Genomic DNA, 72,089 nt, shown 5'->3' on the forward strand with positions numbered 1-72,089 from the left:
CCTCCCATAATAGATGTAAGAGCTATAACAACTTGTATTGTTTTAATTTGAAGGCAAACACTCCCCCTACATTGTTGTTTGCGTATATTTCTGTGAACTTCACGCACTCCTTCGCTTTGTCACAGCAGCGGCGTCAAGTTAGCGGGAAAATAGCGATGAAAACACGGGATATCATTGAATTCAAAATAAAAGTCTGATCCAATCAAGAACTTCCTTTATCACGGTAAAACATAAAAATGTAGTGCATTTGTGCAGAGTGTCACCTTAAGTTTGTTATTTTACACCATTTAAAAGCATCAATAACACTTTAAGGTTGTGCAATATTGCCCTCAATGATTACCACATGGTATTAATGGTTACTTATCCACTCGGCCTACTAGTGTTCTATGAGCTAATGTTTATTTTTCGTCATTTACAGATAGTTTTCTCCTCGTGGATTAAAACTGCAACAAACAATATTTATGTTTTCCTCCCACCACGTCTGTCTTTGATTCAAACGTACGTTTTTGTTATTTGTTTTTGAATTTTATTTTGACAGGAAAACCGGATTATTAACCCCGTGTTTTCTCTGCGCTGACCGTGGCCTGTCATCTGACTCTTTTCCTGTTGGAAGAGAAAAAGTTTTGAAACCCCACCCTCTCCACTGACTGTAAGCATAGACGTAGAAGTGGTTCGAGGTCCTGACGAGTCAACGCTGACCGAGGAAGAGGATTCTGAGCAGTAGCCCTGATGGAGTTTTTGCGCTGTTTGGATACCGACTTTAACAATCAGAGCACCAAGCCGGACAAGGCCAGGCGCTCGGCTCCTATTAGGAACTAACGGGATTTGTTTGCACTGCGTGTTTCTCTCTGGAGAGGAAAGTCAGACAGGTTTGGATAGCTCTTCCTGTTACCAAGTTGGCCGTTACTAAGTTTATACGCTGTGATAAAAGCCCAGCACGTCGCATGCTTCTGTTTAGTCCGTAAGTATGGATACTCTCACGCAGAGGTATGCGGGATTTCCTGCGGGGGCGCCGCAAAGTTGCGGTCAGGCGCGGTTATTAGAGATTTGGGCTTAATAATGCGAACTGGTCAGCCCTGAAACTTGTCGTAAAACACTGGTTGGCTGGACTGAATGCTCCTTTCCTGCTATTCTTCTCCCCTTCTCAGCGCTTCCTGCTTGTGGTGGCCACTGCACTTAATGGCTAAAAATACATAAAAACTCAAAATGGACAGCTAAAAATGTGGTGGGGACCTCAATTTGGAGTTGCTGCGTTGTGAAACTCTTGGAAGTGTTTTCCAACAAGCTTTTGGATACATTTTTTGTCCTCACAGCTTTTTTAAAAATTAGAACACAACAGGTGGCAAGTGTGAATTAGGGAAGAGAAGAGAAGAGCCAGTTCACCCACAATGAGATGATTCAAGAGCCTCTTAACTACAAGCGGGTGAAATGATCTTTTGCTCAAACCATGTTTTTGGGGAACCACATCACTTGAACAGAGAGAAATTCCGTGGAGATGGTGATGCTTTTCTGAGCAACGAAGCAATTGAACAAACGGCAGCAAATCTCTTGGCTTGTTGCGCATTTTCAAATGGAGAGCTTTGGATTTATTGTCAAAACGAATGAACAACACTTGCCATTCAGTTATCTTTGAATCCTCCCCTGAAGCCCACCTGTTGGTCAAGCATTTGAACACATTTCACTGGTCCCTGATGAACCAACAAGAAAGACAGGAAAGGGAGCGAGGCGCAATAAAGTACTCCTTTGTACTTTATTTTCAAACCCTTGGGGTACAAAATCTGATCCAGTCAAAACAGCAGCTTGAGGCTCCATGGAGCCGCTGAAGAACATATTTAGTCGCGGCCCACTGTCCAACTGGAAAAATTTGGAACAATCACAAAAAGGGAACTTCACCAACCCTGTGTGGACGGCCTTATTCGACTATGAGGCGTCCTGTAAAGACGAGCTCACCCTGCGTAAAGGTGACCTGGTGGAAGTCCTGTCTCTGGATTCTGAAATATCAGGGGACGAGGGCTGGTGGGCGGGGAAGGTCAACAACAAGGTGGGCATCTTCCCATCCAACTATGGCTCCTTCAAACCAAATGGATATGGGAAGCTTCCGGGCAGTGGCGTGGTGGCCGAGCTCGGCCCGACCGTGGTGGGCGAGTTCGAACCCAAGCCGGTGGATTTCCGGGAGCTGAGTCTGGAGGAGGTCATTGGGGTCGGGGGCTTTGGAAAGGTGTATCGTGGTACATGGAGAGGTGGGCTGGTGGCTGTGAAGGCTGCCCGGCAAGACCCAGATGAGGACATCAGCGTGACAGCACAGAACGTCAGGCAAGAGGCGCGTTTGTTTGCCATGCTCACTCACCCGAACATCATTGCCCTGAAAGGGGTCTGCCTGCAGGAACCCAACCTGTGTCTCATCATGGAGTACGCCTCTGGTGGGCCGCTTAGCCGGGCTCTGGCGGGGCGTCGCATTCCGCCGCACGTCTTGGTCAACTGGGCCGTGCAGATAGCCAGAGGGATGTTGTACCTACACAGTGAGGCCATCGTCCCCGTTATCCATCGGGATCTCAAGTCCAACAACAGTAAGTCCTTCAGGCCTGCAGTGCAAGTCATCCATCCATCAATCCAGTGTAGCCCCAGTCTGTCAGTGTTGGATTGATGAAAATAATGGGTTCAGACATATTTACTGGGCCCTCTGTGTGCCAAAATGCCACATGGCAGTAATGGAACATGGTGTACTCCTGTTAAACCGCTAAAGGCCTCTCTTAGTGTTTACAAGGCTATAGCTAGAACAAAGGCGACCTTTTAAAATCTCTCAACAAACTGTAATATCTAGGGATGTCCCGATCCAATCAGTAGGATCAGGCCGATATGGGCATTTTTCAACTGATCAGGGATCGGTGATTTTGAACGAGGCATTTTTTATTTTATTTTTTTAACGTCCGAGCACAATTTGTGGCAGAATGCAGACGCCCGCGTAGCGTTACTCTGGCAAATAAAATAGAAAAGTAAAATGTCTGCATTGTGAAAATAACCTAAATTAGAAAGCAAAAGCAGTCCAACAGCGACATGTAACATCTACAAAACAACCTTTTGCGAGTGGGTAACAAAAAAGAGCTGCATTTAATAATACTCAGTTGGTGTGATAAAATATTACAGAGAAGGTGTATTGAATGAATCACTCTGGATATCCAGCTCATCTCCGTGGTAGAGGATCAGGGTTTTACTTCGTTATCTGGAGTTCTTGAATCCCCGGTATGCCGTACGATCTAAGCATTACATTACATTATTCCACTTTCGAGTTACAACGTGCCCGTATGAACACTAGTTTTGTGGGTCTCATACAGCAGAGCATGTAAAACAGGCAATCGAGGAAATGCTAAAGGCATGTGAAATAGACAAGCAACGCATCCATGTCATTTTACGTGAGAATGTAAGGAATATGCAAAAAGCAATGGATGATATGGAGGTACTACGCCTGGGCTGCATGGCGCACACACTTCAGAAGGCTGTACACGAGGGTCTGCTGTCACAGTGCAGCATCATAGATTCACCTGCTAACGCAAGGAAGGTGGTAGACCAATGATGCAATAGCATATGCAGAATAAGAAAGAGCCATATGAAAGTATGTGCTTTTTTGTTTCAATGAAATAAAAAAATTAAGAATTAAGGAACTGCTTGGATGCAAGTACTTTTTTTCTTAATGCAGCTGTATTATCCAGGAAAGTATTAGTTGAGGCTAAGTATCGGATCGGGACTTGGTATCAGCATTTACTAAATATTGAAAGACTCCGATCCGGATCGGGGTAGAAAAACCAGATGGGGACTAACCTAGTAGTATCTGTGCTCAGGTTGAATTATTAAGTAAAAAAATCCCATTTGTCTGGAAAATGTAATTATCTCTCTACTTGTGTTTCTCTCCTACAATTGGTGCAGTCCAAGTCATTGTCTTTGTTAAATATATCAGCCTTATCTAGAGTTATAGTTCAAGATCATGACTAAGCATAGGAAATAAGATGAGCTGTAGAACTACACATCTTTTTGGAAGGTAGCCCAGTCATTTGACTCTCTCAAAGGTAGGCTAAGGCTGCATAGGCTGATTGGACTGCACATGTGTGTATGATGGGACAAAATGTCATGCTTTGCCAGCAAAGGTCAGGAATTGAAGAGGAAGCTTTCTGTCTCAGCATGTCACAACTCACATTTTGGACTTTGAGGCCGTCGGGGGGCAGCGGGAAAGTTTTGTGTCAGTGTTTCAGGCCCTCGCGGCAGACACGTAGGCATCGGACCTTGTCATTAAAGCTACACTGCAGTGAGATGTTCTGCTGATAAGGCTTTCTGTCCCCACTTTTGAAGCAGAACAAGTGCCTTTCTCAGCTCTTAACAATGCTTTTAGCTAACCTAAACAGAGAGCCACCTGAATTTTACAGCAGCCTCTGCTCTGTTATTATCATTCTTGTGATGCAGCACATAATCCCTGTCAGCTCTGTGGTTGTATCTGTTGCGGTCCAAAAGTTTTTCAACCTCCCTCAGCTCTCCCTGTCTGTTACTGCAGATTTTGATCACCAAATGCACCAAAATAGAAAGGGATCATGGCTGCTCCTTGTTTAACTGACACCGCAAAGCATTCAGTACTGTAGCTTCTGAGAATATGACCATGGTTCAGTCCCTTCATTCAGGGTTTGTTCATAGCAAAGGATCCCTTTTCAGTACATCCGAAGGATACATTTCTCCCAGACTCATTTCAGCAGTCCCATTTTTATCACGTTTCGAAGAGCAGTTTTGCTCATTGATACTCAACCATTTGACTCCCCGTTCCCTTCAGCATTTGCTCAAACTCTGTTCCACCCTTCTCCAAAGGAAAACTGTCTCCTGTAGTGCAAAAGAAAATTATGTTAATATAGTGTTTGTGTATGAGGCAGGCAAAAGCCAGCACAATCCCTCTCTCTGTGTGCGGGAAGATCATATCACTGTCATGCCTCCTCCTGCCTCTTGCTTTTTTAAAAAGTCTTCTCTGCATCATTGTCCCTGGCCTGCCCCTACATGTCTCCATACAGCCATAACCCTGTTGTACCACTGAGCAATATCCTGTTGTGGTGGTAGAAGGCGAGAGGGGGGTCACAGATGAGAACAGTGGTGAAGGGACGTAAGCAAAGTGCTGACAGGTTTAACGCACAGGTGCAAGAGCATCTCAGCATAAGGTCATTGTAATGAAAAATTCAACCAAATACATAATTTTAGAAATCAAATTATGATGGTACAAAATGTGCCAAAGGAGCAATGGTAAACCTCAGATTATGGTGCAAGTTCCTCAGAATTAATGGTGCAAGTTCTTCTTTCTAGAGCTGCCATTTTGTATCGGCGCCTTGCAATCGTGAAGGGAGACATCTGACAAAGAGGAGGTGGAGGGTCCCATTTCCAACTGTAACCTCAAGTTGACCATAGAGCAGTTGGGCAAAGATGTGTTCATTACCAGAAATGTAGAAAACATTGAAGTTATTGTAAGACGGAGGTCGGACAAAAAGGGAATTCACTCAGAAAAAACAAACAAAAAAAGCAACTCCTTTATGATGATATGATGCCATCTTTCCTCACCTCACCAAAACGTTAGGTGGATAAACTGAACACCAGCACATTATCAAATTAAAAAATACATTAAAAAGATGATTACTTTTGAGCATTAGGGCCAACTGTTACAGTGATGGATTAAGGTGTGAAGTCATCAAAAAACAAGAGCCAAAAGTAGCAATTGTAGCTAATGACCGGTGGAGCACTTTGGCCTGTTAGGAAGATGCTGATTAAACAGGATCACTGAAGAAAGTGCATGGTCGGGCACTTGGGTCAAAGCCAGAGGCCATAACTGGAATTCCACCAAAAGTAAATACAGGTCAGGGAGGAGAGGAGCCTCTTTCTCTTGCTATTGTGTGTGTATATATCAGGAGAGTCTGGGGAATTTTCACACCTTGTACACTCAGTCATTTTCTGTTTTTAGCAGACTGGTGTTTCAGTATCTCGCAGTTATCTATGGTGGTTTCAGAGTTTTACCACTGTGCAAGCCATACAGAACTGCAGCAAACACCATATCCTTTTAAAGCTCAAGTGAAAATGGGTTGTGTGAGTTTTCTGTTAGAGTAGACAGATCTGCGGTGTAAAATGTGTGGCCCCTGCAATGTTCTGAATAAAAAAGTTATCTTTAAAGGAAACATTTCTATTTTCTAGCTGTGAGCATTTAGTTGTCAGACTGCAGTTGTTTTTATGTTTTTAATCAAATTAGTTCATTTCCACCTTCACTGCCTAACACAGATTTAGTATCGGTGGTTAAAATCCTCAGACTTTGAACCATGACCCACATTAGCATTCAAGCTAACGCTTATGGCTTCCCTATAAAAAAAAGGGCACATGTCGTGCAATATACCTTGGCATGTTTTTCCATTGTCTACATATGATTGACCCATTTTGCACTAGCCATGGCACACACTCCACAGGGGCACGAAGCTGTTGCCCAAAAAACAAGCAGCATTTCAGAAGTATGTCAGGAATTTACCAATCTAAAAAACACACCAGCAATACATCTGTCTAAAAAAAAAATTATTGCGATTAAAATGCGTTAATTTTTTTAACGCGTTATTTTTTGTGTAATTAATTAATCGTAATTAACGTGTTAAAGTCCCGGCCCTTATATATATACATATATATGTATGTATATGTATATATATATCTGTATATGTATATGTATATATATATATGTATATGTGTGTGTGTGTGTGTGTGTGTGTGTGTGTATATGTGTGTGTATATATATATATCTATATATATATATATATATCTATATATATATTTATGTATGTATGTAAATATATATATGTAAATGTATATATATGTAAATATATATATGTAAATATATATGTATATATGAATATATACATATATATGTATATATGTATGTAATATCGTGTATATATGTATATTGTGTGTATATTATGTGTTATCTATATATATATTTAAAATATGTCGTTGTATTGTGTATATATGTATATGTGTATATATGATGAATATCTTTTGACCTCTTATGTAGTGTTATGTATCTTATTTTATATGTGTTGTGTTTCTTTCTGTGTCTCTGTATTTATAATCTTTGTCTCTATCTCTCTATATATACTTATATATCTCTATATCTATCTCTCTCTATTTATATATATTGTGTGTATTATGTCTGTATATATCTATATATATTATATATGCTTATGTGTAATCCTCTTATCTTTATATATGTAATACCATATATATATGGTATATTTTTGCCTGACATACACATAGACATAATCGCGGTCCCTCCGCCCTCTGCCCTCCGGCTAGTCGCGAGGTGGTAAAACGTTGACACTGAACCCCCCTGTCTCCCCGGAGGAGAGTGCTACCCACGGGCGCACTGTGCAGCGGCCAGGGTGAGACAGGCTGCACTGGGAGTTTACAGTCCCCGAAAGAGTGGTGTGCAGACATCGGCTACCCGCCTCCGCAGCTCCAACGGTGTTTGCGCAGCGCATCACACTCCGACACCTGAGCGAGGTCGCGGGCGAGGCACTTCCAGCTGCTGGAGGCGAGGACCGAGAGGCGTACGGCGAGGTACAGCGGGTGGTCGGGGGCCGCTGCTTGCCGGAATAAATTCAGAAGATTTTATGAAAAGTTACTGAATTGGGGAAAAAATATATTGCATTGCATTGATGAATCGACATTTTTACCCACCCCTACCAACTATTGATTAAATGTATTGCTCATATAGCGGATAGATCCTGCATTGTGTTCCCCAGCTAGTTGTTAACTTGTTCCCCGGCTGTTTATTGTCTAACAGGTAGTGTACAATGGGATATTTATCAGTGCTGCTTCAAGTTTTCTGTAATTAACATATCAACAATATTCTTGCTGCGGCTACCGTAAAAATCCTGCTGTCAGTAACTGCCTTTCAAAGGTTAATTCAGTCCTGCTTTCATCCTTCCACTGTCGTTTATCTGTACCGAGCCATAGACCCAAAAACAGCTATGGGCATCACCACATGCCATAAACTGTGCAGAGGCCTTAGTTAGAACTGGTGGGGAAAGTGCCAAGCTAAGCATTTGCTGGGCTGAAACTCACAGGCCTTTTTTCAGGAAGAAGCCACAGTTAGATCTTGGATCAACATGTCTTTTTATTTTTCCATGAGTGGACAAGCATCTGATACATCCCTCTACCAGCATGTTTTCATTCAGGGCCCCCAGTGCCCCTCACTGCAGTGCACTCAAAACATCCCCTGTGTGTGTGTCTTAGTGTCCTGGCGGCTGGGTGTGTGATGTTTGCATGTGTCTGGTGAACTGCACTTCTGTTACCACTGCACGCACACACACACACGCACACACTCACACTGCCACCACCACTACTATTCCCCTTTTCAGCAGGGGAAACCATGAGAGCAATTAAGACATTTTAGCTATTTTGTAATTGTACATTGTACATAATTAGTGAAGGGAATGGGAGGATTTAAAAGCTGATAAGGTCTGAACATCCACCTGTATTTTGTTAAGGCTGCTGCATTATCATTTAACATGTGTAGTTTAGGCGATAAGTGAGCCAATAATTCAGTTTAGCTGGCCGTTAGAGAGAAGGGACACCATAAAATTCCTATCTACAGATGGAAATTCAGCAGTGAAGAATGTCAGTGAGGCTTAATGTTTCCTGTCAGTTGGCCAGTCAAATCTTTAATCGGCTGCCACATGTACTTCAGCATTTCGCCAGTGTATGTGTACAGAGATCGTGCTGTCTCATTCAAAACAGCATGAAGACGGTGCTGCTTTTTGTGAAAGAGATAGTTTTATTCTTGTTGAACCACAGGGTCAACCTGAATCCCATACAATCCATGAAGTGGATTTTAATGATAAAGTTTTAATTATAAAAATGTTTTGCTGAGACAAAAATCAATGTTGCATTTAAGTAATCAATAACATTCTCAACCACATAAAAAATCAATTTTGTGACTCCTTATTTGCAGCTGATAAAAAAAAGTAGTGGTTTGAATTATAATCAGTTAATAAAAGCATTTATAATTGCTTTTTGAAGCCACAGACATGGCCTTACCCAGCATTGAGGTCACAGAGGTCCGGACCTCTGTATTTTACACTGAAATAACAAATTCTATCATCTGACCAGCAGCGACAGAATAACAGTGGTTTATTAGCCTACATACATAGATTCAGTTCAACTGACGATGGGAGGCACGGTAAAAGCAAACCAACCATGAACCTGACTAAAGGCAAGAATGTGAGAGGAAAACAATAACAGATTAATACCACTTTCAAAACGGACAGAGACACCAGGGTATTTGTAAGTCATCCCTCCCAACCATAGATTTATAAACTATGAAAATCAAAATGGATGTACGTGACGAGTCAGCCTACCTACTGGAACAGTTTACATAGACTTTTGTGACGGACCAAATGTCAGAACCATGGCTGGTGTAACGTTGGACTCAAACAAAGTAAAAGAATATGACAGCCTGTATGTTGATAGCCCTGGTTTGAGCAAATATTTTCGTAAATGTATATTTGAATCAGTCAGTTCAGCTGGCTTCAGGTCGGTGTGTTAGACAAAGGAGAGGCAGAGACGTCCTTATTAACTCATTAACTCTTAACTAACTTTGGAAGAAGAGCAGTGTCTATACAGCATCAGTTAAAACAGGTATGGTAATAAAGTTACAAAAACAAACGCACATTTACTCACTGTTACAGTTGGTGTAAAAATGCATTATGGAAACGTTGGTGCTTTTTCATTTTTGGATTGCGTCATCTTTATAAACTCTGCTCAGTAGCTAGCCTTGGTATCTTCATAACTTAATTCTAGCAGACTGTGGTAGCATGTAAATAGCCTATCAGTTGACCATGTGTTCACATTATTAACTGACAGATGAAAAATGAAAAGACTACGTCAGGCAAACTGAACTTTTCTACTGGAAAGGAGAAAAGTGATGGAGGTGAGAGAAAGAGAAAGAGAGGTGTAATTGTAAAGTTCCATTGCCAAATTATCATGATGGCCGTTATACTTCACCACTATATGGTTCAGTCTTATGTATATAGACTACTTTGCTAATCTACATGAGTTGAGTAATAAGATGAATATAACAGGCTGTGTAGGTTGTCTTTAGGCCTAATAGGCTGTGTGTACTATAATAAGCTATTCTGTATGAAATACATTTATTTAAATTTATCAATTAGTTTTCACAAAATTCACCAGAAGTCATCATTTAAGGGGTACATTTTTATATTTTTCTTCAGGGGGGGCATGACAAAAATTTCTAGTATTGTCTACTACATAGCAAATTTTTAATTTTGGACCTCAGTATTTCTAGAATCCTGCATACGGCCCTGGCCACAGACTGTTGAAAACTATGTGACCAGTGTTTAAGATATCACCAATAGGTGTACTGCTCTCAGCTATCTTGACTGTAGCTGGAGCCGGTTAATCCAACTTTGGGTAAAGGACAGAGCCTGAGTGTAGCAAAGGGTGGGAGCACTAGTGAGAGACCTGTTGACCGAGGCCTTAATAGCCTCTTAATGATTATTAAGAGCGACTGCCAAGACAAACTGTAGAAGAAAGGAGGTTGAGGTCTTAAGAAAATATAAAAGTATTGAAGCCAGCATTTTCCTACATTGTTGCTAATTCAAACTACAGGCCATCTCACTAGATTTCAGCCGAAAAGTAAATGCAAAAATGAGCAGCACATGTGCAATGTGTGTCAGACTCAAAATATACATCCCATTCAGCACCTATAGAACATGCTAACTACTGTAATTATTCATTAAGGAACGTCATTTCATCCCCTGTTTATGAAAGAAAATCTGTCATTTGTCTGGCACCTCCATGTGTCATCATGCATCTATTTATATCTGGATTTTATCTTACCTGTAGCCCTCTTTATCCATCTGGATTATGTTCTTGTGAGTAACTGAGTTTAAGAGATATTGGCCATAGAGATGTCTGCCTTCTCTCAAATGTAATGGAATTAGATTGCAAAAAAACATCTGAAAAAATCAACAGCCATGTCCTGTACCAGAAATCATGACTCTGTTTCAACAAACCTTATTGTGAGCACTTTCATAAAGAAACTATTTTCCTTGTACCAAACTACAACCTCAAACCGTATCACTGCATGGAAGTGTTGCGTGCATCTGCTTATGGAACACAGGTTAGATAACTAAGATAGCCAGTGTTAACTTCGAAAACTCTGTCAATGTTTACATTCCGTGTTGCCTCAGGCACGAGCCTCTCATTCAAGAGTACATGCACATTTTCTTCTTCTTCCTTGATGGTTGGTGGCTGCAGTTCGGTAGAAAGAAAAACATTCCTACATTAAACTGCTCACAACGTTTGGGGATTATCTTGTGTAATTAGGTCATGATTTCTGGAAAAACTCTGCAAGCCGAGTGCCATCTAGTCCCGTTATGCTGGAGAGAAGGCAGCCGATATCTCTAAAACTCACACCAGAACAATTTAGAAGGATAAACATCACTGCAGGTAAGAAAGATAGAATGAACAAACGTGATTTTTTTATTTTTTTTATCTTTTGAAGCCAACTGTCACTTTAAACTGCTGCAAAATGATGGCAATTTGAGCATAAAGGTTCATTCTTGATCATGGGAATGTAAGTTTGACAAAATAATGTGAACACCGTGTCCACTTGATGGCTTTTTTCAGAGCTTTCAAGCACATCACACAGCCTTCATTTATAAATGGTGTTCAGCTGTCATGGTGATGATTTGGTTGTTGTCACGTGCCCTATACATAGGGCGGGTCACATGACGCTAAGTGGACATGCAGGGACATTGAAACCTGTTGATATTGTGCTACCTCACCACACTCCACTCAGCTGAGCTACACATGATGTAAAGCAGGCGTGAGGGACGGGATGTTTTTTACAGCATACATGTTTATACAGTTTGTGTGAGAAGGGTGCTGGAATTTCTTCACTATTTTTCATTACTTCTTGCCTCAAGATGTTGAAATGGCTGAATATTTATAGGTTGACATGTGAAATCAAGGCCAAAGATGTTCCAGCTGGCTTGCTTGATTGACTTAAAGGGATAATTCGGGTTTTTTGAAGTGGGGTCATATAAAGTACATATCTATAGTCGGTCTCTTCCCTACCGTAATTGCCAATCAGCGCAGCCTCAGTTTGGAGAAGTAGAGAGCCGCTCCAGCCCAGACGTTCAGCTTTGTACTGCAGTGAATGGAGTCTAGATGCAAAGCGAATTTTAACCGAGAATTTAAAGAGATCTTCAGGAGAGGGAGTGAAACGGCTGTATGATGTAAACCAAAAATGAGGAACTTGGGCAACTTTACTGATACTATAGTGAGATCTTCAGAATTAGAAATGGAATACATTAGAATGTACAACACACATAAAAGGGAATTTAGTCCTAGACGCTAATGAATTAACCATCAAGTATCTGCTTTCAGATTTTATTTTATTACTCAACTTGCTCACAACTTTTTATCCATGGCACCATGAAGAGTAAATTTATGCACAGGCTAAGTACTTTTATTCAGCAGGAGGTGTAACATCAAATGCCAAGTGTAGCAGAAAGTGCGTCGTCATGAAGTATCCCATCCATAAACATGGCTGTATCTCCAGCGACTGCATGCTGACTGGCATATCCAAGGGATGCCTGGGGTGACCGTTCGGTGAGTGCATGGGGGTCACCTTGGGTAGAGCTCAGCTGCATTGCTGCCGGCTCTGACTGAGTGTCAGCGGGTGATAAGGCAGAGGGGAGTTTGCTAGCCTGACTTAGCATACAGCTTAGCCAGCTGCCTGGCTACATTGTCTCCCAGTTGACTTTATTCTTTATTTTGGAAAAGACAGGCGGGCAGGATTTGGAGATCCTAGGCTCACCTTTGGTTGAGAAGCCGGTTAGAGATTTGCATGCAAGTTTGGACAAAATTCAGCTGCAGGTGTTTCTAGGCTAGTACTGATGAGAGTAATTTTAGATCAAAAGGAAAGGAAAGGTTTTGATACTGGCGCATATTGGACAACATGCTGATGCCGCTGACCGATATATTGGTCCAGCTCTAATTTTCACCTTTTTTCTTTCCCCAATATGAGGTTCAAAATAGATTTACGCAATGTTGAGCTGTTAAAGATGGTCTCCATGAGAAGATCATAACCAACCACATGTCTGTGCATCATGTGCAGGGCCGGAACCAGGAGGTGATTATCTTAGCTTAGCATAAAGAATGGAAGTAGGGGGAAACAGCTAATGTGGTTCTTGTAAGAAAAAAACTCATAAAACAGGCCTTGCCCAATATTGAAGAATTAATTTTCATTGTTTTTCTTCTGAACACTTTTCTGGAAACTTGAACTGCTTTCAATGCTTACACTTGAGCCAACACTTAAACTGCACTCATGCACTCATGCTTTAGGTTATGCTTAAACTGAGGCCATTTAAAGCCAGTACATTTTCTTTCACTTATTCGAATTCCTACTCCCACTTCAACTCCTTTCAGGCAGTCAACTTTTTCAAATGTTTTAAGAGCAGCTTCAGCTTATCCAGCCATTCTGTTTTTACTACTTTTTATTCACTATCTTTATTTTGACCGCCACTTTAACTCCTTTCAACTTTTTTTTTATTGTACGTTCTCAAATGTTTTGAATGCAAATCTCCAGATTACTCCTCTTTCCAGGCCAGAGAAGTCAAATTGCAATTAGCCTACATTTCACAGAGATATTTATATTAGAAATAATGATGAAAATTATACAAGCACACTTGAGTGTAGTCCAATTCAAATATCGCACTATTGAATTCAGGTTGAGATTTTCAGACATCAGCCAGTGTAATGATCAGTATTTAATAAAAAAAATGTCTTATGCCGGCATCTGAGTTTTAAAAAGAACTTGATTTTGGCTTTAAATTGTTTGCCTGCAGCATGTATGGCACAAACAGTATACATTATATACTGTAGGTGCAAAATAAGAATTGCCCACACAATGACTGCACACCCACGCGTAGTCATGAAGCAGCAGAATACATTTGTGTGTATGTGAAGTCAGAGCTGGATGAGTGAGGGGGCAGAACAATAACTGCAGGGAAAGAGGAGAAGAAAAAACACAGAAACTGGAGGGTCAGAGAGCACAGGAAGTAGAGAGGTTTCTAGAACTCGGACAAAGTTAAATCTGTAGTTTTCCCCCCTTGTCCAGTCTGAAACTTCATTCTCAGCTATCCACACGGATCACAAGACAGATCTTATGCAAATGTGCAAAAACCTACTCATGTGTTTGTAGAAGAGGAAATGGTTATGGGGATGAGGGCAGTTTGATAGCACACAAAACTTGCTTCTATTTTCACTGATAGTTGGTTTGTTTATACACTATATTCCACTATGATTTGTTTTTGGGTTTCATAGGGTTCTTCGTCTCCCCACTACATGACTGTATAATTAAGCTGTTTTCGGCCTTTCTTATCATGATGTTGATGGTACAATGGTAAAAGGCCCAAAAGTCAAGGGATGGATGATGGTGTGATCCATTTGCCCAACCCTATCCTGTAGTGCCATTGATAGGTGCAAACACAAGCCTAAGATGAGCAGGCAGGGCTCCCTTGTGCCTTATTATGTCTTCTCTGCAATGCCATTTAAAAAAAGTTATGGTAAAGGTAAAATGCCTTAGAACAACACAACTAGCTCAGCAATCGATGATCAACCTGTTATTGGTCTATCCACCAAGTCTCCATGGTTCTTCAGAAGAAGTAAGAACAAAAAGCTCCTGGACCTGCTGTATGTGGTTTATAGTCATTGATTTATTGGCCTGTCCGTATACAGCAGAATCCATGCAGCAGGTACCACTGTCATATTTACATCCCCGAACCTCAGCGCTCCCTCCCACCTCTACCTTTACTTACTTTGTTCTCAGACCTTCCGGGATCAACCCAGCAATGACCCCCTGTCTGAGTCTGTAAGGAAATGGTACTAATGAAGGTTAAATTTCAACACATGGGCACCGGAGACTTGTTAATAAGTAACTGTTTTCAAGACCTTTTACCTGGCACCAGATACTTTGCACAGGGAATCATTTATAACCCCCCTCTGACAGCGTTAATGTGGGTGCCCATAAACAGAATATTCCCTTGTGTGTTTGTGTTTGTGTGTGTTGGAGGGCTTGTTTCAAACTGTCACTCTCATAATTAGCTTGTAGATGCCACAGTATGCTTAATAGCAGCAGATTTGTCTCAGTCATGTAGCCAAGCTCGATTTCCTTTTTCGTTACTATACTATAGAATACCATGATCAATGGTTTTTTGTTCTTTGCTGTATGTTGATCAACAACATTTTGTCTCTTTAAGAGCATGTAGGGCCAACTCACTGCTGGGAATCTAGCTGAATCTGATAAACAAAGCAAGAAAGCAACTTGAAATCGGTTACATGTTTGTGAATTGGTTTCGTCTTCTGGTTGTTGGTGCATAGGCAGGGATAATGTGACCAACCAGCTAACTAGTGGAAAAAGAGATAAATATTTGATAATTTTGAGTCATTTACAAAGAAAAAATTGCCCCAAATCTTGCTGATCCACATGTTTTAATTTGAAGGTTTTATAATTGTCTTGGATTTTTATATCACTGTTAATGGAATCTTTGAGTTTTGGACTCCCAAACAGTTCAAGTAGGCCTTTCAAAAGCAGCCAAACTGTCAAAGCAACACATTTGTTATCAACTGTGATAACATTAGACAGCGCTTACAAACTGGAAATGTGAGACCGGACAAACCTGATCAACTTATAACAGACTGCAGTGAGCGTCTTACGTTAAATGAGTCATTGTCACAAGTGTTCCAACACGCTCTGAAACAAAAAATAATAATGAATCAAACATTATACAAACAGATACTAATGACAGCACTGTTGTGCGGCAGAGGATGAATGTGTAATCATACTGAATCACAGCTATATCGTGACATTCATGAAATAAGAAAGAAACCCCACCACATAGTAATCAGTAAGCTGCTGCCTGGTTGGTGAACTCACTGACGTTGCCTAATTTCTACTCTCAGTGAACAACATATTGCGTGCTCGAAACTTCAGCCGAGCGAGCGCTAGTTTCATCTCCTGCACTATGATTATGCCCTATCACTCTCTCTCACTCGCTCACTCGCTGGCTGCCTGGTCAGAGGTTGCCAGACTGTCTGTCAGCCTATGGCCTTGTCCCTCAGGGGACAAAGCTCCCGTTCTTCCTGGGGAAAGCCCCCACCCTGCCGGAATTCTCCCTTCGCCTACGGGTGTAGGACAGGGAGGGGGGAGCGGGAGGAAGGTAGAGTGAGCATAGAGGAGGCCTAGGTTCAACCGATGCGGGTATTTAAAAGCCAATGCGGGTATTATCGGCTTTGGACTGATATTAAGTGCCTTTGAATATGTACATTTCTATGGATAGGGTTCGGATTTTGGCTCATGTTTTTCCAGATTAGAATTTTTTTTTTCTAACCCTTATTATGTGGTTAAAATAATTAACACAAAGTATCTGAATTTTAGTCACATTATCCAATATATGCCAGAAACAGTCACACAAAGATTAATCAGTCCAACCCTGCCCAATATCGGAACAGGTGAGGAATGATGGCATGCATGAGAAATGCGGTGAGAGATAGAGACGTAGCTCCGCTTGAAATTATAGAGAAAACGTAATTAAGTTAGGTGCGGAGTGAAGAGGCAGAGAGCGGCATTGTGGGGCTGACTTTTGCATCTGGCGTGTTATCCTGACAGGCCTGGATGGTTAGGAGAAGTCTGTGCTGAGACTAGAAGGTTACACCCTCGATTCCTACATAAAATGAATGCTCAGCACCAGCCACATGTCCTCTAAAATGTCCTTGAGCAGGATATTGGGCCTTTACAAGCTTTAATGAGCTTAAAAAGCTTGTTAGACCTTGTATTATAAGTATTATATGGAACATTGTTTTTTCTTATATATTCAAACATCTTTATGCCTTCGCTTTTCATGAAAAAGATTAGGGCTAACCTATGTTTGCCTCATTCAATGTGATATCAATAACAGTGACTAGGTTTGCTGGAGTCTAAACTTCCCAGAACCAATAAAGAGTAGGACAGAGCTGGCAATGGTGGCCTGATTTCAAAAATGTAATCTGCACCTCAACCTAATGAACAGGCTTGGTTAGTAACACAATACGTATGTAATGTAACAGGATTGTGTAATCAGGATACAAAAAAAGGTGTGTTCTGTTGAAGACACGGATAGAAAGATGTAATTAAATTACAGATACATTCAGTAAAACAGTATATTTAACGGGATTACCATATTTCAATAAAGAATAGGGACACTCACACCTCAAATGTCGCACACAACATCCCTCTGGTGTGTATTCTTAGAATACACACTTGTTAAGATTAAATAAAAGTCACCTTATTGATATTTCTTTTTTATTATTTTTTTATGTTTGGTATTGAAGTAAACCAAAAATAACAGAAAGTAATCAAGTTACATTGCTTTCATATTGTGATGCTTTGATTACATAGTGGCTACATTTTTTAAGAGGCAATGAGTAATGTATCAGACGACATTTTTGAAGTTACCCTCTCAACACTGCTTATGAAACCAAGTGCTCCTTAGCCTAGTAAGACGTTTAGTTACTAGGTTGTAAGGTAATTAACCAGACATATTAATGATTACAGCATTTTGAACAGATAATCACACAGTTTAATCCATTACTTACATTGAGGCAGTTCTAGTTTTGCAGAGGTTTAAAAACAAATTCACGGTCTGTGTAATGCAGGCATTGCCAGCCATTTGATTTTATAGATGTGCACTTTGGCAGTTCTATCCTTTCTCTGCGGTAGCTTCCTTGAAATACAAGGTCACTACATTGGTAGTGATGTCAGAGCAAGTTCCCTGAAACGATTTCAGTCCATTTCTATTTTCACAGTATCTTTTTAACAAGCTGTTGAACTGATTTAGCACATTGGCTGCTTTTTACTCAGCTGTTATGAAAACCAAATAGACCTAAGGCTCTTCTTTTAATGATGTAAGGAACGTGGGAAATGTTTCAAGCGGGTGTTCGCTTGGAATGGACATAGTCATACTTAATCAGTCAGGTAAGCTTATGTTACATCAGCCCTGGAGAATCCCATGCAAAAATCCCCAACAGTGGGATTCTAGCTAAACTAACTGTTGCAGGGCTGAGTCAGTCCCAGCACCAAACTCATATCTAGGCCGCTGCTGGTAGGAGTCATGTCTGCAACTAACACACTTGTCTCTGAACAACAAACAATACCAAACAGAATCATGTTGCCATGGAGATCTGTCACAGTGTTTTTGTGGCGACATTGTCGGTTTCGCCTGTCTTGCTGGAAGACGTTCTGTCTGGGCAAGACTGATCTAGTCGTGATACTCGCAGGTCTCCTTAGAAGGAGAGGTGGGTTTCCTGCTCTGTTTGCCACTTTTGTATGCACCTCCTCAAAATGTGATACCAGGTGAGAGATAACAGAAGGTGAAGATAAAAATCCTGTGTATCCCAGCCCATACAATTGATACAGATCCTGGTTTATAAGAACAAAACCTTAATTTTACATTTTTCATTCATCCCCTCAAATCCTGACATTCTACATACACTTGCAAAAGACCTTAAGCTATTTATTTCAGTGCTGTTTCTATAGCTCATTATACATCAAGAAGGTCATGACGAGTGCAAGTGTTTTTTTCCCCCATGGTTTCCCCCCAGACTTATCCTGTCCAGACTTCAGCGCACAGCTTAAAACTTCAGAATTTTGCGGTAGAGTTTTGAGGATGTCAGCAGCACACTCGGCGTTATGTGGGTCAGTGGCTGATTTGGACACAGTTTGTTGCAACATGCTGTCCACTAAGCAGCTGACTAACGCGGCAGTCGTCGTCAGTGTGATGGAAGCGGTGGAAGGAGGAGAAAGGCTGGACGGGGCTGAACTGTGGATGCACTCTATCTGCCTCGTCTCAGGAAGTGGAAGAAGAATGTGGAGTGTATATGTGTGCTGAGACTGCTAAAATGCTTACTTTGGTGGATTTGCATGCTTGTATCTATGCTTGGTGTGCGTGTGCAAAGATGAGTGTTGTGGGCCCATAAGTGTATGCATAAACGTGTGTACAGGTAGGCTATATCCGTCCCACAAGTGCAGAGGCATTTATATTCATGAGTTACGTACAGTGCATTTATTATGTATGTATGTGTTGTGAAACTGTCAGAGTCCTGTAATGTATGTGCCCATCAGTCTTTATAATAAATCTGTCCCTGAATGTGCCAGTGGGTGTATGCACCAGTGCAAGATAGGCCTGTGGCCAGGGATTGTTATTTGGCCCCTCTCCAGCATGACTCTGAACGTAAACCTATTACCATCAAGACATGGACAGAGTGCAAACTGTCTGTCTGTCTATTTTTTGATAAACAGCAGTTTATCCATCCACCCAGTACCTTGTGTACTTAGTCTCAGGCTATAGCCTGTGTTCAAGGTTATTTTAATCCTCATTCCATAACACAAGCTTGTACAGCGAAATGTGAGTTGTAGTCCCTTTATGCTACACAAGATATATTATTTTTATGGTGGGGTGTTAAGGATGAGCTCAGGAGTGTCACGGCCAGAGGGAAGAACCTGTTCAGTAATCTGAGGCAATGGCAGTGGATACTTCTCTATCTTTTGCCAGATGGCAGCAGGGTGAACAGACCAGGCCATACCATTGCTTATCAACGGTACTGAATTCTGCTATATTAGTGTTATATTAATCACATATTTCAAAATCAGTCAGGTTTCATGTCTCTGAGAACGTAACATTTTGTGAAATTGTGATAAAACGTTTTTTTCAACCAAAAATAATCCTTCTATTTTAAAATTGCACCATGTAGTTCTAGGCAAGAAATTTTAATCAGAAGAGGTAGATCTTCAGTTTGTTTTTTAAAATGAATAGATAAACAAACTAATAAAACATAGTAAAAAAAAAACAACCTTAACCCTTAGGAGTCTGGGGTATAATTGGCCGTTTTTGACTACTTTATACTTTCACCTTAAAAACTATTTACCTTGCCTTGTTTGATGTCAATTTTTTTTAGCACAACCTCATAGTGTGATTGAACATTTATTTTTTCATTTTGACACACTGTAGTCAGAAAAAGTTGGATTTTTTTCACTGTGAAAACCACAAATATGTTAAACGACCAATTTTATTACTTAGAATGCAAATACAAATTGTTGTTTGCTAAAATTGTGAATAAGTTCTTGAAACTTACAAAATTATATGGAACTATTTACATTTAAATGCAGGCAATGCCTCAGGCTCAGCTCTCCTGCCTGCTCCACATTCAGCAGTCTCATTGTTTTGACTCACAAAACAAAAAAACGACTCCACTACACACTAAACACACTACATGAAACACAACATAACACACTAACTATACACTCCAAACATGCTAAATGTCACAAATCTCTCAACTCTCAAATCTCGCCATCTCTATCACTCTGTCACTGTCACTGTCGCTGTCAGTCATTCACCGCCGTCCCTCCCACAACTTCCCCCTGTTCCTCAGCAACCAAATCACGTGTTTTGCCATATAATTTTGTGATTGGTTGGTGTGGTGCCTTTTTCCACTAATAGGAACATGTTTTTTTGCTTGCAAACACTTCTTGCTTGCAGACACTTTCGTGAGAAAAGCCAGATTTTACTGTCTCTTCCTGCACCAAAAGCGCAGCAAACGTGACGGTAATGTTAGCGAAAAAGCATGGCGGACATTATTTATCGTATCTCCGGTTTTACTTGGCCTATCAACACAATTTAAAACTGGTATATAGTTTGAAGGCTGCTCCAATACAGTACGTCAGAACCGAGACTCACTGAGGCTCCGCCTCGCTGCTACGTCATCTTAGATCAGTCACGTGATTTGATAACGCCGGCGTGATCATCGCCTCCTAAGGGTTAAAGGACAACAGAATTTCATACGGTTTTAAATTATTTTATTTTTATGTTTGGCAGACCCTGCCACATTTCTAGGTTCAAACAGTGTCCAGGGGACCTTTTTTTCTAAGATGAACAGCTTTTTTTATGCAGTTTTGGATTATAACCTGAATTTTAATTTCTCCTCCAAAACTTCATAGTGCCCCTTTAATTTCCATAGCAACATTATGGCTTAGTTTTTTTGTTTTGTTTAACCTGAAATAACAGCTTAAAAATCATTTTTTTGTATTTACGCAATTGGTGTGTCACTCAGAAACCAAATCACACACAATGCCAGTTTCTACATAATGTTGCTTTAAGGCTCTCTGCCTCCCATCATTAAGATCATTTTGCTACATCTTGACTGACCTCTGTGTTTAAAGTAGAGACATGAGACTGATACAGATATTCCCTTTTTACAGAAAGCATATGAGCATATTTGTTATTAAAATGTTGAACAATTTTTACTTTTTTTTTTTTACTAATCTTTTCTAGTCTGAAAGTGGTAAGCTCTCCCTCTAGCTAGCCTTAATGCTGCTCTTTGAACTGGATGGACATAACTGGTTTCTATTTTATCCTGGTTTCCTTGATCATTGATATTTATGCTTTGCTGTATTAGCTTGGGAGGACTCAGAAGTCACTGCCACCCCTCTCAGGTAATTTGGGGTTGGCAATGTTAGCAAGGCCTTTGCGCTCAAACACTGGATTCTGAATTTAAACAAATCAGTTCAGATGTCCAACATTGGAGAGGTTGTTCAAACTTCAGAAGGGAAGTTGTGAATTAGGTCTAAATATGCCTATTATACGAGTGTGTGTGTGTGTGTGTGTGTGTGTGTGTGTGCTGAGATTTCCCATGCTTTGCTACTTGTGTGCAGCTGGGTGTATCACAAAAAATGGGCATGGAATGTGAGAGAGTCCAGTGTTAAGTGTCTGTGTGTGCATCTGTTTGCCCATGTAGAATGGGTGCTTTGTGTGTGTATGTGTGTGTGTGTGTGCGCACGTGTGCGTGTGTATGTGTGTGTGTGCGTGCACACACTATTAACTATAATTTTGCTTTCTAGGCCCATGCAGCCACTTTTAGATGTGCTGTGTCTCACTCAATCATATGATAACGATCAACATTCAGCACCTCTCTCTCTCTCTCTCTCTCTCTCTCTCTCTCTCTCTCTCTCTCTCTCTCTCTGCCTTTGTCACCTCTGCTTGCTCTACCACAGCACCTAAACTTCCCTTCCCTCCCGTCTGTCAGTGTCAGTGTCTGATGCCACGTGACCCCTCTTAACTTCAGTTTCCCAAAATAGCGCTCTGCTTATTGTACACATTGAACAGCAAGCAGAAACAAAAAAATTGGCTCCTCTGTTTTTCTTTATTTAAAGGAAGTGCTCTGCCGCCGGAGGCTGATTTTGCCGATACCGGCATCACTTCCAGGAAGTAGCGTCTTAATGCAGTGAGCCCCCCGGGTGACTGACCAGGGCTTGTTTTCACCACAAACTGACCAGCAGATAGACAAATGAAGTGGAGCAAGGGATCAGGGCCTGTTGCAGTAAACATCAGCACCCCCCCATTACCGACACCACCACCACCACCTCCTCCCGGAATTGACAGAAACAATGACTCAGCCGTAGAATGGACAGAAATTGAGCAGGCACTTTTTCTCTCACTTTAGCAATTGTTTTTGTTTTGGCCATTGGCTACTTTTGCTATATTATTGTTTGTGCCTTCTTCTTGAGGCAAACGTCGATGTGAAAGTATGTGATGGACATATCTTGATGGAGTTTTTTTTTTTTTTTTGCCAATTTTGAAAGTTGTCTGGCTGTAATAAAAGGAGGCTGTCAGGACTGTGATGCAGAAGCCTCAATTAATTGTCCGTCTCCGTACATGTCATCATCTGAGAGACAGAATGGACAAAATGGTAAGGAAGGTGACTGTATCTGTGGTTACAGCAGAACTGGGTGAAATCTCTGTGCAAGTATGTTATGAAAGTCTCCTATCCCCTTCAACATTCACACACACACACACACACACACACACACACACACACACACACACACACACACACACACTCACAGAGCAGACAACACAACCTCTTGTGATGCATTCCTTTGTGACGTCAAACCCACTGCCTCTGGGCTACGAGACTCAGCACAGGATGTCTGTGAGAGAGAGAGAGAGAGAGAGAGACAAAGACAGAGACAACAAATAGTGAAAGAGAGAGAATCATTGTTATGTGTAGAAGAAGATGAATTTCATATTTATGCAGTTAAAGAAAAGAGAGATGGAAGAAAATAGATTTTCGGTCAAAAGAAGAAAAAAAAGAAAGGAAAAGAGTGCAGAGCCCAGAAAGTTGGAAAGTGACTGCAAATAGCAGGCGTCCTACTTCCCTATAATAAGTCAAATTCTTTGCCGCTTCTCCTCCCTGCTTTTGACGGCCAGGCTTGCCCTGAATGATGCCCAGCCTGCCAGCAAAGAGGAAGAGAGGCATGGCTGCCGATCATACTGAGACATGTGACATGGAGTCACACCGCAGCAACCGACATCCTCAGCATTATATTCTATTTTCATCAAAACAAAGCCTTCCAACAGCATGTGGTTGCATAACACTGGCTGGTTACCAAATTGTGTTCACTTATAGCTTTTTACATTTTACAGTGTGTACTTTTCTCCTTTGGGATTTCTGTGTTTACATCTATGTTAAGAGAGCAGTTCCTTAAAATCAGTCATCCATATCAGATTGATCCATGTTGCAGCTGTCAGGTGTCGTATCAGAAGCTTTCTGATTCTTCAAAAAATTCAAATGACTTTACTTTTGAGATATTTAATTAAGAAATCGAACCCCAAACCATTCTTGGTAGAGTAAGCATTGTTTGTGCTATTTGTAGGTCAAAAGGCATCAGTACATCTAGGTTAAAACTGGGCTGCATTTGGTTAAGTCGGTTACATATTGTTTTTGGTGCGACATCATTTCAATCACTATATTTGAATGTGAAGTGAGGAATTACAACACATCAAAATACAGTTATTTAATGTAACCTTAACGTCTGAAGTAATATATAGAATATCTTGAGTGCAAGTTGAGTGTTGACTGTTTTCCCCCAGTTTATCCCTGAGTCTGGTTTCCTTGATCCGGGCCTTTCAATGGCTGTCTTTGAAAACTGTTGGCGACGGCAAGGTCAGGGCTAAAATCCTTTAGTGTGAACTTGGCATTACTTGAGCAGTTGTGGTTTTACTGTTCCTGAACTAGCATTTTCAGAATCTTGTGAAAGTTCAGATGCATTTCAGAAATATATTAACCCTCTAGGTAAAAGGGCAACACAGTTTTTTTCAGGGTCAGAACTGAAATGTAATTGTGGGCCAAAGACCAATGTCAAGCACGTATCGTATCGTATCGTATCGTATCGTATCGTATTATATTGTATCGTATTGTAACCCACACATTTTAAGAGAATTTTTCCTTGCAAAAAATAAAACTAAATAAACAGCAGTTTATGTTTTATATATGTTTTTATTCTTTTTTGTTTTATGTTTGCGATGACTCTCAGAAATCCAAGTAATGGTGATTTTAAGTATTGCCTCTATTGTATGCAACTGCAAACCAATCCAGTAGCACATTTTGTTTTTGTTCAATACGAACATCAGGAGGAATTGGGCCCCACTTTGGGCAGCACTGCTCTAGTTTCTCAGTCACAGTAATTGATGTAAATCAGCCAATCCCTGCAGAACTTGAGAGAACTGTTGGAGAAATTCGCCTACTTCATCTGCAAGAAATGGCTAAATTAGAATGCTCATAATTATGGAGCTTTCAAACATAATGAAAAAACTACATCATGTCATCATTGGTCCATTTAAGTTCAACTATTACAGATTTTGTTCACCAAATTATTGGAGTTGACTTGGTTCTTCACTGAAACAGCATTATTGTAATAGTCATTAATATTAACTGCAGTCACTTAGCCTGACATAAATAGAACTTAAAGTGGCCTGAACAGTTTTACCCTTCTGATATTTCATTGCTGCTTTCTGCCTTGTGTTGCAATGAGGGCATGTTAGACTGCACAGTATATTTCTTTGTTGCAACTTTGTTTTTCTCATCAGAAAATATGAATGGATAATCAGTCCTGTATTCCCATTTCTGTTCTATGCAGTGTGCTCGCTGTCATAAGAAGCTGCATGACTTTTTTTGTACTTGTATCAGCGTGATTTTAAACTGTTTTCCCCCCACAATTTCACAGCAAAACAGACCAAAAAACGTTTGATAAATCCAGTTGTGAGTGCAGAAATAACATGAATAATAACCTACCTGAGTGTGGTTGAGATTGCTAACCGAGAGCACATCATTTATGACCTGATGGTAGTCTGCAGGTTTGAGATAAGATGTTTGGGACGTTGGCTTGTCGCTCAGCTTACAGTCAGTTTGACCAATAGATTTTGCAGATGTGTAACTCCAGTGTGCCTCAGTGTGTTGGGACGTTGCACAACAGAGTGGTGGTGTACTGTCAGCAACTATGTTCAGAGCCTGACATGTGGGATTGGCTAGTTTTGCATATGACAGGGCAGCCATTCTTGTAAAGACCCACAAAGTCTTCAATAATCCATAAATTAAGTATTGATTAAATAGATAGTCCTTCGGATAATTGTGTAAAATAAATAAACAAAGCAATACTTCTCTTCAGAAGTCCATGTATTCATATCATTATTTGTTTTTTGTCCTTTTTATGTATTCAATATTAAACACTTTTGGGTTCCATGTTCCTGGGGCCAGAAATGTCAATTTAATCTGTGTATATTAAGGTGTAGAAATCTGTGTACACACAAAATAGGAAACTTTTCATCAGATTTATAACCCCACGTACGTCTATTCCTACACCTCTTTCCCTCATACACCTCAGTCATCTTGAAATAGTGTGCATGCGCGCAAGCTGTTCGCGTATAAACAGCCAGAATTTAGTTAAGATTGGACTATGTAGGAAATTGGAAATGTAGGAAGCGAAGATGTAGTTGTACAGGAAGAGGCAGAGTGTTACCCCCTTTGAACTTGAAGTAATGATTGATCAAACTGACAGATGAAAACTAGAGTTTTTCGGAGGCTTCAGCAACAAAATTAAGTGAAATGGCGGAAAGTGGCAGAAGCAGTGAAGGCCCTGAGTTGAAATCAGTAAACTTTGGAAGAGTTAAAAAAAAAAAAAAAAAGTGGTCTGAATTTAAGCCAGTTGCCAAGAAGTACATCTCTGCGTACACTGAAAGTCTGCGAGCTCCTGGAGGAGGAGAGGGGTTCCCGCACTTTCTACGCTTGATGTGTAGTCATCATCATGGGACAGAACATCAGTACTGTACCCAAGAACCCACTCATGCCTGAATTGCAAATATGCAATCTCCTCTTTCAACGCCAAAGCAGCTAGGAAAGGAGCTGATAATGCGTCACACCTGAAGGTATTCTTACTCGAAAATAATACAGGAAAATAATCTTAGATAATGTATTTGTTTTTTGATTTACATAAAGATCATTATAATTATCATAATTCATACCGACAAATTCAATAAATACAAGGTTAAACACAAGGTTAATAACTCACGCATCACTGAGTAATCACAGTGGAGGTTCATTTAAACTATAGATGCAATCCTAACATATTTTAGGGAAAACAACAGCTCGAGATAAAATGTCACCGTAATTCACGCCCTTTTTATCTTCTTACACAATAAACAGACTGAAAAAACTGTGTACATGGTGTTAAAGATATATACCAGTAAGCACAACCTGATCAGCTGGGGATCTCTATACATTTGGATACCTGCATGGAAAGAGGCGTAATTAAGTACTTTGTGTGTACGCACGGTTTATATATTTGGCCCCTGTAGCTGGTTCAAAGTCTTCATATCATCCCAGTGTGCTAGCTAAACCATGCTATATATGTAGAAAGCCAGTGGAAATAAGACAGTTGTTTAAGACAGAGCGGGCCTATTTGGCACATTAATTACTTAATTTGTGTAAATGGGCAAAGATTAATGTCTTTTCACTGATTTGCAAGTTGCAATGGGTCAGAGATTTTGTGGAGATGTTTTGAAATTGTAGTGGCATGAAAAGAAGAGGAAGAGGAAGTGAGAAAGAAACAGGCCATTAGAGAATGTGTGTACTGACGACGAAACTCAGTCTTACAGGAATTTTTTCTCAGCTACAAGCAAGAGAAGTGCAAAATTAGCCTTTGCAGTGATGTATTTCATTGAATTTTCAACTGTTTAAAAACTTGCCAAGTCCTAACTGTCCTCCTTCCTTCTCTTTCCACCAACTTGTCTTTCCTTCCTCCAGTCCTTCTGGCCCAGCCCATAGAGAATGAATGTATGGAGGGTTTGACGTTGAAGATCACTGACTTTGGCCTGGCGAGGGAGTGGCACAAAACCACCAAGATGAGCACTGCTGGAACCTACGCCTGGATGGCCCCTGAGGTCATTAAGTCATCCACCTTCTCCAAGGGCAGCGACGTCTGGAGGTGAGTGCTTGTGTGTGTGTGTGTGTCTGTGTGCATGGATTTAGAAGCCAGGTCAGGCTTTTGATGTGCATAGGAGTAGGGAATATAGATTGTGTCATAGTACCTTAATGATTTAATGTGTAAGATTTGGTGTGAATGGTGGTTGTTTTATAATAAAAACAACAACTCCTATGATCCTGCGCTACTTCTATATTTTGTTTGATTGAGAGACCCCTAGCAGCAGAAATGATATACTCTTTATTTAAGGGAATAATTCTATAATTTGGGGAAATTCATTTATTTGTTTTCTCGCTGTCTGCAAAAATGAAGCGACAGCTAAGCCAGCTGAGCATGCTAATGCTAGTAAGTGTATTTGCCAAAATGTCACACTATTCCTTTAAGGGAAAAAAAAGTGTTATGAGGTATCCTTTGTTGCCTGGAGAGTACTGTGCTGAATATATACTTTCCCCAGTTAAAGGGTAAACTTTTTTTTATTCACGGTATGTTTAGCTATGATACAATACATAGAGACCATAAAGTTAATACTTTTAAACAATAGGTCAAAGGTTTTCTACATAGCAGCACATTTTGACCCTTGACATTGGTATTTTTAACTCATCTTGATCATGAGCCAATATATAAAGCATTACGTCTAACAATCCTTAGTTCAAAGGCACCAATCTCTGCTAAAAGGTGCTATCTGATTAATACTAGTGGTTCTATGGTGAGGGAAACATCTCTGATTGAGGGGAATTTACAAAGCTTGGAGGTAGCACAGGATTCCACAAGGACGTTTGGCACAAAGCAGTTGGTAATGAGGTTGAATCACACAGAAACGTGCTCTCTTGTTCTTCTAGAAATGGACAGCTAAGAAATGTACTATTTTACCAGGAACCCAGTGTTTCTTACAATTTAAATATCTGAGCCACCCCACAGAAGTGATTATTACATTATTATAAAAATGACAGTCATATCAATGTTCTCGTCATACCTCTGTGAAAAAGATCAAACCGATATTGTCAAACGGTAACATCTGTGGCCTCAGAATCATGGATGTATAATCGAGAACAGGACTTTGATGGTGCGGCTTTCATTCTTACAATAGTTTCTCACCAGGGGCATACACCGAAAAAGCCTCCGAGGGCTTTAGTGTGTTTTGGCCCATACAGCATTTGCACTAGAATTAGCGAAATCAACAGTCAGCTGACTTCCTGTTGGCTCCCCTCACATGCTAAAATAATGTTATTTCATGGCTTTTTTAAACTTTTTATATTTAATTGGACATCAGTGTAATTCTGATAATGCAAAGATGTCTGACCGTTAGAAATACAACTCCCCATTTTACAGCAGCTCTTTTACCAAATGTTTGTGTAAGGGAAAAATGTAAACCCACCGTGACATCACCCTGTTCTGGCGTCACAGCCATTATCATCTTGTTTTTCTGGGAGTCAGAATTTCTAGAGCCAGAACTGACCATATTTGGATGAGAGGGTGGAGCTGGGGAGGATAACCTGGTTGGATCTGACTGAGAAGGACATGCCGTTGTAGCATTGTCAATAACAAGGTGGCCACGCCCTAAAGTGTACTCTGCTTTATCATCCATTTAACTCTGTTGTCAAAGTATGGTCACAACCCATTGCTCTGTTCTGAGGACTTCCTTATGAGCCATTATTAGCTCCACCAATGAGGTTATGTTTTAGCCCATGTCTGTTGGTTGGTTGGTTGGTTGGTTTGCAAATAGGATTAAGCAGAACAGAACTGAATGGATTTCCACAAAACTTATTGAGAATGGGTCTTGGCCCAAAATAGGTCCCATTAACTTTTGTTTCAATTCCAGATAAAGGCAGGGAATTTTTCTCACACCTTTAACATTGCAAGATAAAGCATTTTTTATACATTTACTTTATTTCACAAAGAATAATGCATGTTGGCTGGTATGTATTACAGAAGAGAACTGTTGGACCTTGGCAGAGGTATCCACTCGAAAGAGTGCCATTCTAGTTATTTATTATATTTTACTTCTTTGTATTTTCATGATATTCATTACTAATGTAGGCAAGTTGTGTGTGATCTGAGAATACAGAATAAAGGCTTTGTTGTGATTAGAACAGTTGTCTCATTCTCTGTAAACATCAATGTAACAATACAACTTGTTTTCTTATTGAAAATACTACCAAAGGAAACCTATTTAGAGAGCTTGTTCACTTCTCAGAGCAAAATGAAAGATCAAGCATTCCCTGTGTGGTTTCTATGGGCCCTAATTATATATTTTACCACTGCCTAATTTATAAAAAGGGAATACCACTATTTTTTTGTATTTTAATCAGTTAACTTGTCACAATCTAGAGCCATACTAGAGGCTAAAGTCAGGATATCTTGGCATCTCATTTTGACCATATTTGTCAGTCTGTCTGAACATCAGTCTTTTGCTGATCTCCTCAGCTGGATAGTGACTGTGCTGCAGGGGTCTGTCGACAGAGAACACGATAGAAGTGGAGGGGAAAAGGTGAAAGCACAGAGAAGTGATGGTGGGAGACAATGATGAAGAGATGACGGGACAGAGTGATTGATTGCAGCAAGGCTGCCGCAGCCATGTGATGGCGTCTCTTCAAAGAGCTGCTCTGTGCTTTGTTGTGGGACATGTGTACTGCACACTGTCCCATTGTCTCCAGTATAGACAGAGAAGGAGGCCACACACCAGACCTAACCACAGCCCTTTATCTGGGAATAGCTTTGTGTGTGTGTGTGTGTGTGTGTGTGTATATGTGTTTTGCCACATCTACACAGAAAGAGAAGAGTCCCTTGATTATGGTTTGTGGTTTTAAAATAATGACTTGAATAACTGTGTGATTTGTTGAGAGGGGATTCTTGATGGCTTAAGTGCCGTATATGAATTTGCATTTGGAATGAAGTTGGCAGGAGTGTTTTTACTCATCAATGGGGGAAAAGATATTTTTTTTAAAATGTATTAAAGCAATAACCCATTCATGGCTCTGTTGCATTGTGGTTATTGCAGTTACTCTTATACACTATGGTTTAATTTAAATCCTGTGGATTTGGACCATTTCATCCATTCTTAAATGGTTCCTCGCAGCCCCATACAGTGCCTGTGTGAGACCAATTGAGCATGCTGTTACAAGAATGTTTTTGAAAGCGTCCTTGAGAACATGAAAAAGGATTCTACTATGGTGGAAGGTACTTAAGGAATTTTCTGGTCCTTTAAGGAAACCCCATTTAGTAAGAGTGTGCAGTTGTTTTTTACTATCCTAATAGGCTCAGTGCCATCTCACTATCTCACAGACACAACCTCTCAGTTTCCAACTCCCGCGTCTATCCACAACAAACCCACGCAAGCTCATTCTCATAGTAATCTCTGCACAATCTGGAAAACAGCAAAATGAACGAGTAGCAGGCGGCAGGCAGGCAGCCCTGCTCTGAAAATGAAGGGTAATCTTTGTTCTACTATTCTTTCTCATCTGTCCACAGCCGCTCGTCTCCAAAGCCGCCACGCGGAGACAACAACCGCCTTGGGGCGAGCCGCCGAGCTGCGTTTCTGCACAGTCACAGTGTGTGGAAGTTGTAATTAAAGAACTAAATAAAAAAAGGCTGTGGCCTGCGCTCTCCACTTAGTGAGCCTCCACAGTGCGTTCAGTCAGGTCCGGGCGAGGGCTAATTGACAGTGTGGGAGATCCAAGTCCTTCGCCACGCTTCATCTTCTTAGGACACAGGGTTGCTCCCATTGTGTGGGCTCGAAAGGCCTGTGTGTCTCTGTGTGTGTTTGTGTATTTGTGTTTGTACAGGTTTTGCATGCATGAGTTCACATTGCTTTGCAAGCACATGTTTCATCAAGCAAAAATATTCCCCTGCACAAATGTGACTTAGTTTTGTACTGTAAGTGCTGTGATAATGAGTGTGTAATGTGTTGCACAAAAGCAAGTAGTACAATTAAAGTTGCCCTAACATGAATTTCTTTTTTTTAAAACTTTGTTAAATGAGCTTTTTTTTCACAACAAAAACATACAGAAACACTCAGATCAGAATTCCCACCCCAAAAAGTAAATAAATGAATAATAATAATAAGAAAAAAATAGATGAGTAAATCTACGACAATGCATGTTAAGTTTGTTGTAAGAGACCCTAACATGAATTTCATCAGGAAATATCCAAGCAACAGCCCAGTGTCTGTCAGTTCAGAGCTAAATGAGCTATTATCCTTTTAAAAGCACTATCATACAAATATACAGGATTAAATAGTCCGGAAGAAGGTGTAACTCATGTTAAGAAAGATACCTTATGTAATTTGGGACTGACGGCTTTGTCACCTATGCAATTGAAGGGTAACTCCAGTTTTACACAGTAAGTTGTATTTACAGGTCTTGGTAAGGACTGCTGCATGTGTGAACAAAGTAGTATAAAGTCTTTTGTAGCTCCAGAGGAAGCTGCATATAATCTGATAAGTTGCCTCCAGTGATGTCACTCAAATTGTCTTACGGGTAATGTAGTCGCCAGGTTCCTTGAAAAGGAAAGGTTGGGAGCAACTTCAATGCTGCACTTTGTGAGCGTGCAACTCTGTGGGGTAGGGCTAAGTGACAGGGGCAAAGAGTGTATTCAGATTGGGCCTTAGCACAGTTGCCAAGTCCGCTTATTATAAGCGACTTTGGGCTTGTTTTTCTGTAAAGTCGCTTATAAATATTGGTAGTCGCGGGTTGCGGGTTTTTGGGCTTGTTGTTAAAGTGTTCCTCTTTCTATTGTATTGCACGTCATATTGTTTTGAAGTCCTGGAACTAAAAGAACATATAAAACATAAAAAAACAATGATAAATACAATGATATTTCTGGATTCAGGTTGATATTTGTGTGTGTGCAAAGTGTAATTATCTCTCTCTTTTTTCTTTTTTTTTTCTTATTTTTTTTTTTTTACCACAAACGGAGAAGTCGCTTGTTTTGGGCTTGTTTTCATAGGCCCGCTTGCTTGTTTCTCTCGCGATATCTGGCAACACTGGGCCTTAGCTCTACCCCTGCGTTTTGTGCTTTCATGCCTAGAGGTCGGGGGTCCCAATTCTAGTTGTGACAGAGGAGTAGGGTGAAATGCTCGGCCTTCATGACCCTCCAGACTGAGGTCTGATGCACAATTCTAACTGAGATTATGAGAGCTGTCTGTTGTTTCAATATATTATGATCTTTTTTTCATAACAAACATAAAACAATTGCTACTAGTTTGCTATTGTCTCTGTAGCTAACTAGCTAGCTAGCTAGCTAACATTATGTTGATATTGCTGATTTGTACATTACAGTCTCACATTTTGATATATTTCTCTAATGGCAAATGGTGCTTGATATTTGACTGAAGTCCAGCAGTGAAGTTGCTGCAGTTGGCACTGCTCCTCTTCTATCCGTGCAGACTGGCAGGGTAAGAGCACAGGATGCTAATGGTAGCCTATATAGCAACACTAGTGGCCAGGTAATGAAGCAATAAAGCCTTTATCCAATTTTGGTGACTGACTGTCTCACGCCTTGTTGTCTGTGTTTTCTCCCTCTAGCTATGGTGTTCTGCTGTGGGAGCTGCTAACAGGAGAGGCACCCTACAAAGGGATTGATGGACTTGCTGTTGCCTACGGAGTCGCTGTCAACAAACTCACGCTGCCCATCCCTTCCACATGCCCCGAACCCTTCGCTCTGCTCATGGAAGGTGGGCCATGTGTGTGGAAATCGAATGCCCTTGTAGGGCTATTTAGACAATAACTTTCAGTTCAGTGGTGTGAGAGTACTCTTGCGTGAGATCAAATTCATGTCCCCGGCACACTCGCTCTCCATTTCTCCAAAGCTGGGTTGAAATTGAGAGAACAAATTCCTGAATGTTGTTTATACCGTGGCTGTGGAGAGGAAGTGTTATGTGCTGAAGCTACCTTGTGCAATATGTTTGTACCCATTTCTGGTCTTCCTTTGAACGTTTTCAAGTTAAAAAGAAGTTTCACCTGGGTACTTTCTATCAGGCTGCTGTTAAGTGTTCTGCTCCCAACATACATTAGCCGAGAACTAGACTAGGACAGCTTACATTCTTTCCGCTTAGCCCCTTCTCTTGATGTCAGCTTGTATTTCACGGTTGTATTTAAAAAAAAGAGATCAGTGCACAAAACCACCGATAGCCACCTCAGAGGATTAATTAATTATTGGATTGGTTTTTGATCTGCTTGTAGTGCCCAAAGTGATGCAGCAAATTATGCAAACCCCCCGCAGCAAGTTAATCAAGCATAACACTTAGAACAAGTGATCAGCTTGACTCTAGATCCCGTTCACAGAAGTGCCTGGAGTATGTGTAAATAGAAATTACAGGGATGGCAGGAGGCTCATTTTAAAAAGAAGTGTAATGAGTGCAAAAATATCCAGCTTAGTAGATAGTTAGTTAGTTAGCTAGTTTTCTGACTGTTTGTTACATCTTAAAATTCCCACCTTTCAGTTGGGTGATTAAATTAGCATTTTTTTCAATGCAGATCTGTATGTCTGAGGATTATGCAGAATCAGCAATCGACTTCCTTCTTTCAGGTCTCTTGATTCAAGAAAACATTTGAAAGAAGTGAAACTGAACTGGAAACAAGCATTTTCCACTGATTTTAAGGAAATGACTCGGTTTAAACTGAAAAGACCTTCAATTTTTTTTCCAACATTAAGCTCCTTAATGTCCATTTTGCTCTGCTTTGGTCCAACACTTCCTTATTTCAATTGTTTTTGCCTCAGTGTAAGGACAGCCTTGTATTCATGCTTAATAGAGTGCAGTTGTAGTAGTACCCAGATCCAGTTTAGGACAATTAGAATGGATTTAGGACATTTAAATATTTCAGGACAAGTGTTTATTACAAGCGTGTCACCATGGGTTCTTATGAGTTAATACAGGTGCTGCAGTGTGGACCCTCAAGTCTGACTGTATTTGCTTTGTATGTGACAGAGTGCTGGGACCAGGACCCCCACCGTAGACCCAATTTCAGCTCCATCCTGACCCAGCTGACCACCCTGGAGCAGCAGGTGAAGGAAGAGATGCCACAGGACTCTTTCCACTCTCTGCAGGATGACTGGAAGCTGGAGATCCAGGACATGTTCGATGAACTCCGGGCTAAAGAGAAGGTGAAAGGCTGAGCACAACTTTTTTTTCATCCTGGGTTTTCATTTGTCGTTGATTGTGTGCATTCCAGACAAATTGTAAACTCCTCATCCCATGTAATTATACCAGTAGTGTGAGAGGGTAAGTTAAGACTTGTTACATAAACAGAAGACGTGTCTTTAGATGATATTACTTTATCTACACAGATGGTGCTGATGTTGAGATGACTAAGAGGTCTACCACACAGCTTAAACACGCAGTATGTATTTTCTGCTGTTAGGGTTCTGTCAATCACAAACAAATGAAAACAGAAGACGTAGTTTGATGATGTCATGAAATACCGGGCGATCATGGGAGTTTTTATCTTCATTGTTGAAAAACCTCAATTGCTGATGAAAATCTACATGACTCATGAGATGTTCACAGACGAGGGAATGTTTTAAAGTTTTATTTACGTAATGTTTAATATGATAAAGGTCCTGTTTTATGACATTTTAATGCAGAATATTCATATTATATCTTGAATCTACTCTTGACAATTAACTTGATTTGTTTTCAGCTTTGGCAACAGATTCAAAAACAACACTCCAAACCACCAGGATACCAAATTGCACATCTTTTTTGTTTTTTGTATTGCATTAATATAAACAGAATAAGACAGCCAAGGTCTTCAAAGTTCATACTTAGCTGTGATTGGTGCATTGATGAATCGGGGCAATACTTAGGACTGGTCAACTGGATACATTTTCTAGAATTGTTCACACGATTACCAAACCTGTTATAGAAATGAATAGTTATCTCTCATACTTCAAGAAGAGAGGCAGAGAATGAGGAAGGAACACAATTTTTTTTTCATCAGCAGTGGCTACTTCACAACATCATTTACGTCCTTGTTTTGACTGAGAGACCCATGGCAACAGAAATGTTGGTGAGAAATCTTAGTTTTGCATTTTCATTATGGCGTCATCCTGGCCATATAGTATTTATTGTAGTCTGGGAGGAGCAGCCGTAAACTGAAACCTCTTCGGTTGTACAGATACCTTAAGATCAATCTTTATTCTGTGGCACATCAAATAAGATGTCAAACAGCACTTGAGATTCATCTCGCTATTAATGCTCATAAATGGTTTAATTGCAACAAATCTTCTTTCAGCGTCTCATTTCACACTGTCATCCAGTAAGAGATACGACACTTAACATCAGTCAAACATGACTGGGACCCACTGATATTAAACACCCCATAATCTCTTTCATCCGTTTGTCCCCTCTCCTCCATCAGGAGCTGCGTTGCCGTGAGGAGGAGCTGAAGCGAGCGGCTCTGGAGCAGAAGTCCCATGAAGAGTTCCTGCGGCAGCGCGAGCAGCAGCTGGCCCAATGGGAGCAGGATGTGTTCGAGCGCGAGCTCACCCTCCTCATCCTCCACCTGAACCAGAACCAGGAGAAACCCAACGTCAAGAAGAGGAAGGGCACCTTCAAGAAGCACAAGCTCAAGTGCAAGAATGGCGAGAAGATCAGCATGCCTCAAGGTGTGTGTGTCTGTTTGAACTGTTAGTGAGTTGTTTTGTCAGTAATCTTTTATTGGCCAGAAGTCTTGATGAGAAAGCTTGTTTCATGGGCCATTACTGGGTCAGTCGCAAGAAGCAACAAAACCAACAGTCGAAAAAATTACAAGAGAGCAGAGAAGAGGAAGTGAGGGAGAGTTTTGTGGTGCAACTGTTATAATTTTGTAGCAGAAAGTTCCTGTCAGGGCTGGACTCATGTAGGTTTAAAGGCTGATATTAGAAAAGGAGGCTGCAGATAGGTGCCATTTCCTGCTATCATAAAGTAAATTTGTTTACTTGTCAAAATAAAATGTCAGAGGGACGCCTCTTCAAAAAAGTTCCCTCACAATTTTGTTCTGAAAAGCTCCTGAAACAACATTCAGAACATCATGAATATTAGAAATATTGGGAAAGGTGGACCACAGGTGTGACATGTTGATATCTACGTTGACCAACACTGCTCCTTGGGTATCCTCTACTATCACAAAGTAGCACAGCCTGCTGCAGTTCACATCCAGTGTTTTTCAATGGGTGTGTGAGTGTATTTTGGGCTGAGCAAGCATGCGTAAATGCACTGTGTGTGTGTGTTTGTGTGTGTGTGTGTGTTGTGTTGTGTGTGTGTGTGTGTGTGTGTGTGTGTTGTGGTTAGGCCTTTCCCAGCAGCAGCAGGGCGGTGATGTGGTGGTGGCGGGGGGGTTGATGAGAGGGGAGAGTGAGCCAACCACGCCTCGACACTTCCTGTCCATGGATACACTGCTGGCTGGCCTCTCTCACTTTCTCGCTCTCATTCTATGCCCCCCTCTCTCTCTCTCTCTCTCTCTCTCTCTCTCTCTCTCTCTCTCTCTCTCTCCCTCCCTGTCCTTTTTAAGTGACCCTCCCTAACCCCTTTTCAATCGCTCCTCTCCCATATAGCTCCCCAGTCAGTGTTTTTATTCTCCTTTTAACCATATCTGCCTGACTCCTTTTCCTTTTTCCTCTTTCCACTAATATCATTATTATCTATTTTGCTTCGTCCTGTGTTGCTCTTGCACTTTGTATACTTTGAAGTCGGTTTAAAATGCAGTGTGGTATACACCTAAGGATGGGCTAATAGACTAGTGTGAAAAAGAAAACTGAATATATGTTGAATATACATATAAAGATACGGCAACCAGTCCCTCTGGACCGGACTTTGTTCTACCTAATTTACATCATTATAACTGACTAAAGCACGTCCTAGTAATTAGGATGTAATTATATTGGCCTGGTCCTATGTCTGTGTTGTTGTTGTTGTTTTTTGTTTTTTTTCCCTGAAGGTTGTTAAAAAACAAAGAAGAAAGTGGTTCTGTGCATATTCAGAAATGGAAGTATATGTAATTGCCAGGACGTCAATACAAAATTTAAACCAAAAGGATTAAGATAAAAACTATGTAATGTAAGACTGTGGAAACATTGCGGTTGCATCACAAATTTTGTTGTGTTATTGTGGCACATACTTACTACATTGTATCAAGTGTTCATATAAGATGGACATACAGATATAGCTAAGCAACAGTGCTGTAGTGGGACTGTCAGTCCAGTACATTTATAGTAAGTGATTACATTTTAAAGGAAATGTGTCAACATCTTTAGTGCACTTTATCTTTGAGTTTAGCTTCTGAACACTATGTAGCTTGAGTCTGCTAAGTTGAGCTAAAAAAAAAAAAATTTCGCCAGCAAGCTAGTTTAGCAAACATCATGTTGATGAGAACGACAACAGCATGGTTTAGTAATTAGAGGACACCGATTGATTATTGACCATTAGTTTTCTTAATTTGCAGGGGGCAAATTAAGAAAACTAATGGTTCAAATTATGGATTGAGGGAAGTTAATTGATGTATAGAGTCCACAGTCATTTGAGGGATTGGTTCATAATTTGAGAGCATGAATTTCTAACTTGAGAGAATAATTTATTAGAAAACGCCCCTCTTGACAGCCACATATTTTCTGGAGCTCACTATTAGCAAAGTGGCTTTTATCAGCATAGTTTCTACTTCCAAACACTGTGCAGGCTATAGCTTGAGACAGCTCTGTTGATCTCAACAAAATATTAGCCCCTTTTGCTAGGTAGCCAGCAAGCTAGTTTAGAAAACATCTCCACTTATGGCAATAGCAAACAAGCCCAAGCTAATGCTACATCAGGACGGGAAAAAACATTCTCTTGTTGAATCTCTCATTAGAATTTGAGCAATTTATTTATAAAGATTATGTCAACTACATAATGAATTATTTAACGAAAACTATCTGAGCTATCTTCTTCTTGCCAGTGCTCTCTTGACAGTAAAACATTAGCTCCTTTTGCCAGCTAGCCATCCTGCTAGGTTAGCAAACAGGAAACATCGCTTTTTTAATTCAAACTTTGTGCAATTTATTTATGAAGCTTATCTGGATTTAAATAATTAATTTATTACCTAAAATTAAAAGTGATATCTCCACCTTCAACACATTTGTCTTTGCTCTCTATACAATCTTATCATAGACAAGACAATAGTTTAGAAGGTTTTTGAAATTTAACACAGCATTGGGTCATCCATAAAATCCTTTGAATGTGTATACATAAGTAATTCAGATACATAAATTAGCAGCACCCACTAATTAAAGGGAATGAATTGGGAAAACCAGGGATACAAATTATGGACTGAGGGAAGGAAATTTATTGGCAGGATGGAGTGCATGTTAGTTTGAGGTAATGGTTCATAATCTGCAGATATGAATTACTATAACTCAAGAGAATCATTTATTTAAAGGAGAAGAAAAAAATCCCTACTGCTACTAAGCTGTGTAGCTCACTATTAGCAAATTGGCTTATATAGTTTATAGTTCCAAACACTGTGTAGGCTAGCATGATTCAACTCAGTTAACCTGAACGAAATCTTAGCTCCTCTTGCCAGCTAGCCAGCAAGCTAGTTTAGCAAACATCTCCATTTTGATCAAAAAACAAATAAATAGCTAATCCTAGAACTGCTTGTTGTGTGGCCTGATACATGTCATAGGGGATTGTTATGTTATGTTGAATTAATAATTTGTACAATTGTAAATAACGAATTCACTACCTCAAATTAATAGTGATGGTACTAGATTTTTTAGTTTTTAGAAAGAATTCCCAACATTAGTAATCATAGATCAAAGCCCTTCCAGTTACCAGTTAGTAGTTTTAGAAATGTTTTACTCTTAAATTGCTCAACATATTTCTTTGAATGTATTATTTATGCCCTTAACAATTCATTATAGCCTTTATAGTCACCACCTTTATTCCACCTGATCTAATAATTTGACTTTGAGCTACATAAGAGTTTTTAAGGTTAAACAGTGTTATACATCCCTTAAATTTATTGTAGCCAGCAGGTAAAGTTTTGCTCTATAAATGTATTTAAGACTTAAATGATTGATTATTTAAGTCTGATTTAAGGTGCAAATAAAGTACATTGAAAATCAAATTTATTAATCCAACACAATGTGTCATTAATTCAATAGAAAACATGTAAAACAAGGATCCAAATCACTGAACTGAAAACATAAGTAGTGGTCAATTTGAGGGAACAGGTTTTAATTTCAAGTGATGAGTTCCCCTCTTTTGAGAAAGATTAATAAAAAAAGAGTTACCCTCTAACAAATACTGTGCTTTGTAGCTCAGTAATTAGCAGTGTTACAGCTAGCAACAGCTGGTAGTTATCTGGGTGTCAAAAGGTGAAATAGCCAGTTACCACACAAACACAGCAAAAAAATTGCTACTCAAAAAAAAAAAAAAACAACAACAAAAAAGGCTACTTAAATCTGCTTGGATGGTAAAGATTTACTTGAGAAAAAAAGTGTTCTCTTCCCTCTTTCTTCATGTATTACCAGGCTGAGAACTGAATAACACTGAATTTATTTCATGGTAAAAGTCAGTACAAGCTGCTAGAGAAATAAGGAAGCTTAAAAAAACATTGCAACATTCAAACAAACTGACAACTCTTGAATGTTAAGTAGAGTGAGGAGTGTGTGTATACTGTTGGTGTCTACCACCCAGGTGGTCTAACATCTGCTTTATATGTTTGTGTGTGTTGCAGATTTCATCCACAAGATTACAGTGCAAGCATCCCCAGGCCTAGAGAAGAGGCGGAACTCTCCTGATTTGGGTTCTGGCTCCTCACCCTCCTTCGGCCCACGTTTCCGTGCGATCCAACGTGAGTGCAGTCATTTCTCCCTTGGATAAACACACAGTTGCACAGGTGCACAGGTGCACGCACCATATGTGTGCTCTTCTAGAGACATTAAGAAAACCAAAGAATGGAGGATCGCTCGCCTTCTTGCATGCGCACAAAGACGATGTTGCAACATTATTTGTGTCAGTTTCCAAATTCTCTCCTTTCATGTTCTCCCAACCACCCACTCGTATTTTTTGTCTTCCCCTGTTTCCCTGTGGGCCCCCTTTCTCCCTCCCCTGCCATGCCGCTTTCTTTCTCTCACACACACCCTTTTCCCTTTTCAACAGTCTGTTCCAGTCCAAATATTATCTGACTTCCTCTCAGCGGCTCAGCACTTCTCTGCAGCTTTATTCCACTGTAGCCCTCACCTGCAGTTTTTCATTGCCGCAGCGGGGGGAGCCATTGAGCTGCATTTTCCAGGCAGAAGGAGTCCTCGGTTTATATGCATGTAGTGGCTACAGTGCGGTTTACTGAATTAAAAATAAGCAGGGAGGAATTCATTGCTCCAGGAGAAGGGGTTGAGAAGGGTTGCAGCAGAGGCAGAGATTTACAATACTCCTCTGCTTGTCAGGCTCTTAGACAAACGCCCCGAGATCGTTTCCCTTCAGAGGGAAATTGTAGCCAGTAGGTCACGGGTGTCTTAACAAAACCCAAAAGGAAATTTGTGGTATAGCAACAGGCAGTGAAAAGGATTTTTCAAAACAATAACCACCGGGGCTTGACATGAAAGCACAAATTGCGGTGAAACATTTATCTGTAAAAGTGGTTGGCAAATCCAAAACATCTGCCAGCTTCATTTACTCATCAAATAGACGGCTGGTTTTCTTTACCTCCTAATGACTTTTTTTAATGGCAATCACTAAGCCATGAGTGTGCCGGTCATTAAAATGTGTTTAGTGGATATTTATGCTTGCCCTCTCCGTAGCAAGCAGTGATTTATTGCTTGGGCCTCCCAAACTTATTTGTCGAGAACTGCCAAATTGATTTGCATTAGTCCACAGATCTCGTTCGACAAGATTTAGTGTAGTAGGGCACGATGAACCCTACGGAATGATTGTTTTAGTAATGTCTCTCATTGTGCCATATTCTACTGAATTAGACAATAAGAAGATTGAAACATCTTGTACTTTTCAGGGCTCTTTAAATTTCTGGATTGTACTAGTTAGCATTCTTTGCATCTCTGTAGGCTGGCTGTATCATATGTGTTGGCAGCTTGTGGATATTGCTACCCTCATTTATTTCTCTAATCTGTGGGGGCAGGATTAGTTTTGGTTCTTTTGCTTCTCTTTTAGCCCTATTCCACATTCCAATTCCAGTACCTGAGGTGTAGAAGTCTCTACATTTATACGTTCATATGATGATGCTAATGCTGTCCCAGTGGAATAGCTCTAGGTTTGGTAGTGATGGTTGGTCAGCCAGTTGACCACTTTGGTCCAGAGTGAAATATCTCAAAAACTCATAGGTTACTGGATTGGCATGAAATGTATCTATGTAACCAGGGGATGAATTCTACAGAGTTGGTGATCCACTGAATTTTGTTCTGTTGCCATATCCAAGTTGAAATCTTTACTGATCCAATGTAATATCTCAACCTATACTTGAGTGATTGGAGCAAGATTTGGGCTATTCATGTCTCCTTTAGGGTGAATTTTAAAAGCCTTTTTTAATGCATTGTGAGCAAGTTACCAGTCTGTACATACAGTAGCATTTAGCTCAAAGCCCCCCTTTGCCTAAGTACAGCCTAGAAGTTCCACTAGCACATGTCACCTTGTGTATTTATGTGTATAACAAAAGTTAAACTGACATGCCAGATGGTTTGTTACACAGAACCATCTGGAACAACACTGCTAGAAACTGTTTGGAAAAAGGCGGCGCTTTCCAAAAATACTTGCGAGGTGATTGGACGAACCATCTGTCTATCGCCATCTATCGCGTGCTAACTTCACCAGTGGACAGTGAAGTGTTCACTGTCATCATGTCAAGTCTGCGAGTGCTTGAGACTGCAAGGCAAATATAAGATACTGATAGACAGGCCTAAAGAGTACAATACTAAAATGCAGTATATCTTCTAAATATTTCTGTATTATGATGTGGTTGAGTATTATTACTAGCCTACACAATTCAAGTAAGGTTATATTAAAGTAATTGTTTTATACGTTCATGATAAGTTGTACAATGCCATGTCTGTATTGCAATTGATTGATTGTGGGTAGTTGAATCAGTGAGGTCCAGTAAAGTCTCCAGCCCAAGCACAGGCAAAGCCTGGCAGTCTGCAGAAAGTCTGCTTGAGTGGCCCTTGCGGACTGGATGAAATGTGAGTTTGGGCAGCCTTTGAGAATTGCAGACTTCATGCAGATGCCTAAATCTACCACATGCATATTATGGGCAGATGATGAGCAGAGGAGCAGCTTGTGGAAAAAACCAAATATTGCGACCATCAAGTTATATTCCATCAAAACACTGTGACATATTGCAAAAGAAAATGTGTTGACATAGGACTGCTGAGGAAAGGGGATTTTTTTCACGCCATGGTCTGATCTTGATGAAATTGCAATGCTGACACTATCACCTGATTTTTATGCTTGCTTTGAAAACATTGTGTTCGAGAGTGACGGGAGGTCAAAGAAAATAATACAACATGTCCTTTCAGAGAGCATTTTCTACTTTTTCTCGTTTCTGAGGCTGAATGGAATGACCAAAACTCTATGAAATCAAATAGTGAGTTCAAAGTTTCTCCTTGCTATTTGTGGTAAATTATGGCATCCACACCATTTTTGTCACTTCTGACTAAGCTGTCAGGTGTAATGTTGAGAAGGCTCCATAAGGTGTAATGAGGGGCTGTGATGGAGGCGTGTGGCATCATATACATGCTGCATGTGAATGAACACCTGAACAACCTTAGCAGCACAAGCCAGCTGGTGGGAAGAGTAGCTGGATGAGATGTGGTGCCATATCCTGGGTAAAGTTTATGACTGGCAGGTGAAATCCCAACTTTAATTTGCACTCCGCTCTCCCTCATATCATTACCCGGGTGATTTCTTCTCTCACTTTCTTCTCTTTCAGCGGTTACTATCTAGACAACATCCAAGTGATGATGTAATCTCAACACTTTTTTGAGTTAATCAGGTATTAAACTGTGAAAAAATATGAGAAGAAAAAGCGCATTAAATTTTCATGAATTCCAGCTGTAGCAGGAGTCATAGAGGTGGAGATGATTGCAGGGCTGTGTTGATTTATTGGTGAAACCTGTTTGTTTTTTTTAAATGCTCACCTCATTAGAATATAGCTTAACAGTCTGCATACTGATGATGAACAAGCAATTTATTTTTCTCCCTTTTCCCTGCAGTCAGTCCCAGTGACAACAGCAGGTCGTTCGGTCTGAGCCCGGCCTGGCCCCTAGAGGCACCCTCTCTTAAACAAGCCAATGGAGACCTGAGGTTGGGCCCCCACTGGAGGCCCCAGAGCCCGAAAAGTCCCAAAAGCCCCAAAGTCCTTCGCCTTAGTCCCCAGGAAAGCAGGTACAGCAGGATTGTCCTTTACTTTTACACATAACAAAAAAAACCAAACTATTTTAGATTTACAAGGATTTCATTAAGTCATCACCATACATAATTGTTTTTGAATGCTTTTTCTTTGCAGTTTGTCGATGAGGGCCAAGCTCCTGGGGTCTGACAGCAACGAGAATGGAGATTCCAAGGAAGACTTTGAGGAGTACAGACCCTCCACGCCTAACCTCCCTGCTCAGAATGGTATCCAATGCCTTCCGTCACCACCAACTGCTTGCCGCATATCTTCCATTAGTCACAATTTTCTCTGGCATGAATGTGAATTAGAAATAAAAGCTAAATTAATAATAAATGCCTCGTCTCTTGCTCCTTCTCTGTCTTTTTAAAACTCAAGAAACATATTTTCTCTCTCTGCAGGCTCCTCACTGAAGGACAGCCTGCGGCTTCCTCTACCTCAGCGAGACTCGTGCAGCGAGGAAGGGGGTTCCTCCCCGGCTGGCTCCCCCAGGCCTGAGAGGGGTTCCCTCGGTGGCCTCGTTAAGAGCACCCACCGGGCCTTGCTGGGTGGTGGCTCCATCCTGGCCTCCATAGGACTTGGTCGCTGCCTGGATATTCCTCCACGGGTGCCCCCTCGAACTAACCCCTCTTCCCTCGGTGACCGCACCCCCTCTGAACCAGAGATCTCCCCCCCTAAACCCCTCATTTCAGACCCCCCAGTAGTGGACGATCTCATCACCTTCTCCACCTCGGAGCTGCCCCCCAGACCACTCTTGGATTTAGCATTGCAGTACCAAGAACTGAAGCCCCTGCCCCTGACGCCACCTCCACCAAACCCGCGCGAGAGGAGCAGCCACCGGACACCACAGATGCTGCAGAGTCCGCAGAGCCCACAGAGCCCACAGAGCCCCAGAACCCCCTTGCAGCACGGCAGGGCCAGCCCAGGGGAATGGACCCCATGTTGCCATGCAACTAACGGGGAGCTGGGCTGTGAGGTGTGGGAGCACAAAGCTGACAGGAGGAGGAGGTCAAGCCAAGGCCTGCATGTCTCTCAGCTAGGTCAGTCTGACGTCACCTTCAGTCAACCCAAAAATGAAAATTCTGTCACTATCCACTTAGCTCCATGCTGATGGAATGTCAGGTGTCTGTAGTCCACAAAATATTTTTGAAACTTTGCAGCAGAACAGCGTTGCAGCACTCTCTTTAACAACTGAAGTAACGGGGAACCTGTTTTTAAAATGTGAAAAAACAACAGGAAAGAAAACCAAAACATTAAAAAAGATGTGATTTATACTCTTGACGCACAGTCAAGCTTGTGCACCTGCTTGAGACTTTACACGTCACATTTTAAAATAAGTTTGCATCTACTTCAGTTGTTAAGGAGAATGCTGCAACGTCGTTTTGCTGTGAAGCTCCAGAAATGTTTTGTGGACTATGACAGTTCCCCCGACTTTCCATTGGCATGGGGTAGAGTTGATAATTACTTGCCAGTATAACTCACGTGGGTCAAAAGTCAGAATATCTTGGCCTCTACTGCTTTGAGTTATATTTTGTCTTCTGCAAGTGTCCCAACTTTACAAAAGTACAATACTAAACTGCAGCCCTTTTAAAATTACAGTCTCCTCTCCAGATTGGATCCATGATTTGCTTTTTAATTTATCTGCCTGATTCATCTGTATTTCCTCAAGAGCACTAAGCATGTTTTGCTTCTTGGGGAGGCCCCGTGCTGAAATTGGATCCAACTCTTACCTTGAATAATGTACCTCCTCAGCATGACAATGTTCCCTCACAGCTCTTTCAGAATTATTATAGTGCCTTTTTTTAGCAAGATCTTTCTGGCACAAGGGAAGCTTCAATGCTGCACAAGCTTTTTCATTTACATCAAAGCTTGTCTTCGGCTATTTGCATATCTCAGGTAACAGCTAGCCCTTCATACTTCACTGTTAATATTCGCTTAGCAAAGCTAGCATCCAATCATCTGTTGTTTCCCCCTTTTTAAAGTCATAGTTTTCTTTTATTGCTAAGTTGAAGATGAATGCAAAACATCCGGCGGCGCAGCTGAGGTCATGCAGGCAGAAAGTGCTGGATTCAGAATTGCTAATAATCTATTCTTGACTTCACTGCCACCTCCTCACATAGTTTGGGAGTTTGGCTGGAGTTTAAGCATGCATCTTGGAGTATTTGCCCTTCAGTCTGATTATCCCTAGTATGGAGGCATGTAAAGTGTATGCCTATGTGCCATATGTAAAGGATGACACATGAAAAATGATAACATTCAAGAGGGATTTGCATTAATTTTCCCTCAAAATTACACAAGATATTATACTATATTTATTTCTTCTGGGGCATATTCATGCTTTTGTTTTAATTCACGAGTGTCACACATTATCTGCGTATCAGCAACACTTACATTTACAGTACATTTATATTCACATTTTTTCCCAAAGACTGTTGTGCATTTCTTAGAAGCACTAGCACAGTTTAGAGCAGCAATGACGGAGGCGTGGGTATCTCTTGTTTTAAGAGCGAGTGGGCTTTACTAGGGCTTTAGGGTGCCCCATGGTAACATTTCACACTCTATATCTGGTCCGCTTGACTCACAAAGCCTTGGATTCTCCACAGAGAGGTTCTTACAGCTCTGCCCCCAGGTACCAAGCAGACATGCCTCGCCTGTTCCACCACTAACAACCGTAATCTCACAAAACCGCATGCGCTCATTACATCGGCCACGCAGAGGCAAAAAGCCACACATAATTAAACTGCAAGTGTTTTAGCTAAACATCTTATTATGTTTATTGACTGTAATGACTCAGATGCATAGACAGACTGCCACAAGGTTGCCGGCGGTGAATGCATGCTTGAAAGAGAGAGATGAATGCAGAGGATTCCTTCACAGGCATTTTTTCGGCTGCACTCATGTGACTGCTGATTGCTCTTTCTTGTCAGCTGAATGGCTGAGCAGCCTTGGAGAGTGTCTGTTGATGTAAATAATGCCATTTGGCAGACACATCACATTTGGAAGTAGCAAATGTTCATTCAGGATGATTTATTTGGAGTTTAATGGTCTTGTCAGTGCTAATTTACACTTGCTGTTTGCTGTTGTTGCATCTCTGTCAACTAGTTACATAGCCCTATATTATACTTAATTGAGACTAATTGCATCAACATACTCTGCTTGTGATTATTCACTTTTTATGCAACAATAATGAACCGTTTGAATGTTTCTGTTTGGATCAGATTCATTGTACAGGTTCATGTGTTATACAAAATATTAGACAGCTGCAGGAGTGCATTAAGAGCAACACAGCAGTTTCAGAATAATTTGCAAATGAACAATTAAAGTCTCTACAAGCAAGAAAGTGAAGGGCAAGGTGATGTAGAGGTTTAATATGTTGAATATTCAGCCGTTGTCTGATGTTGTGTCTTGTTTTAAGGGGAACTCCACTGATTTTACATAAAAAGGTCATTTTGCTTGTTATGGGGAGTACAACTTATTCTCCTTCAGCGCTTGAGGAGCATTTTAAAGTCCAGAAATATAATCCTGATAATGTCATTGTGATGTCATTTGGGTTCTTTTGGCTAGGCTCGACACCTCACACAATCGACAGAAATCTTATAAACTAGGTGACTGGAGTTTGAAAGAAATCAACAGGCAAGGATGGTCTAATGAAAGATGCTCCTGAGTTGCAGTTTGGGACACTTAACTCATATTAAGGGACTCATATTCTGGATATCTCTGCTGCTTTGATTTAGACTGTTTTCTGATTTTTTAAATTTTTGACTGTTGTATAATGGGAAATGCAACTTAGAAGTCCTTTTCGGACAAAAAGGTTGGAGTAGCCCTTTAATGTTTTCTCTTTCTGTTCTTTCTAGCTTTGGACCTGCCCTTGTGCCAAGACACACAGGACCCTGATGACAAACCCTCTATCCACCCCAACCCAGCCCTCTGGAGCCCCAAAACCCGCCGCCTTGAGGTCAGTGTCATCCCCCGTCCCCGCCCATCCCCCATCCGCCCTCGCATTGACCCGTGGAGCTTCATCTCAGCCGGTGGCGGAAACTCAGGTGGCGGCCGAAGCCCAAACCGCTCGGACAGCAACCTTCTGGGCTACCAGCCCTCCCCTACCAACCCTTTCCACAACTGTGACCCCTTCCCCTCACCTGACTGCGACCCATTCACCCTCAAGGCTGACCCCTCAAGTGCCTCGGACACAGCCTCACCATTTGACCCCTTCTCTGCCCCTTTTCCCACCTCCCGTTCTGCACCTTGCTCCACCAATGGCTCGCCCACGCTGCCCTCTTTCCGCATAGCACCCCTCAACCCGGCAGACTCTCCCCTCATCGATCTTGGCTGGGCGGCATGCAGCAAGCCCCCGGATGGCACCAAAGAGAGAGTTCATCCGCGCAGGACACTGGGGCTGAAGCCCTTCAAGTCCCCGACGCAACTCAGAGACGACAGGTTCTAAACCTGTAGCAGGGCCGTGATTTTTATCGCAGGAACACAGTCCAGAACCCTCTCCACTACTTGGAATCTTTAAAAAAAAAAAAAAACGCACAGCCATCACTCAACCCACCGAGGGAGGTTTCCCCCATGGGAGCCTAATTATGCAGGTCTTATTTACATGCCAGCCTGCTTCTTTGGAAAACCAGAAAGCCAGTGAAAGGTGGTACATTGGATTGTGGGAAAGCTGCCTTTGAACCAATAGCTGGGGCCCATTTCATTCTCCCTCTCTATTTCTGTTTCTCTATCCCTTTGAAGGAGCAGAACACAGATCACTAGTTCCATCTTCAGATTCTATCAGACTGCTCATATCACCTGCTTTCATCTCCTCCCTACCTTTGAAGCATTGTGACAATGCAGAGGTGGATAAGGCGACTTGCACAGCTTCATCTGCCTCTACCTCTCTGCAGGCTGAAAGCATTCAGGACAATGGAAATTGGAGTGCCTTATTTCGTGAAGTGTTTTTAATATATATCTTTTCAAGGTTCCTTGAATGGTTAATCTTGTGCGTAGGGAAGATGCTATGAATTTGGCTTCAATTTGAAAATCAGCTTAGCATTTCTGTGGAAGAAAACGTTGTCTGCGTATGCGCGTACATGTGTGTCTAGACTCATTGTTCAAGGAAAGCTGACTGTTTTTGTTTTTTAAGCACTGTCTGCCTGTTGCATTATGGGAGAAGGCTCTCAGAGTGGATAGTCCAGGCCACTTGTGAAATCCAAGACAAAACCATGACCCAAACATTCCACTTGGAAAGAGATAACATTCCAGTCACATTCCCGGGGAAATGCCAGGGATTGGACAGATTCATTTGGTTGGCAGGCTACACAGCACAGGAAACAAGACGGGGGAGCCCTCTGCATTCCCTTTATATGCCAAAGAATGCCTATGTGACAGTGTAAGGGCTAGAAGAAAGAGTGTTTGCAAATTAATTGTTTTTACCTCCAAGGAGCGCCACCGGGTGGGGCTTGCCACACTGGACAGCACAGAGAGAGCTGAGACAATCACAGATAGTGTTCAAACATAACTTTGATATACTTTTTCTGTGGTTATCTTTGAATCCAGACTGTCTTATCTCCACCCTCCTGATGCTTTAGGAAGGTTCAACCAAATACATTTAAGTATTTGCAAATACAACACAATGTCAGTGCGGAAGCTTCATTGAGTACTTTATTTGTACTTTGTCCCAAAGCCATCTTACAATTTGATTAACACTTCTCTCCTTGACCTTATTTAACAAACGCACCTGTCACTCAGTTGTCATCAAGTAAACACGCTCTGTCTAACCCTACGCTATGGCGGCCGCTAAAAACGTGAAACATGGGTTGCTGTCTTTGAACTAGTGTTTGTCCATTCTAGGCCACTGTAGAAGCATGGCAGTGTAACATGGCAGACTTCGCCTCAACACAATGATTCTTAGTTTCAGATGGTTAAACACTGAAACATAGTTTTGAATATTAGATTCAATTTCTTCCAATAAACTCCCTTAGATGGCTTCAAGTCCTACAAGATATAATGTGCAAGTGAGCGTTAGAGCTGCTGATTTGTGGAATTTGTTCCCATTGGATCCTCTTTCCCCTTGTTTCAGGTCTTTATACTTAGCAAAGCTAACTGTCTAAGACTGCTAACTGTCTTTTTGTCAGTCTTGCTCAGTAGTTATAGTATATTTATTTCAGACTTGTTATTGGCTGGCGTTGCCAAGACTAGAGTAGGAAGGCTCCTGAATTCTTGTCCCTCTCAGTTTGTTAAAAATCCATCCTAAACCATTTGAACACCGCTGAAAAGATTCTGTGGATAACTGTGAAGCTGTGTTGAGAGAACAGATACGGCAGAGAAGTTCAGCCCTGAACATTAACACAGAGAAAATTCATTGCAGAGATACCAATTTTTCCACCAGCAGCAGTCTCAGCAGTGCTGAATGCACCAGAGCGGCAACAACAAAACCTCCACTTTTGGTTCACTATCATAACCTATTGTTCTATGTATTAAATTGAACATGTTCAGAGGGAAAGTGTCTGTAGACACAAATACTTAATTTATAAGAATCCTGGAATGGGTTTGACATCACAGACTGAAGATGCATTACTGGTATCCAATGATTTTTTTTTTCTAAAAAACTGGTTCCCAAGCATATAAACCATTGACATAAGTGGTAAATGTTAAGCAACTGAAAGAGACCCCATTTACACATAGCGCCAAGTTGTCCTTTTACCCACGTCTTTGCAGGAGCGTTACAAGGTACAAATACTGATTAGGTTCATCACTGACACCGTGTCATTGGAAGACAATAATGGCTTTGTTCTGATGAAGAGAGAAAAACCTCGTCTCCAAAGGGGAAAGCTTTGTGATTAGCCTAATAATCCTACTGACGAACAGAGGCGGCTGATAGTGATAATTAGCCTCTTGATAAGAGCAGAGAGCATTAACAAAGCGTTCAGATATTTGCTTAATTAATTGCCCCGTTGTTACGAAAATGCCCTGCGTCCTCCTCACAAGGTGTCGAGCTGCTCCCTTCATCAGTTTATGTCTCGTTTTAAAGCTGTGCCCCATTTTTATGCATGGAGCTTCAAAGACAGGTTGAGCTGTCCTTCCTTCCTTTTTCTCTGTGTTGCCACTGGCTGCTCAGCTGCTGACCGGATGAAATCTTCACCGTCAAGGCTCACCTTCGTCTACATCCTACCCCCTCAGGTGATGTGGGAGATTTTTCCTCCTTTCTTTATTTCTCTTCTCACTCCCACTCTTTTGCTTCCCTCTTCTCTGGGAAATTTTGTCTGAGGGCAGTTTTGTCCTGACACGGTAGAGGATTCAATTCAGTAGCAGCCAGATTATGTAGTGCTCATTTTATATGCACATAAATGTGTGTTCAACATCTACTGGACATCCAGTTTATAATCAACAGTAACAAAGAGACAAAGTGCTTTTTAAGGTCTCAGTATGCTCCAAACGAACTTGGTTATGGAATATGTTGTCCTACCGTATCTAAAGGGAAAATGTTTATAGCTGTACTGAATGACCACAGTTGAAGATTAGGTTATAGTTAATTAAACTTTAATTAATAGTTACTTGACTGTTAACTTTTTTAGTTTTTCTTAACATTTATTAAGCAGTTGTAAAGGTTTATAGACATCAGTTGCAACACTGTAACGTCTATCCAAATAATGTCTATAGATGAATACTCAGTACTAATTAAGCATTTACATTAAGTATCAGTTGCATAATTTGCAACGTTACAGATACAGTTGTATTAATACGATATTGAAAATTAATAACAATTGCTTACTAATTGGTTTATAAAGCATTTCATTGTTTCTAAAGAAAATGTATTTACCATATTTAAACAATAGTTAGTATAGTGTTACTTTTAAATGTATAGGTAATCAACAGTAGTTTATAGTTACTTCACTGTAAATAAACAATGAAATGCTTAATAAACCACTTATTAAGCAATTGTAATGATTTATAAGCATTGGTTGCAACTATCATGGCCTCCAGATGTACTACACAGTAAGTTCACTGTATATGTGTATTAACCATTTACAGTATTATGAATATCAGTTGCAACTTTATAATAAACAATTGCTTAATAAATGTTTGATAACATTTATTAGTGCTCGTTAACAGTGAAGTTACTATGAACAAAAGTGTATTTAACCATAAATCTTATGTGTATTAATGATTGATATTATAAAGTGTTACCAAAGATAACATAACACTGCTCACTGTCACACCTCTGCGTATTCGCCAACTGCTGCGTAAAATGTGTCAGTTTGACTATTTCGGAAAGATGCAATTATTGTCAATTGAACTCCTTGGATTATGCCATCAGGACGAGAACTCTAGAAGCTGTTAAAAATAACTGACAAGCTCTTAATTTGAAGCTAACATCTGTGTTGCGAATGTTTCACGTAACAACAGCAAAAAACAACAACAACACCTGCGACATTGTAATGGTTTCCCTTTTGTATCTTGCAGACACAGACTGTTATGATCTGAGAAATAATACATACAATTCTCTGAACACATAGCAAGCAAGTTTATGAGCCATCAGTCATAGCTGGACAGGATCACCCAAACAATTGTTTTATGTTGACCTCAGGTCCAGGTTCACCTGTCATTACTTGTATGTGTGCACTGATCTTCCTTCATGTTTTGAAGAAGTGTGAGGATTAATACAGAGTTTTCCTGCCGTCAGCAGTGTTCACTGCCTTCCCTCGCTCTCCCACCGTCTTCACCAACATTTCACAGACGTGACAAGTGATGAGTTATTGCCTCGTCTCGTCGTATCAACACACAAAGCCACAAGAGCTATCCTCTGATAGTCATTAGGCTCGGATAGCTGTTATTGTCAACAGTGCTCTGTGAGGAGAAAAGATAGATGAAGGAAATAGAGATGATTGAAACCTCTGGCAGATTATTTCTGTCACAAATTGTGCGTGCGTGTCAAGTATCCACTTCAGTCTGCCACTCATGTCTTGTCTGTTTGTTCGCTCTATGCTAGACTTTAATTTTCCCTCTGAACTGATGTTTAAAGGCATTACCTGCCATTCTTAATCAACCTTTTACATGTTGAATGATTGACTTCATGAAATATTACTTGCAATAACAGGAGCCACTGTACTTTTCACATATGATAAAGTTGATGCTTATAGTCAGAGTAAGAATTAATTTCCTTCATGCTGAGAGTTTGCTTTTATAGAATTATCTTGGAATACTTGCAGTTTTTTAGATAAACGACATACTCCTACATTGGTTGTTATGGTGTAACCTGAATCTGACAGAACTCTGAGGCAATAAATGGGACACGTTTTAGGTAGTATTTTTCGGACATGGATGTCTGAATTTTGGTTTTGGCTGTCTAATGTAGGAACCAATAAGAAATGCTGATGTGTTGTTTGTAACGCTCTGATATTCCAGGCATCCTCCCATCCGTCACTGCAAATCAGTGTCCCGAGTACAAACTGACAGGGAGAATGGAAGTGAATTCTCTGCAGGAAAGACTGTTATTTGGCCATTGTTTCCACTGTCAGCACCCACCGTGGTAGGGAGCAGACATGATTTGACGATCTAAGTTCAAGTTCAAGACCAGGCCGAATCAGTGAATGGCAAATGGTCAATACATTACATGAATAAGCACTAATGAGGAACTCAATCCCAGACCCTCATCGTGCCAAGAGGCTACATTTGAGTGGTGGCTGTGTTTTAGAATTACCGACGGCAAATTCAGAGCTATTATCCAAGCGTAATATCCGAACGTAGCAAGTTATTTCCTGGCTTTGTGAAGGGGGTCACAGTTAAAAGTGTTGTCTAATGCGACCATCCATCAGGTTACACTCAGACCTAAAGCTTAATTTGTCCATCCAAGTGACTGTTGTTGTAAGCGTGACATCACTGCAATTCGGTCTGTTGCCTACATTTCCTTTAAAACCGGGTGGTAAAATAAGATACTTTATTTATTTTTAAAATTTTCTTATTGATCTTTCATTGCACGGCTAGCTAGCTTAGCTGAAAATATTGTTAGCTATCTAGCTCAAGCTAACTTTTGTTATAAAACCAAACCAGCTAGGGCAGTTTAAAGCTTTATATTATTATACACTATATTTCTTAAACTACTGTAGCTTCAGTTAAATCATGCTTTCTCTCCTTCATGGTTACTGGGTAAATTGGAGAAGGATCAAACAAAGGTGGAATGAAAAATCGGGCTGAACATGCGTCACATTCATTTTATTGATGAAATCTTACCTTGGTGGGTCAGTGAAGAGTAAATTCTGAAATGAGAAAATAAATGGCCTGGCATTTTAGTGGCTTTCACCCCATTTACCTTTGCTGCCCTTGCTTGCTTGTGTTCAATTAAGTGGAGGTTACAAATATACCTGGTTATCAGCCTCGTTTCAGCTGTCTCACAACCAGCTGTCAGCACAAGAGAGATACATTATTGCTCGTTCTGGCCCACATTAAACTGAAACACCTGCCCATGCCTTTGTTTGGCATTAACAGGCCATGACCAAATGATCAAATATGACCTTTCATTGACTGTACAGGAATCGCACATTCCAATAGAGATGTGGACAAAAGCCATGTGCAAGAGGCGCCGCCAGGTGCGTAAGCTAATGCTTGGTCTCCCAACGTGTTTGTATTATTTCTAATTCTTTTCAGTCTGTGCATCCAAGGTGACCATCTGCTGTTCTCTTTTTCTGTAACAGTGAAAACTGAATGAATGGGAGCCATGTAAGAAAGACCAGTTCGTTTTCAAGACCGCAGTAAAGGCTCTTGGAGAAGGCTGGCGCTCTGTTTAGAAAATAAACATGGATTTTATCTACAAGGTCATTAAGTCCAAGGCCCACACACACTCATCCCCCTTCCACTCGACGGCGCTCAACAGCCCCATGGTCGTGATTATTGTTCTGCCTAGCTATTGACACTCAATTACCGTGTTCTTTCAGGAACAGAAGCTGTTCAATCCGCAGATTTCTGTTTCTTGAGTGTTAAATGGGTGCGCTGCAAGCCAATTGGTCGAGTTTATAGCCCTTGTGTCTAAAATATAGAGGGAGCAAAATGAATTACTGTTGTCTTCTCAACAGTGTTCGCAGATAAAGGAATGAAATAGCTTATTTTCGGGGCATTTCTCTTAGTCATATAAGTGTGTCAGATCGGAGAGTACAACCAATTTCATGTCCTTGAAGCATATTGATGTAGTTACTACTTAAGCTTAGAGCATTTGCTACACCAGTGGCAGCGTTATACCCACCTCACATATTTTCACGAATGTGTTTTCTGAATGCATTTTTTTGAAAATAAGTAAGTTAATTTTGATAAAATTGGCTGTTGCCCTGTTAGCTAGTTCCATAAGCCAGCTTTCTGGATTCTCTTTATCTTCGTTCTCTCAAAGGACGGCATAGCCTAAATTTGCAAAAATTTGCATAACAAAGTTCAAACATGGAAACCTTTGTGTCCATTGACTGGTTGTAATTCCAATGAAATTATTTGATTTAAATCTAAAATTTTGGTGTGACGAAACATAGACAATAATAAAACTGGATTGTTCAACTGAACTGGAAAGTGACATTCTAATTAAGTCAGCATCGACACGCTGAGTGTTGCCTTTGGTTTTAAATGTTGCCCAAATGTTCAATGTTTTAAATTGCCGTGCACAGATGTAGTGAATACCTAGGCGACTAAAATGTCTGGTGTCTGCCTCATAAACATTCAGAATACGTAGTATCCTGGACTTGGGGTAAGACTGCTGACACTTAACCTTTATAATGTCTTCTAAGGCGCAAATATACTTCAGGGTAAAAGATTTCACTTAGGAGTGGCTATTTAAGAGTTGGTGGTCTCTTTCAGGTGCTCATGCTTGGGCTTAAATGACTGCACACTAAATGATCCACAAAGGCAATTTGAAACGATTAGGATGGCACAAATCCCCACGACTCACTGGTCAAATCTCTTCCACTCAATGCATCACAGTACTGTAAAAGCTTTTCCTTCTGACAGCTTACTACCAGCCAACTAAGGACATTCCAGAATTCATATAAAGGGGGTGAAGTGGATATTTTGTTAATGGCCATCTTTTTACACACTGGATTAAAACTATTTCTAGATGGCCATGGACGCAGTCTACATTAAGATGATGGATTGATTGCTTCATATGAACAAAACATTTTATAGGTTTTCACTGGAGTATTTAAGATGTATGTATGGGTGCTTCACATGAGGCGGATTAACTTTACATTCCAGTTCTTTAATTTGATAAAATCTGTATTCAAATGATTCCTCTACAAGCCCCAGTATTTGTGTGTAGCAGAAAATTCAACAGAGTTGCCTGGTAGAGCTTGAAATCTGGTTCTTGTGCAGAGACTCCCAAACCAAAATTGCAGTCTAATTTTCCCTTGGGGCACCCATACTGATTTTTTTATGTGCATTAAACTGCTAGACAGAGCTGAAGATTTTGTCAATACCTTCAAGTAGAGGACAAGGTTGTCGTCTTCTCTGTCTTTGTATCTATTTGCTTTTATTGTAAGTGTTCAAGATTCATTTCCATGTCTGTTTTGCGTTTTATTACAACCTAGGCGATGTGATAACGCAATTGTTGCATTGCCCTGGCAGCCATTTTTACATCTCCCTCAGAACTGTCTCTGCTCATGTGAGCTGGAGGTTTTGCGGTCGTCGGGCTTTGAAAATTCGTTATTATTGCATTTTTGTGAAATCTCGCACTGGGCTGGGCCTAATCAACTGTTTTTATTGTTGTGTGTCAAGAGGACTGTTTCTGTATACAGTATGTGAAAATGTTTTTATTCCTCTTGACTATTATAATGGGTTTTAACCTGTGGAAAAAAAACAAAAACAAATGAAAAAGCTCAAAAAGAGATCAGACCAAATAAAATGTAACACTCCTGACTTGTTTGTGATCTTATTCTTATCATAGCGAAAAAGATCGAACAACAGACTTTGGTTCCACAACAAGAAAGCCTTCACGAGCTGTCAGTCATCTCAGTCAGCCATCGAAATCAAGATGGAATTGTTTGCTTTTTACAAGTAAAGTTGATTGATGGCATGGATGTAACTATATTTGGTGATTGTTATCTAATATTCATGCACTTTTCGGTCTCACTGTTACATCAGATGCCAGTTAGAGTATACAAAAACCCTTAAGTGTCCTATTTGTAGTCAGCAATGGAAGGCTGCAATTGACATGCATGTAATTATCTCCCTTGTTTGTTTTCCTTTGGTGTCAGTAATTATATTATGATCTTAACAAAACAGCTAATATTATTCTCACAAGGAAAGTTCTGATGTTGTTAGGTATGACAAAATTATTATCTTGTGTTTTTTACCTTTTTGTATCATAGAGTCCCTATTCTATTTCGAGACAATCACAAAACATGACAAAACAATGCAGCTGCAAGGTTCATTTAGTTGCTGTTGCTTATGATCATCTTACATGATCTTCATCAGCAGATTATCTCATTGCCCTATGTCTTTTGGACCACTAAGACCAATGTTTTCCAGTAGAGGTTGCAAAAGGCATCAATATTTTGATGCTTTTTCAATACCACATGTTTGAATTGATGCAATACATGTTAAATGGTATCAAAACTACAGCAGCTAAAAAAAAAAAAAACTATTTACAATGAGATTTTCAAGGCTGCACTGACACTGACATCATGTTAGTGTGTGTTTGTGTGTGTCCAGTGACTTTTCTGTACAAGCAGTTGTGCAGGTTAATTAGATTTTTTTCCTATTGTGTGCCTCAAAAGATGTAAAGTATTGTTTTATATAGTATTGTATCAAAAGTTTTGAGTACTGTCCACCTGCTGATGACACAATAGAAAAAGTCTGGATTACCAAAGTCATAAGGATTCATCCTCTGCAGACAAAGAAAACTTGTGTAAATTTGAATGGGCCTTTTGGGTTGATGTCAGGCTATTGAGTTTTGGACTGAAGTGCTGGACCAACCAATCTAAATCTAAACTGGCTAGATAAATGTATCTGCATGTGTCTTGTCTGGCTTTCCATAATAATCTCTAGGGGGCAGTGCCAGTGCCTGATCCATAGTAGAAACCTGATCTGTTCCACTCGTTTGAGTTGTTGAGCAATACATCCTCATACCTAATTGATTGAATGGGTCAATTGCTGGTCACTTCCAAAATTAGATATATTGCATTTCCCAAAACAACATGCAGTGTGCCAGTGACAGAAATACTGAACAGTATTCCTATGTCACTGTTTGCTTAGGTTCAGGCACTAAAACTTGGTCAGGTTTAGCAAAAACATTATGGTTTGGGATGAAATAACTGTGTTACTTATGTTACTTAAGTTACGAACGTACCTCGTATGTTGTGTAGGTCACTGTAGTTCCATCATGTACATGGTTAAGGACAGTAAGTTTAAACAATGCACGATTTACTTTTGGATACACACTAGACACAAACAGTACTAATTCGCTAACTTCCTCCTTTATGCTTTAATAATTACTAGGAGGTCGTCACCTGAAACGAAACGTCCTTATGGGTTGTAATAAGCTGCTTTTATAGTTGACCTATATGGTAACTTTTCTTATGCGGACGAGCTTGGTTGGGGATTGGATAGGGTTAAAATGACCCATTGGCATATACATTATTGGTCAGGCGTTGGCACTTATGCACATGTGCAGAAGGGATTGGGCTGCCGGCATGGATCAGCTACTGACAAATGTATATGACCATTTGCATCCAGTTGGCAGCTACTTTTCACACTGCATCTAAAACAATGTCAAATCCTGCCACTGGGGCAGAAGGAAATATTCTGTTATTATCGTAATAAGACATCTTTTCATATAATTTACGCCCCATAAAATGGCATGAAGACTATCATGGCTCAGTGGAAATAATTTGTCTTTGTGTATGTATGTGTGTATCTTCTATTTCTGTACCTGCAGTGAAGATGTTTTGGCAGTCGTGAGAACTGGTGCTACATAACAGGTGATGACAGGGTGAGGAAAGCATTTGGCATGTGTTTTTTTCCTAAACACCGCACATTTTGGGCCACTTGTGTAGACCCATGAACGCACTCACACGCTCTCCTATTCACAGGGTTAGTTTCTTGTTGGAACAGATGTTTCCTCTCTTGCAGCGTGTGAAAAAAAGATACGATGCAGCAGAGTACATAATGAGATCCTCTGATGTTTTTGACTTCCAAATAGACTCACATTAAACCATTTAGACTTCCATCTAATCAGAATTGTTCCTTGACTGGGAAGATTTTAAGTTCAAAATTATAAGGAGGAAGCCTAATATTAACTTTCTGGAGAATTCAATAACAGTAGAATTACGCTATTAGTCACTTTGTTAGAAACACTTTCAAGCACACCAGGGACTCCTTAGAGTCTCTGAGCTACTAAGATATAATTTGCTCATAGATACGTAAGTGTATTTATATGCATCGTGACTGCAAATTTCTCTGAAATGATATTTGAACACTTTGCACAGGAATAACAGAAACTGAAAAGGGCTGCGAGAAATTGCAGCCCATCCAGCACAGCGGTGAGCTAACTTCAAATATGAAATCTCTCCAGAGAGAGGTCATCTCAAAAATGAATCTGTTTGAAGAATGAGAGGAACAACTTGGCGTGGTGGAGGGGGCCGGTTGGGTGTACATGCTGAGACATGTTGCTGCACTTTACTATGACTCTCCCTTCTCATCAGGACTGTCATTCAACTGGGTATCAGAATGGGGAATCAGCAGCGTCAGCGAGGAAGTGATGGAGAAACTATGCAACGGGTGACCCTCCTCTACTCTGGCACCAAGTCTCAAAGGCTCTTGTTGCCATGGACACTGTGAATGAAAGTCTGTAAAGCGCAGTGGTGTGGCTCTGCAGTGCTTTCACATTGAGCACTTCATATTTATTTTTTTTAATTTCTAATTTGCTTGTTATTAGTATGCTTTATAATATATATTTTGTATTGTGTTTCTAGAGTAAATGTTATACACCTTGGATTATTTTTATCGTAATATTTTATTGTAGGCGTTATATACAGTCAAGTGAATGACAAAAAGGGGTACATGAAACATAGCAAATCATTTTCATTCAGAATTTGAACATTATCTGAAAATGAATAAAGAAAGTCTATGCTCCCTTGTCCTGTGCCACAGACTCTTTGTGCTTTGCCTTGAATTACAGAAATAGAGCACCATCTTTAAGTTTTCTATACCCCTTAATGTATGTATTCACATTGAAAAAAAGAGGATGCTTTGATCTATATAACAAATGATGATGACACAGAGAATACAAACAAAATATTTGAAAAGTGTCTTTTTTTTTGGAGCAGCATGTCTGATGTCTGCATTTATCGGTTTGCAATAACAACTTCATAGGGTGATAAATAAGTCAGTGTTTGCTTTAACAACTTATTTCACTGCCGAAAAGTAGCTAATAAAATCAATTTATGCAGTTTTATGCCGAATAAACACTTCTTTTTTTTCTACATGCTCCCAACCATTTAGCATTTGTAAAACTGTGAAACCCTGATGTCTCCCTACATTTTTCTTAATCATTGTAGGCTTTCATTTGTTGGCCTATGTCATTTAAAATGAAATAGGCCATTTAAAATGAAATAGGCCAACAAGTCCAACAACTTTATATACATACATTGGTATATTGATGACCTTTTGTTAAAGATATACCTGTTAAATCCTTTCGTGAAATTTCAGCCCTGGACACCTTCAACACCCTCACCCAATCTTTATCAAACCTCCATATGTCCACAATAAACTACAGCTCAACAGCTCATATCCAACATCATATGTGCAGAGCGGAGCGTCAGATGTTCTAATTTTTGTCTCAATTCAGTAATCAAATCTGGCTCCCACTAGTCAGGGTCTTCGATTCCCCAAAAGAGAATGTCTTATCAACGTTAATGAAGTGTGAGAATGAAGTTTTCTCTGTCTCCCCACATTTCTGTCTGCTCAGCTGCCTTTGAAGTGAAACAATTTCATCAGGCTGAGAAGCAAAATAATCATAAAAAGGAACAAACCCTGATGTTTCCTCACGATGTGATTAAACTTGATTTCAGTCCTGAAGCGTGGAAGTGTGCCTACAGAAGTGTTTCAGATGTTCATCTTCCATTGCGCAGATGATAATTGTTTTGGACGCTTATATATACAGTATATATTAATCAGAGAATTGTAAGCTCTTTAGCTATTATATTTCTATCTGAAATGAATTATAGACACAAGACAAACAATACAGAATTGGTCAAATTTAGCTGTGGCACCGACGTAAGTCACCAAACACATGGTATGTAAAAACACATTTAATTTTAGCAAACATACTCCATATGGTTAAAAACATGTTTATGGAATGAATGAAAGTGTCCTGATCTTCGTATTAACCATGACAGACCATTAAGGAAATTGGGATACAGACGGTTCAGTTTATCCTTTGATTTATTTTGTGTTTACGATTACACATCCACCTTTAGGAAAACAGGTAAGTGGACTCTAACTTATCCAGTCAGTGTGACCAATATCCTGATCAGAGGGTTTCAGAGGACCTGAGAGGAAGAGTTCTTTAATTTCAAAGGGCCAGGGATGACCACACAAGCTCCTGTAAAGATCTGAGAACAAACGGAGGAAATCACTGCGCTCTTTTGGACACATTGTTCTGCAAAACTCGCTGCAAGAGCACAATACAGATCTCAGTGTGACAAATCTGCAGCCACAGAGAGAAATTCATTGAGCAAAAGTTGTCTTGGATTTTTCACAGTGAGCAGTGCTCTGTGTACAGAAAGGGCAAAACAAATAAATATGTAGCCTTAAACTTGGCAGAAACAATATCAGTGCGATTTTTTAGAGGAAAAAGCAATGCATATAAACATCCTAACCTCACCCAAGCTGTGAAACGAGGTGAAGAGAGCATGAAGGTTTGGCACTGCTTTGCTGCCTGGAGTCTGGACATCTCACATCGATGAAGCACAAATGAAGTTCAAGTTGTTGTAGGAAATCTATCAGGACAGTTGTGAGCTGGATTATACAATATATCTGTGCACAGGCATATTATATATGCTGTATATATATATATATATCAACAGTGAGACAGATGGTCATTTGCATTTTGGGAATGACTTAGTCTAAGAGCTGACTTAGACTAGAATGATAAAGCTTGTGGATGGTGCCAGAAACGTCCATTTATCTTAATGAGAGCAGCACTCAGCAGAGGGTGAAAAAGAAGAGCCTAAAGTTATTTATCTTTTTGTCAGGGTTCAGATATTTAAAACATAATGTCTAAAATCCAAATCAAATCATTTTTCAGCAGGCCTGGCACTACTATATATACACAAAGAACATGTTTGACTCACAGCAAATTAATTTTGGTAGATAACAGAACCCCAAAGTATGCACATTCTGTTATCTTCTTTAAAAGGGCATAGTCAGGGCAACTACCATAGGGCTCTAGACACCAAAGGACCCATGTCAGTTGCATATTTTAGTATATGCAAAACTAGAGAACAATATCAAATGAAGTAACCCAGGCCCTTATATAGAATAAATGCCAATTTGCATTTCACGTCCAACATACACAAAAATATATCTTATAGTTTCGTAAAACAACTTGAAATAAAGGATCATGGATGACTGTTTCAGAGAGATTTACACACATTCAGCATCTTACATAAACAAAAATATTCCTGCCTTTTATTCTTCACCTGACATAAATACAATTTAGGAAGACAGATTTCTATGAAGAGGATAAATTAATTGCTCATTGCTCTGGGATTAAGTTTGGTGGAAGGTACTACGCAGATGAAGTCAGACAATAAACACCTTACTGTTCTTAAGTCAAGGGAAGGCAGCTTGCGAGTTAGCCTACTGCATCATGTTGATTATTGCTGGTTCAATGAGCAGTGAAACAGATTATTGAGGATGATCAGTGTTATGCTAACTGGTATGCTACCAGGTTTCTCTCATGAAGTTAATAAAGAAGTTAAGCTAGCTAAGTGCAAAAAGAAAGGCTCTGTTATGTATTCTACTTTGTCCATGTAAATAAGAGCCCTCTTATACTATGTGTTTTTCTCTGGACATGGTATGTCTTTTGGCAACACATACAGTAGCATCTGTTCCGGTTGGTCTGTGTTCCTTGTCTTTGGTTAATGGTGCCAAATGTTCTGAGGGATGGACACTGCAGTAATGAGATGGACTCAGGTGTCCGTGTATTTTTGTGAAAGTGAGTGTACAGTATGGTCTTCATTGGAATTTTATCTAGGGGATTTTATTTTACTGTATGTGGCTGCAATATGGAATTATTTCTTTCAATTGCTGTTGCACGTTCAGGACTGCAACCAGTTATTGACATTGCAGAATAATAAAGAATAATAATTGCTTGTTTTTCAGTTGTTAGAAATTTGGCTAAAATTAGGACATTAGGCCGTTGGTGATGTCCTCAGATAGCATGTTCATCCCTTTCATGGGGGCGCAGGGGTTTGCTGGAGCCAATCCCAGCTGTCTCCGGGCGAGGACACGGTACACCCCTGAACAAGTCGCCAGGTCATCGCAGGGCAATGAATTATAGGGGTTCAGATACTTGGGGTTCAGTATCTTGCTCAAGGATACTTTGACATGCAGCTCAGCTCAGAGCCGGGATTTGAACCAGCAACCTTCTGATCACTAGCCGAACTGCTCTACCCGTTGAGCTACAGCCTGGGCCATTTATTAGCATGCTTTGGTGTGTAAATGATTCGTACTCACCAAAAGTTTTGGATTTGCAGATTCGCCAGACTGAATTCACTTCAGCTGATGGCTCCAACATGGCTGCAGCGGCTGTGTTGTTATCCTTCGGGGCAACAGCAACCGTCAAAGTTACGGCCACTAAAAGTACTTGAGTTTTGATTTTACACTTACAGTCTGAGATTGTCATCATAACAGACTTGAAATGAACCCATAACATAAGACATCCCTGAATTGTTAACGAACTGCAACAGTCCTTTCAATTTCGTCCCTATATTTAACTTCACGTTTTTCAACCCAAGGCTGTCTGTTTTTACACAATTTCTAAGCAAAGCCTCAGAAAGTGCTCTCTGCAGAAGTAGGTAATTCTCAGGGGGTCAAAAACTCGTTCTCACAAATGTAGGTGGTGTTAATCAAATCAGCAAGCCTTTGTTAAATATAAACCAATAGGAAAAGGTTCTAATTAGACTCAAATATAGTTTCTCAAAGGCTGCCTTTCTGCATTGAAAATCACACAATTAACATTTACGTCACTCTCCACGGGGTCAAATGAGAGATTTCAGCCAGAGCATTTAAAGCATTTATTTTTCTATGTCCTGCTGCCTAATAGAGGTTTCTTAAGTGTCTGTATTTGCATTTGCTGCCTTTAAAAATATATTTTACAAGCTGCTGTCTTTTCAGTATGCTAAAAACCTGTTAGTAGCACAATGTGGTAAAAAAACGACAGCATGAAATTGTGATTTTTGACAGATATTGTGAGTGACATGGTTGATGATCAGGGGGATTGATCCATTTTGCATCATGATTCTTTTTGCACGTCTAAACAACTTATGAAATCATGATGAAGTGACACAGCGGAGGGTAAAACGGTCAGACAGGTACAACCATGCCTTCTGTATGAACTTTATCCATAGTGTCTCTTCAATTTCCTGCCCATCTATTTGAAAATGTCAGAACCTCAGGCTTTAAATCTGTTATGTGCCAGTCTGATGTGTGATATGTACTCTTGGCGTCAAATTAAACAAAGTCCTTTTGAGGGGCAAAAAGTGAGCCAGAGCAGGGAGAAAAAAGCTAGTAGTGTGATAAGACTGGCTTACAGCAAATTGACACTGGAACAAAGATGTCCCCAGTGTTGTAATAATGGAAAACCAAGACATCTGAAGCCAAGGATAACAGAGCTAATTTTCAGTCATACTGAAACAAAACTTAGGCTGACATAAATAAAATTAGCAGTGGGAAGGTAAATGGATGTAATACAGTTGTTGATAAATACAGAACAATTAAAACAGAGATGTTAAAAAAAAATCTGTCATTTGTTGTTTCAAATCCATTAAATCAGAACACATTTAGCAATGCACTAATTCTCGCTCTCTACATGCATTAACAAGGCTGAGGACGGCATTCAGTATGTTATATTTGTGCAGATGTAACCACCAGAGGGCAATGTGTAAGTGCATAGCCACCTCCTGGGGACAGCGACTGCAGCACATAATGGCACAAGACTTTGTGCATTAATCTATTCTATTAATCATCACTGTGGCCTGCCATTTTGCCACTGTGGTTCCCCATCTCACAACAGCTGGGGATTGTATATCAACAGAGCATCAGGTCAGAGGTTGAGCATGTCCTTTCCTTTTCCTCACTCATCTGGAGTCCCTTTGATGAGCCGCTGTCAGAAATAGCTTTGCACGGCAGGGCTGACTAATGATGTTTTTAGGGAGAGTGGGTTTTCCCACTGCAGAGAACCGCACATGTAACCGAGGAGGGCTGATTGACAGATTGAGATCATGGAAATTACAGACAAAGGTCTTTATGGAAATGTGTGCAGAATTAAAATATTACACAGGCTTCGGTCTTCACTCCTCATGATAACACAGTGAGTAAGTGAGTCAAGGCGAGGAGAAAAGAAGCATGGAAATGTCTTCTTGTATCCCAATATAATTTTCACTATTGTTATGGGCTTTGTAAAAAGACACACACTTATTAGAAAGGCTTTCTTCAGACGTTCTGAGGTGGTGATTTTTGCTGCAGTAGCCTTACTGATCAAACATTCATTTTGCAATTTGTCTAAACATGCTTCACCTGTCTCCGGGCCAAATTAGACACTTTTCATGCCTCCCTTTGACAGGCCTATATGGTTACGTAAAAAACAATAAAAAAATCTGCCGTACTGCACTTGATTTCACGGCTAACCCGCTTCAACAAGAGCATGTCCGAGATAGCACTGTGAAGTGCACGCCAGCAGTGCGCAAACAATTACACAGCAAAACGCCACCACAAAAACCTGCCTGTTTTGTGGCACACGATAAGAGAACCCTGCATAAATGCGCCTGCATGCATGAAAGACTTGAGAGGGAGAAGTGCTTGTTGGGTAAATATTCGTGCATGTGTACAGAACAATTACATGCCTCATTGTTGTGACAAAAACGGGCCGAGACAGCAGCTATTTGCTGCTAATTTAGTTGAGAAGTCCCCAACCGTGGGGGGATAAATCTCATTGGATACTGTGTGTCAGCAGCCACACTCTCCTGCAGGCTGCTGCCTGTGAAAGTGGCTCCACTGCAACTCTTTAGGATGACAGATAAAAATGACTCAACCAAACTGGACACTTGGTTTGCTGTAATTACTGTATATTCAGTCCATTGTGCATTATCAGAGCTTGATGTTAATTTACTAATGGAGGAAGTTTAACTTATGATGCATTTTTCTACATTGTGTTGCCTTCAGCCAATTCTGCAGCGACAGCAGCAGCAATTACCTAGAAAAAGAAGCCTAACAACTCATAAGTTGTAAGTTGTTATTGATGACAACCTAAGACTGCCTATAATTCAAGCTGGCACCACGAATTGCCTGACTTTTTGTCTTGTTAAGACATGAGTTGTCTAACAGTAATTGTTTTTGTGACAGAGAGTTACACAGACAAAAGTTTTGTAATCTGAATGTGCACGCAGAATGATCAGATGACTAATGCACTGAGAGAAACAGAATATCCGTATTTGATATAATCAGGTGGGTCAATCATCAGCCCGCCTTCGCTGTACAGGAACAGTGATGAAGCATGGCTAATACTTTCGAAGCAGATTTGGTTAGTTAAATTTAAAGCTGTGAAGTAGCTACTGGAAAGTCCAACCGAAAAAAGAAACCCCACCCTCTCCCTTCAGGCACCTCTCCAGCCACTCCTCCAACACATGAAGGCACACTACCTGACTACAACAACACTAGCCCCATTCACACTGCCGTTTGGATGCGGGGATCCTGCGCCAATTCTCTGCCTCCACCTCTGTGTGAATTTCTCAGACATTAGTGGCGAACCAAACCAGTGTGAATGGATAAGCCGGCTGCACCTATCGAGGGCTTGTCGATCAGACAGTCTGATAACTGCACAGGTCCCTCACTTAACTAAATAAAGAGAAATGTTCCACAAAGCAACATGACCAAACAAAAGTAAAGTAGTAACAGTAACTGTCTTTGGCAACTTATATGAGGAAAAAAATACCGCAGATATACGTGGAGAAGCGCCTGCCCTCCTGTCTATCCTCCCTCCCTCCCCGCAAGTGTCAGAGTCAGACAGCATCCTGTCTACTGATAGTGTGTATGTAATTATGTAATTTATGTAATTTTACTTTAATTGTCACTTTCCAGGATGTTTGGTGGGTCAGGATCTCAATCACAACACATTATTAACAGCATCCATATGATTATAAACTGTCCGCAGGTTTAGATTGACATGAGGACACTGGGAAAACACCTAGAAAACACACAGACCTCATCATCATGACGTGTACCGTCCCGCCACTTCAGGAGCCGCAGCGCCGGCTTTCTGTGTTAATTACACAGCGGGTCGTCTTTAAGGCGGAGATGCTTCGCTCTGTGTGAACAACTAATGGCAGAGAATGGGCAAACCGCCGCTGCGGCGATAATGCGCCATCTCTGTGTGAAAGGGGCTACTGACTGACTAGTAGCTTTTACTAGCTAGGTGAGGGACATCTTTGCGGCTAGTTTGCTATTTTCAACTAAATAAACAACTGCTCTCTGCTGTTAGTGTGAGCTTTGTGCTAATGTTAGCCACTGAGCAATTCTGTTGTCGCCAGTTGAACTGTCCTTTGGCTCAGTGGCTGTGTGCTTTGTGCTACTGGGTTAGTTATCTGCTAAACTATAGCCTAATGGGCAAACTAGGCAGACTAGCAGATCTGTCCAAAACCAAAGATATTCCATTTACTGTCATATGTGAAAAAAGTTGTTGCGGCAACAGCTAAATATTGCATTTTTGCTTGAAAAAAATAATTTGAACTAGGGCAAACCAGTTATTTTTGTATTTATTATTAATCATTTAAATGTCAGAAATGAGTAAAAGTCTTTCCCAGAACCCAAGGTATCTCAAACATATCTTTTCTTTTCTACACTTCAATAAGAGAGATCTGTGATGCGCTAAAATCGTCTTATGCTGACATATCAGTTCAGCTTTAATTTATATTAAGCTGAAAAGAAGCTTGAGTTTAATAAGTAAAGATTTGTCATAAAATGAAATAGCTGAAAAGACAGAAGGGATAGAATACAATGAAGAAGAAGAGAATAGAAGAACTCCAATTGTTCCCATACTAAAATGGACAAAACAAAGGTTAAAGATAAGGAACATGATGATATCATCACCACCAGTAGGCTGCACTGCTGCAGAGGACTGATGGTGCACTTCATTTTTCTCCCTGAGACTCTGTCCCTGGGGATTTGAGAGTCCATGTCTTGATTCATGACCAGCAGTGGTGCAATTGAACATTTTAAGAGGAACCAGGGGTATACAGTACAGTGTAAGCCTTAATAAATGGTGTTCTTAAGAGCCATTCATAGCCTGTCCAGAACACAGGGAAATGATGATGGATTGGTTTTCTTTGCTGTGCCTCATTTCTTATCCAAATGAAATCTGGGAAGTCCATTCATCCCGCTTAGGAGATAATAAATTGGTTGAGTTGTTGGCTGTATATAGATCTCATGAGTTGACCCACCACTGTGCTTACTGTGTGCTTATGTCCTCTACCTTCTTCCTTTACAGTGCCTCCCTCTCATTGACACCTTCTCTTATAATGATCACGTTTTTAATGTCAATGTCACTATAAAATAGTTTACAGTAGAATACATTAGTCTGTCTTTCTGTCATTGGCTATATGGAATGCATACATACAAATAAATAAGCCACAGACAAAACTGTTCTATCTCACTTACAGTATATGAGTTGTATTTCAAATAATAATCACAGAAGCATTGGCTTTACTTCCTCTGCCAGTATCGTTAATCTGTTTTCTACACCTGCTTACCCTGCTCACTGTGTCAGGGAGCTGGATCCTGTCCCAGCTTACACTTGGCAAGCCTGCTGGTATCAATACAAGCACTTGAACTACTTTAAAAGCTGCGCCCGGGCCTGTACTACTATGTAAAAAAACAATTACTTAAAAATAAATTGCAATTGAGAAACAAATTCACTATTTGTATAGTCACTGTGGCAGAACTTCAGTAAAAACATACAAACTCACATAGGCCAAATAGTTTAGCCTTAGGTTCCCATAAAGCCTTGGGCGGGCTCTGTTTGCAACATACAATATTATTTTGAATGCTTGTGCATTAACATCTTCAAGTTATGTTTATATGAGCTATTAGGCAACAAGGAGTATTATCATTACAGATTATTCAACTATTCAGTCAATTCAGTTATTTTCTATCAAATTTGATATTCTAATAGTGAATCGAACAAGATTTGAAAACCCCAACTCATTCAGTGGACTGTCCTTTCAGACAAATGCAGAAAATCAATACATGAAAAGCTCGAACATGTGAATGTTCAAAAGTGATAACTATAATTTCCAATTACTATGTATAATAAATGTCAACACAAAACCTTTTGAGTAATGTACTCACCCACTGTAGGTTTTTATATTCTTAATTTAATCACCATTTAATATTTCACTGTTGAGGCCTTGCATCAACTGCTGCCTGCTCACCCTGGAAGCGGATCCCTCTCTGAGCTCAAGGTCTCCAGTTCTTAAATAACGGTTTTGTATGACTCTCTAGCTCTCATTGAGGTTGTCCATGCCATCATGTATTGTTCACAATTATTGTTCCATCCTGTAGCTCTTTCAGAAAGTAGGGAAATGACTCTTATGTGACGGCAGACTGGTGATATTGCTCTGATTAGATAATTAATCCCTGATAGAGCTCAGATCTGTCACCATGTGAGTGATATTATTAGCATTCAGTGAAACAGTGATTTAAAAGCAAAAGTAATTTTGGTTCCACTAAGTTTAATTATGTTTGAGAAGCTAATAGCTCTAATAAGTGTACTCCGTCATGGTGGTGATAGCATTGCAGCAGGTGGAGGAGTTTGACAATTATATGCTCTGCAATGATTCATGCTTTGAGAGGTTTGATGATCAAACCCAGGCAGATTTTAATGAAACAGCTTTCATTTCTTTCATATTTTGTAGCATGTGAATCCTGGTCTTTACATCTGGATGTGATAATCAAATGTTTGAGTAAATGAGATCCCAGGAGACCTAGAGTGAGATCCTACGTAAAGTTATCATCATGCAGATTTCTACACATGACAGACAGCTACAAAATGAAAGGCAAGTTTTTGTGATGTTATTTTGTGTTTTAGTGTTAAAGGACAAATGTCAAAAACAGAGATGAATAATTTTCCTTTTTTGGTTTAAAGTGTCTTTCGGAATATTGAACAGCGCAGTTAAGATGAATGTTAGCTAGCATTATGAATTCTTCTTGGAACTGATTTGTCTTTCTTTCTTATGTCTTTTTTTCTGCACATTCATCTCTCTATAAAAGCAAATAACCTCTGTCTGTCTGTGTGTGTGTGTGTGTGTGTGTGTGTGTGTGTGTGTGTGTGTATTCCTCAAATATCTCTGCGGATCAGGATCAGACTGACCTGAGAGTTTCAACATGGCTGCTGTGTGGTTCAAGGGTGTGCTATTTCGCATTTGTTTGGACTGCAATGATACCGTTAATAAATTATTTCATAAATGCTTTACAAATTCCACGAGCATTGTCCACCGGAGCCACTACAGTCACGTGCGCACCAGAGCCAATCACTGCACACCGTGGCCACGCGCGCACCAGAGCCAATCACTGCAGAGCCCACCGCGACCCCCCACCTTAAGAAACAAGCAGATTTATACCTGCAGTGGCGCGAGCTGGACCGGGATTTTGCCGGCGGTTCGGTCCTGTTCTGTTCTGTTCTGTTCTGTGCATCTAAACTGACTGTTGTGGATTAATGAGATTAAACGAGTCCGGACCGAGTCTGTTCGGGTCTGAGGAGATCAGGAGATGCGCAGACAACAAAGTGGAATCGGAATCTGTGGATGTTCGTGAGGAGATCAGCTTGCTGCTAGCCGCTAGCTACACGGCCCACCTCACGAAGCGACGGATCGGAAGCATCGGCACGTCCAAAACCGGACCTAGGGTAAATAATGTCCGCCACGCTTTTTCGTGAACATTGCTGTCACGTTTGCTTTGTGTCTGGTGCAAGAAGAAACGGTAAAAACAGGCTTTTGTCACGAAAGTGTCCAAGCAGCAAGTTTGGTTGTTGAGGAACAGGAAGTTGTGGGAGGGACGTAGGCGGATGATTGACATGCAACGACGGTCGGTGTGTGTGAGAGTTGAGAGATTTGTGACATTTAGCGTGTTTGGAGTGTGTAGTTAGTGTGTTATGTAGTGTTTGGTGTAGTGTGTTTAGTGAGTAGTGGAGTCGTTTTTTTGTTTAATGAGTCAGAATAATGAGGAGAAACTGAATGTGGAGCAGGCAGTGCAACTCTTCATTCAGCTGGAAGGATCACAGGCAGACCTGAGCATTGCCTGCATTTAAATGTAAATAGTTACATATAACTTTGTGCATTTTTTAAATGTATGCACACATTTAGATAAACAACAATTGATATTTGCATTATAAGTAAAAAATAAAAATAAAAAAAAGGTTTGTTAAACATATTTGTGGTTTTCACAGTAAAAAAATCTAACTTTTTCTACTCGAATTTCATGTTTTTTTTTGTGATTTTAGGTCCATTGTGTTAATACAGTATGTCAAAATAAAAAAAATAACTGTACAGTCACACATGTGAGGTTGTGCTGAAAATAATGACACCAAGTAAATAGCTTTTAAGATGAAATATAATGGCAAAATCAAAAATAGTCAAAAACAGCCAATTATACCCTGGAATATCAGATTTCACAACAAACCTAAATATCCCTGACGTCCCACCTTCAAACACAGCCTCATCTGGCCATCCATGAAAAAGCTCCTTAACCTCCCACTTTTTTATAGGAATACACTTTTCTTACGGGCACTGCACTAATAATTCATAATTAGTTGTTAAGATTTACATATCTGGTTTGACACATATGTGAACAACTAATGGTTTGTTAGCAGTGATGCTTGGAGGTATTGTAGTTAGCAATGAGAATCTTTCAGAGTGACAGCTAGGTGATGGTTAAACTGACAGTGAACCTATGGAGAAGTTTAAGTCTTAGAAGTATAGTTGTCACATATATATTTATATATATCATTTACATTAATAGTTTTTGAATTTCACTCTCGCTTTGGCATAATTTGGATATAAACTGAAATTTTGTGATCTTTAAATGAT

The 72,089-nt window shown here is 40.4% G+C and overlaps 1 protein-coding gene across 2 annotated transcripts; it reads left to right on the forward strand.

The window, feature by feature from the left end:
- Window positions 1-596: 596 nt before the first annotated feature.
- On the forward strand, window positions 597-56,643 carry LOC115589758 (mitogen-activated protein kinase kinase kinase 11). Of its 2 annotated transcripts, XR_003985591.1 has the most exons (11): window positions 597-2,567; window positions 27,250-27,430; window positions 32,950-33,098; window positions 34,353-34,528; window positions 35,785-36,031; window positions 40,114-40,230; window positions 43,598-43,769; window positions 43,891-44,000; window positions 44,175-44,813; window positions 47,628-54,344; window positions 54,450-56,643. XR_003985591.1 is itself a non-coding variant. In XM_030430884.1 (10 exons), exons 1-10 carry the CDS (start codon window positions 1,811-1,813, stop codon window positions 48,215-48,217), a joined length of 3,138 nt encoding a protein of 1,045 aa, XP_030286744.1. In that variant the 5' UTR covers window positions 597-1,810; the 3' UTR covers window positions 48,218-56,643. The 2 variants fall into 2 exon arrangements, 1 of the variants encoding a protein (XP_030286744.1); XM_030430884.1 differs by having other exon boundaries at window positions 47,628-56,643.
- Window positions 56,644-72,089: the final 15,446 nt, after the last annotated feature.

Source organism: Sparus aurata, chromosome 10, assembly GCF_900880675.1.
Source record: "Sparus aurata chromosome 10, fSpaAur1.1, whole genome shotgun sequence".
Classification (NCBI taxonomy): domain Eukaryota; kingdom Metazoa; phylum Chordata; class Actinopteri; order Spariformes; family Sparidae; genus Sparus; species Sparus aurata.

Excerpts from the sequence above, each read along its gene's own strand:
- LOC115589758 (XM_030430884.1), top strand. The coding sequence starts at position 1,811 with ATGGAGCCGCTGAAGAACATATTTAGTCGCGGCCCACTGTCCAACTGG. Across the intron at positions 2,568-27,249 it reads GGATCTCAAGTCCAACAACA|TCCTTCTGGCCCAGCCCATA; the intron begins GTAAGTCCTTCA and ends TCCTTCCTCCAG. Across the intron at positions 34,529-35,784 it reads AACTCCGGGCTAAAGAGAAG|GAGCTGCGTTGCCGTGAGGA; the intron begins GTGAAAGGCTGA and ends CTCCTCCATCAG.